Source organism: Lissotriton helveticus, chromosome 7, assembly GCF_964261635.1.
Source record: "Lissotriton helveticus chromosome 7, aLisHel1.1, whole genome shotgun sequence".
Taxonomy (NCBI): Eukaryota; Metazoa; Chordata; class Amphibia; order Caudata; family Salamandridae; genus Lissotriton; species Lissotriton helveticus.
Window position 1 is genome coordinate 1,541,515,984 of NC_136068.1, and position 72,089 is coordinate 1,541,588,072.

At 42.7% G+C, this 72,089-nt stretch overlaps 1 long non-coding RNA gene across 1 annotated transcript; it reads left to right on the forward strand.

Moving 5' to 3' along the window:
- Positions 1-40,674: 40,674 nt before the first annotated feature.
- Positions 40,675-43,682, forward strand: LOC144767529 (uncharacterized). The gene is made up of 5 exons (XR_013598243.1): positions 40,675-40,913; positions 41,625-41,716; positions 42,447-42,538; positions 43,271-43,363; positions 43,614-43,682. It is a non-coding gene; the product is annotated as an uncharacterized LOC144767529 (long non-coding RNA).
- The last annotated feature ends 28,407 nt before the right edge of the window (positions 43,683-72,089 follow it).

A 72,089-nucleotide genomic window follows, 5' to 3' on the forward strand; every position in this document is an offset into this window, starting at 1 on the left:
AGAGTCGCGCTCTAGTGGTTGTGCGCTAGGTAATGACGTAGCGCGTGAGGCGGCCATCTTGGATCGCGCTGAACAGCGCGAGTCGGCACAATACCCCCGAGAGCACCGGACGTCCCGGCGCTCTCCTGCGAGTGTATATTAATAAATATTAGTTCCCCCCTCACATCCTGGCATCCTGTCTTCTGTGGGTGAGTGAAGCCTCCAACATTATAGACTCTCCCCTTGATTGTCCGAAATTCTGTAAATCCCCTTGGAGATGTTTCCAATATTGAGAATGGGAGGTGAATTTTAGGTCAAATAAATGGTGGAAACGAAAACTCTCTGTTGTGAGCTTTCTATATTATTTTTTCTGTAATGTTTGAAACTGCTGCCACTCCACAACCTACCTTATCTGAGGCCTTGAGAGATGTAACTTGCTGTTGATGGAACAAACCTGAAGATGCAGCCATCCTTGTCGTAATTAGCTTTGTCCTGCCAAAGCTGCGTTTGTATGAACATAAGGGTACCTGAAAACCTATTTAATTAACAACAGATACCACACTATATACTTTCAGTGGTAGGGTCATTTATTTACCCAATTATTTCAATACTTATTTTTCATGTTTTTTATAAGGAAACTTGTATCTTTCTAGAAAAACACATATATCATACACAATTTATACAACATTTATCAATCAAAACGTTCACATTATTTAACAGACATTATTTGAAAACATACAACATTTAAATCATTTTAACATCATCAACATAAACTGATATGTCACAAAACATACTCCAGGGCTTACTTGATCCTCAAACCAATTTCACACCTCTAAATGTGAAAATACACCACAATTCTTTTCTTTGGTGATTCACTTTGCCTGAATTAGTCAATACAAATTGCCCAACATTGCAAACAAACTATTTAACGTCATAGATTGAAGTTGCCGACGCTTTTCTAGCCTCGCGGTTTTCTCTACAGGCTTTCCTCAGGGCTCCTTAATGACAACACATTGGACATATCTACACAAATAAAAATAGATATATACATAATCACTCTTTCATCTTCAACCCTTCAAAATCAATGCTGCCTCCATTGCCCTTTTGTTTTGTCGTACCAGCTATTTTTCATCTTACAGCCAATCCTGAAAGACCTCCCAGCTCACAACTCAAGGCACAAACGGTGTGCACCCTATGGACAAACGATTTAATTAGGCCTATTCTGGGTCAGTCTCAACTGATCTTTTTAGCCCAGTTTAACTCGTCTCACCTACCTTACTACTGTAGTCTGGTGATTATACTGTAGCTGTTTTTCTTGCACCCATCTCACTCTGGTTTTAGCATTCGACCTATTGGAGTAAGCAAGTAATATGAAAGCCTCCCTTCAAGTTGCTAACTCTATGTCACGGACGTGGGGACGCCGTTGTTGTCGGGGTAACTCTAGCGCCTAATTGAATATTAAGACGTAAAACCGGTATTCTCTCGAGTCAGTGTCCATGCTGCTCACCTTCATTCGTACTTTGCGTTACTTGTAGTGGTTATGTAATTGTGATTTAGAATATATACACACGTCATGTAAGAAATGGTTGTTCTTGTAGAATGTATTCCTTTGTAGAATGTATTTCTTTGATTGTAGGGAGCCTTCTGATGTCTGGGGTTCAATAGGCTTCTTCAGTTGCTTGTCGGACTCCGGGCTGATGAGGCGCTCCTCCTGTGGTTGGAACCGAGAATAAACATACTCGTTTTTATCTTCATTGGTTTCCTTGGATTATTACGACCGAAAGTCTTCTACATATTGGCGACGATCGGGATTTGTTTCAACCACCGACCCACACAAACTGGTTAATTTATAGAAATTTCTGTGAGTGCGGTGAGCAGCACGTTTTGGCGGTGTCTACCTACAATAAGGTTACCGTAGACTGGAATTGATCGCTCTGAAAACTTCGCTCATTCGGATTTAATTCATGGATCTGATCTGATCATCTTCAGAGCTGAGTGTCAACTTTAAAGCTGCTCGTGGTCTAGATTGGATTACAACTTGGAAGTGACTTGGCTGAAATTGGGGTTTGTTGTGACTTTGCTGAAATCGGGGTTTGTTTTGCAGGCTCGCACAGATGATCCATGATGCGGTGTTATCGATGCACTGTAATATCGTTAGCCCCAGCCAGCACGTACCTGCATTTTGTAGGTAAACATTTCCAGGGAGATTCGACCTTGGAACCTTCTACACAGCGTCGGCCGAAGTTCTCTTGAGCATTGTCTTCTGTTGGGTCCCGCATTGCATGGTGGGAACGTACGGCGTATGATGTTAGACGCTGTTACGTACTTCGGCGGCCATTTTGGTGAGGCGCTGAAGCATTTCTACAGTTGAGGAGCCTTTTCTGCGATTCGTTTAGCGGCGATTCGCGCGCCTTTTTCTTCGAATAAATTGCTGTAGTTCAGACAGAGGATTTTCAATTTAAAGGAAATATAGAGTGTAAATTGTGCGAGTTGTGAAACGGTGATTTGCACACCACAGCATTTCTAGTAAATTATACAGTTCTGTATGGGAAATTAATTATTCAGCACAATTGTTTAAGTCAATTTATTTTCATTCTTATTTCAGGAGGAGTGGGTTTATTTTGATTACTTGCTGATTTTTGTTATTATTTTATTTTAATTTGAAATGTCTGCAGTGAGGGAGGTCACTCAGCCCCCTCCTTTTTTTAGAAAAACCCGGAAAACCAGTATTGTTATGGTCTGAATGGTTTAGTTTATTTGAAAACCATATTGTGGCTATTGATACTACTGATTATTCTCCCCCTCGTAAATTTGCTTTGTTGTTTGGCAGTTTAGGTTTGGCTGCTCAACGTATTTTTAACAGTTTAGTTCCTATTCCTCCTCCTTCAGGTCAATCAGGGGATAGACAATGGAATGTGTATGTGGAAGCCATTGCAAGACTTAAAAAACAGTTTGAGGAGTCACCTAACATTATGTTAGAGAGGCACACATTTTATAAAAGAAAGCAGAAAGAAGATGAGAAGATTGATGAATATATTTCTGCGCTGAGAGTCTTGGCAATTACTTGTGATTTTGGTCCTCTACTTGACAACTAAATACGAGATCAATTTGTTTTTAATTGTGCTTCTCCTAAAGTTAAGGAGAGGATTCTCAGTTGTAAAAATCCTTCCTGATCTGAAGTTGTAGATTTAAGTCTCAGTATTGAAAGATCTATAATTTCTACAAAGGCGATGATGGTGGATCCCTTTCCTAAAGTGAATATGGTCTCTGAAGAAATGGGGGAGGAGGGTCTGTATGCTGTCGGTGGGAAGGAAAAATGGGTGAGCAAGCCAAACCAAAACCAAGCCAAACAGAACTACTGCTTTAGGTGTGGATCTAAATTTCACATGGGGAATTTTAAAGGTTGTCCGGCTGTAAATAAACGCTGCACCATTTGCAAGAAGATTGGGCATTTTCAGAAGGTTTGTAGGTTTAAAAAAAAAACCAGTTAAGGTTAACTATGTTGATATGGATGATTGTTGTGAGTCCTTTGACAATCTTTTATTGATGGTGGAGGCAGATGAAGGAACAATTTTTATCAAGGGTCCTTTATGTGCTGCTTCTATTGATGACATTGATATTCATGTAATGGCGGATTCTGGATCGCCTATCACTATCCTACAGGATACTACTTTTTATGAGAAGTGGGGAGGAAATGTAAAATTGACACAAACTGATGTAAATCCAAAAGCGTTCGGGGAGAAAGATATCGATATGTTGTTTTTTTATGGGAAATTTACAAGTTCTAAAAAGGGCAATTGTTACGAAAATCTATGTAGCGATAAAAGGGAAAGATATTGTGGGGTGAAAGGACCTAGCGAAGATGGGCTTGTACCTTGTTCCAGGCGATGAGAATCCTATTAAAGTACGTGAGTTTCCTGTTTGTTTTGTGGAGGGTGCGAAAATAGATCGCTTGGATCTTTTAAATGAGTTTAAGAATGTTTTCAGCGATAAGATTGGTTTGGTGAAAGGCGCTGAACACAGGATTAGATTAATTCCTGGGGCAACTCCAGTGTCTCAAAAGGTACGTCCTGTTCCTTTGAGTGTCAGATCTGAGCTAAAAAAGATGCTAGAGGATTTGTGTAAGGATAAAATTATCGAACCTTCTGAGTCCTCTCAATGGGTCGCCCCCATTGTTGTGGCCTGAAAAAAAAATAATGAGATTAGATTATGTGTGGATCTCAGGGGTCTTAATAAAAATATAAAGGTGGACTGTCATCCACTTCCCAAGATACATGAATTGTTGGCAAATTTGGGTGGAGCCAAATGGTTTTCACTGTTGGATCTAAAGTCAGCTTACCATCAGGTCCCCTTGTCTAAGGAATCTCAGGGGCTGACTACCTTTGTTACACCATTCAGCGCTTTTACATTTTTGAGACTTCCGTTTGGGTTAGCGTCGGCAGCCAGCGTCTTTCAAAGACTGATGGACTCAAAGACCTGGTGGGAGTCCAAGCATACTTGGATGATATTTTGATTTTTGCTAAAACAATGGATGAACATAATATTTTATTGAGGAAAGTTCTATCTATTCTTGGAGGGAGAGGAATGACAGTGAGGGAAGACAAGTGTAAGTTGGGTGTGTCTGAGTTGGAGTATTTAGGTCACACGATTTCAGAGTCTGGTATCAGACCAAAATTCTCTGTGGTATGAGCCCTTAAAGAGGCTAAACCTCCAGGGGATAAGGATTCCCTACGCTCATTTTTGGGTCTAGTGGAGTACTATGCCAGGTTTGTTGTTAATTATGCTCAAGCGGTGGAACCTCTTCGCTTGTTGCTTAAAAAAGGTCAGAAATTTGTTTGGACCAAAGATTTGGATGAATCCTTTATTAAGGTCAAGGAGTTAAATATTTTGGCACAGGCTCTTCATGCTTTTAGGGACGATTGCACTTGTATTATTTCTGTGGACGCGAGTATGAAGGGTTTAGGAGCTGTGTTAAGACAACAGGTGGATGGAAAAGAGCAAACCGTGGCTTTTGCTTCGAGATCTTTGAAAGAGTTTGAACGGCAAAATAGTACAATTGAGAGAGAGGCGTTGGCCTGTGTGTGGGCGGCTCAAAAATTTAAAATGTACATCTGGGGTCGTAGATTTGTGATGTTGTCGGATCATAAACCTCTTTCTTTCATTTTTAGCAAGGTGACTGGGACCAATAGCCTGTCTCCAAGGTTGACTAGACTCGTATCTAAACTTCAGGAGTTTAATTTTGAATTAAGACATATTGCTGGGGGAAAGAACTTCAGGGCAGATTGTTTATCCAGGATGTTGATGGATAGAGATGATGAGGATGATTTAGTGGAGGAGGATGTGGAGTGCGTGACTGTGGTTGATGCTATTGAGAATGGAACTCAGCAATTTCGGAAGAGGATTGGAAGGAAGCTTGTTTGAAAGATGTTATTTTGTCTCAAGCTTTGGAATTTTCTTCTAAGGTGTGGCCTGATGCGAGGAATTTATCCGGTGAATTGACATTTTTTTCTCAGATAGCTGAGGAACTTTCTGTGAAGGATGTCATTTTGTTAAGAGGAGATACATTTGTTCCACCAAGCGGCTTGAGAAATGTGATTGTGAAGCTAGCTCACAAAGGTCACTTGGGTGTAACAAAAACTTGTATGAGAATTAAGTCCCATTACTGGTGGCCTGGCATTGATACGCAGGTGAGAGCTTTGGTAGATAATTGTGAAGAGTGTTTATTGTCGGATAAACATTGGAAAACGCATGACTCTCCTTTGCAACCTACTCAATTTCCCGGGGTTGCGTGAGAAAAAGTAGGACTGGATTTTTCAGGTCCATATAATGTTCTGCCAGAGGGAAAGAGAAATCTTATTTTGGCCGTAGACTACTTTTCGAAGTGGATGTATTACAAATTCCTGGAGGCACCAAATTCAGATAATACTATTTCATTTGTTAGAAAGGGTGTTTTTGCTGGAAGGGGCCCCTCAAGTTTTAGTAACGGATAACGGTACACATTTTGTTTCTGACAAGATGCATACATTTTTGGAGTTACATGATATCAAACAACTTAAGGTGGCGCTTTATTCCCCTTCTTCCAATGATTCGGTGGAACGTGGGAATAAGATCTTGTAGGAAGGTATTCAAACTGCGATAGCTTCGGGTTTGGATGTGAGTAAATTTCTGGAAAAAAAAAATTGGAATTATAATACTTCACCGCATTGTACAACTCAGGTTTCTCCCTTTGAATTGTTAAGGGGCAGGAAGGTACATTCTTCTTTATTCCCTTCTTGGCTAAGTAAAAAACCAATTCTAATCTGAGTAAGGGTGGTCAAGATTAACTACATTTTACAGTTAGGCAGAAACAAGAGGTAATGAAGAAAAATTTTGATAGAGCCAAAAATGTGAAGGATGTACAAATAGTTATTGGGGACTGGGTTATGATTAAAAAACCCTTCAGGGTTTCTAAAGGAAATTCGATTTTTACAAGTCCTGTGCAGGTCGTTAAAATTAGTAAAAATGCTGTCTTTTTGGGGGAGAAAGGTTGGTGGAATGTAAGGCAGGTGGTAAAATTGTCTGGAGATCAAGCTGCTCTAATCTGTAAAAAGAAAAGTATGTTAATGCAAGAAGAGTGTGATTGTATGCATTGGTTACAGCAGGATGTTAAGGTTAATACTCATGCTCTGGATAATGGAGATTCTTCTTCTCCTTCTTGTAGTGCTGAGAAGGCCTCCATCCCTTCTTGCAGTCGTAGTGGTGGAATCAGGAAAGTTCCCACAAGATACAATGAATTTATTTCATATTGATGTTTATTTTATTTTGTAAAGGGGGAAGGTGATGTAGTGGTTATGTAATTGTGATTTAGAATGTATACACACGTCATGTAAGAAATGGTTGTTCTTGTAGAATGTATTCCTTTGTAGAATGTACTTCTTTGATTGTAGGGAGCCTTCTGATGTCTGGGGTTCGATAGGCTTCTTCAGTTGCTTGACGGACTCTGGGCTGATGAGGCGCTCCTCCTGTGGTTGGAACCGAGAATAAACATACTCGTTTTACCTTCATTGGTTTCCTTGGATTATTACGACCGAAAGTCTTCTACATTACTGCTCACCGAATCCGACAAGAGAGGTATTCCTGCGCCTTGCTCGCTCTACCGTAATCCTTTGAACCGGAAGTGTTTAAACAGACTTCCTGTTATTCGACGAGTCAGTGTGGGCTTCTGGACGTTGTAGTCCTCCTCTTACTTACTTAACAAATAGCTTATGGCAATGAGTGAAATGTGCTGTGAGACGGACTCTTTTTTGAAAAAATATTTCGAAATGGGAGTGAATTGGGTGCATCTCTTAGCCTCTATTTTCTTAACTACTGGGAAACTGAAGCCTTTTATAAGACGATTCTGTCCCTAGAACTATACTGCTTTGCACACCATTTTTTGCCGAATTGGAACTGACAGGCTCTTCACTTTATCTATAACAGGTTAATACATTTTCATTCCTTTAACTAACAGGGTGATAATCATACAGCCACTAGTATAGGCTGTCTTTGTATTTTGACATATCTGTCGCTGACGTTTTAACCAATCATGAGCTTCACAATACAACATAGAAATGTCAATGAACCATTTGGACAAATACTTGCTGGATAACTCAATATATCTGGGATATTTACACTCTTGTTAACTCAGACATTTCATTTAATCCGGTAAGTACACTATTGAATTTCATTATTAAATATGCTTCTTTAGACAAAAGCATCGATTCAATGTCTGCTGAAATCTTGAATGCATTGAATGCAACTGATAGAGCAAGCTTCGCCTTGCGACTTGCTCGAGTCATGAACCTCGCCCGTGTGTAATCAATTAATAAATTGTACGTCTTACTAATATTTTTTTATATATTCGAACGAAGTAGAGGAAGCTTGCTTGTGTGTATTTCTAATACATTTAATCCGTGTCCCTAAACATGGCCGCCGCTTTGAATTGGCTTCTGCGCATGCGTCAGTCACAATCACGTGACCTGACGTAGTTGAAAGTTTGGTGGGAAAGGGTGCGCATGCGTAATACACAGCTTTTGCAATAACGTGGTACTGCTCGTGCAGTTGCTCTTGTGACAGTGTATAGTTTGCTAATTTCTAATTGCATAGTATATTTTTATAATAATAATAATAAAGTACGAAATTATGACATGTAATACATTCATTCATTTCTATGTATTAATTTGTTCTCGCTTACTTTTCATGTACCGCGGGAAATGGGGGTCTGACTGAGCCGGGAACCATCTTGAAGGTCCCTTCTGCGCAGGTCATGCAGCCTGGGGAAGTTCAGCCTTGAACAGTGGAACTCAGCCAGCTGGCAGAGATGGGCAAGATGCTCCTGAGAAAATGACCTGCGACCCAGCAGGACGGAGTCATGTGTACCCACATTGAAACAATTGTTAACAATTCATTGTATTCCACTGGTCTTTCTCATGAGAACCCCAATCTCGCTAGGCGGTACCCAGAGATGCAAAGTAGGCCTCCAAATAGTCTGTTCTGATTGGTGTGTTACCCAAATCCTACCTTAGGACCAATCCAAATTGAGGGATTCTGACACTTTGCAACATTGGGGGGTGGTACACCGTCCCAAAACAGTATATCTACCCTGGGTTCACCTAGGGAAATTGTCCGACTTGTCTGGTTTAGCTGACCTGTCACTGACCCAACGCACTCAATAGGTGATTGAAGATACAGAGCGCTGCGGAGCACTCTGTCCGAATTTGACCATAGACTAAGGTTTTACTAAACCTTAAAAGTGCTGGCGGAGCACTTTGCTGGGAGTTCGCTGACCCAATCGGGGTCCTGATCGATAGCTGCAGAGAGGGTGGAGCGCAGGCGTTGCTTCCGAACTGCGGGTACCGGTCCTGTCCTGAGGGTTTCCTGTCCTGGTCCTAATCTGGTGTTCCTGTCCTGTCCTGGGTGTCCATTCTGCACCTGCTGTCCATCGAGGGGTATCCTTCCTTGAGGGTTTTCCTGTCCTTAACTGACCCGTGGCCAGGGTTTGGTTTCCACCCCAGTCTAGGTAAATATCACTCTGAAAACTCTGAATCTTGCACCTTTCTGAATTTCTGTCTTTTGCTTTAATAAAGACATACCCTTGCATATGTTAAATTTTCCATGCTTTTCCGCAACCATTGAATCATAAAGTCATTTGCATTTATTTCATAACGTGTTCCTATGTTACCCTACCTGCTAGAAATTATATTTTGCATTGCAGTTTGTCATTTCCTGATATGGTCTAGAACATCCTTACTTAAACTGTCTAAAGAACTTTTGCCTTGATGCATAGCGTGTTTCTCTTCATAGTCTCTCCTATAGATATATATATGTCCCGAAATCTTGTCTTATTTCCTTGAGATAATTCTAGAATACTAGTCATAATCAAAGCCTACCCCATTTCTAGTGATTCATCCTAGATGTTCTAATTTCTGACCCTTCAACTATAGAATGTGCCCTGATTCCTTAGTAGTATAAATGGTTGTGCTGACTTATTTGCTATTCAGCTGTGTAATTTATGTTATTCTGGTTATTGATTGCTTAATTACTGTAAATTTGATACTCTCCGAATTTTACTAGATTAGATAAAGATTTTAAAACTTCCAGTAGTCCGTGGTCTTTGCTAAAGAATTTTTGAATGTTATTTGTTGGGTTTGTATTTTGCTGCCTTTCCTTTTACAGCTAGCTCCCTGATCCATTGTGGTCATAGGTACCCGCATCGGTGGATGGTAAGTCAGGTACTCTAAAGAATAACGTAAGGGACTCACACAATTATTGGTAGTAGACCGTAAGGTCATCCGATCAATGTATATGGTGATTTGAAATATATGGGCCCGAAGCCGGAAGTGGCGAAATTATTGGTCGGGTGACCCGCGCGCTCTATCAGTAATTTTCTGGTAGCAGAGTTATGGTATGGGAATAGTTAAAGGTTAGGTAGGACTAGTTAGGCTAGCCAAGTCGGTAGCTGCTGACATTATTGCTGCTACAAGAGCGGCCGTTTCGAGGAATTGATCACTCTCTTGAAATGTGTTGCTTTTAAATTTATGAAATGTTTTAAAATTGTTATTCTTGTTCTTATATTGTTATATGTATTAATCCAAGCGTATGTAAAACGGTTTGTTAAGTGTTGTCGGAACTCCCCGGGAAATTGAATGGCAAGTGGTGAATAGAATCCATTTGCCTTGAGGTCGCAGGCTCAAGGAAAGTTAGGTGCAGGTTAGGCAGAACCGGAAGCACTAACTAGGGTTTTTTCTGAATACATGGGTGAATAAATGTTAGCAACGAGGTTCATTGGCAAAATTCCCAGAGTGGCGTAACCTAGTAAGGGTCACATCGGAAGAGTAGCAGGTTCATCGAAGCTTAGGTGAAAGCAAAAGGGTCCGCTGGGAAACCTTAGACTCGGATATATCCCGGAAAGAGTGGATGGGTCTAGGGAAGTAACAGGTTCACTGATGCTAGAGTGAAGGGTAGGCGGAAGAGGTCTACCCGTAGTATATGAAAAGTAAATGGAAGTAGTTTACTTGCAGTAAAACAAATCTTTCCTGTCTAGACACTTGAGCACTGTGGCGAATGTGTATTCGTTGTAAAATAACCAAGCACTAAGCACTTTAGAAAGAAAGAAAGTTTCCGTTACCTTGTGAAGGGAGGGAGTCAGTCGCGAAGCGTCTCTGACGTCACTCCGTGCCGCGCTGGGATTGGTAGATACAGCGGGCGGGTAGCGGGGCTGGAATTGTAAAGGAGGGGTGAGCGCCGAAAGCGTGAGAACTGTCTCGCAAAAAGGCCGCGCACCCATTGGTCGGAACTATTTGAGCTCGTGCATTTCATTGGCCGCACGAAATTGGAAAACGTCCTCCGATTGGAAGTGATTTGTAAACAAAGTCGCTCACAGGAACTTATATGTGGCATACGTATATGCCATATACTCGACCCGATCCAAGACAGTTGGGCTTTAGGAACGATCAGTGGAAAGGTCGTAACCCTAATATTATGTACGGAACTAAGAGAAAAATGTCCCTTGTAAATAAGGTAAAGAATTACTTCAAAAAGGACAAGCCGATTAAAACTAGAGAGGGCATTGTTATTCCACCACCAAATACCCCCGCCTCTTTCATGATGTTCGACAGAGGGTACAATACATGTGTGTGGTTAGAAAATTGGGTGAAATACACAAAAGATGACGGAATAATGGCCTTTCCATTAGAAGGTACCTTTAATGGTAGGATCTTATTCAATTTAAGAACCCGAATGAATGAATTACATCCCAGACCGAGACTAACGCAGTATGAGGCATTAGAGGAATGGGAGATTGAGGCTTTCCAAAGAGAAAAGCCCCGAATGGATAAAGGGCTGACAAAGTATTACCCAAAACTGAAACAGGAAACCCGAGACAAAAAGATGAAAGAATGGAGACAGAGCATGATTGTTGAGGGACTGTTTCCCATGATGCCAGCAGAAGATCCTCCTGGGGGGGGGGGAAAGGACAGAGAAATCCAAACACTGGGGGCCCCTCGGAGAATCAGATGACGAATTATTAGATGACATATGCATGAGAAGTCCGCCTCCTTATAATGAAGGACACCGACCTGCAAGTGCAGGAGATATTCCCCGGAGACCTCTACAAAGGGAAGAGGTCAGGTCCGCAAGTGTAGGAGGGGGTCGTCTAATTCCTCCCTATACTGAAAGTCTGGGACCCGTAGAAACCAGAAGTATTTACCCCAGGGGACCGGTAGGTGGGGAAATGGGATATTCACGGGAAGGAGATTTTTGCCCTCGTCCCCCCTACGGAGGTGAGGTGAGGTCCTTAGGTTCAGGAATGCCGTTATTACAGCCCCAAGTTTGTTTCAGAAGCCTAACTATGGCGCAGGGCCGAGTGAGACTCATCCCACTGCCCCGAGTTATGCTCCCATTCTGACCCCGCAGGTGTTACATGGAAACTCTTTGGACAGGCTATTAGAAGAGAAAGAGCGGGAAGTGCTAGGAAATCAGAGAGCTGAGATAATACGGAAAATGTCACAGCTAAATGCAAGTCCTGAAGCCTTAACGATCCCAGTAACTATCGGACCCGTGGTTCCGTTGTATGGGGACCGTCAAGGGAGTCCGAAACCTCCAGTAATTACTCCTGTCATTGCACCGACCAGACCAGAACCATTAATTGTAGATGACCAGACAAGTGAGTGTGAGTCGGAGGTCTCACTGCTAGATCTGCCCATTAGAAAGACTGGAAAAAGGATACCGAAAGGACAAAATCCTTTTATCGCGAGAGAAATTCAAATGGAATCAACCTCAGGTACAAAGAGTGTCACAATGGTGACTCCTGAAGAAATCGAAAGATGGAGTCGAGAATTTGAAAAACAAGCGTCCCCAACAAAAACTTTAGATCTCTACAAATTGAGGATAGAAATAGAGGAATTGATGGCAGGAAACGTAGGATTAGACAGATTAAATACCTACTCTGAAGACGAAATGCTGTTTATCTGCAAAAGTCTCACCCGAACTACTCGAGTACTTCATGAAAAACTGACAGACACTGCTGCTAGCATGGGAATAGATATTTCAAGATCGAAACCGCTGCGAAAACCATACAGGGCAGATTTTTCAGACAAAGATTTGGAAAACTTGAATGTTTCGGGGAAGAAAGCACAGGTCAAAGAACTATTGACAGTATTGGAAAAATGGGGAGATGTGGAAAAATGGAAAGCTAGATGGGCCAAGAAAAAGGATGAGGCCAGGTCTAGGCAGGCAACTCCCGAATTTGTTCTAAGGGAAGCTGAGAAACCAGAACAGTTATGCCCTATGCGCGAAGTACCAGGTGGAAAATATGTGCACGTTCCATGGTCCAGACAGGATATTGTGTCCTTTACTAACGATTTCCCAAATTGCGCGAAAAGCCAGTTGACTGGTACAGGCAGGTGGAAAGGTTCGTAAAGGTGCAAAAATGCCTGTGGAAAGACCTGGATGGGTTTTTCGACATTGTGGTCCCAGTAGATCTATGGACCGAGTGTAAAATAGCCATAGCTTGGCCTAGTGAAGAATACCAGAGAGACGAAAAAACAGGGGAACCATCGAAAGAGGTGATGAAAAAATATGAACAAGTAATTCAACATCTGAAAGCAAAAGTGCCCGCAAAGGAAACTGATTGGACCAAGATAGATAGAACAACGCAGGAAAGAGACGAGACTGTGCACTCCTTTTATGAAAGGCTGTTGCAGGTGTTCAAAACATACAGTGGTATAGATAACATCGAGATGAAGGATATGACACATTTTATTTACAGGTTTGTAAATGGTTTAAGACCCGAAATTTGTCAATGGATAAAGGATAACAAAATCTGTTGGCATACTAAAAAGATGGATGAGGTCCTACGGTACGCAAAGTACTGTGAGGACGAGATGGCAGAAAAGAAAAAGGCTCTCAAGGAGAAGGTTATGTGGGCTCAAGTGAAGCTCGCAGAACAGCAGGAAAAGCAATTGAATAAAATGGCTAAATCTACTCAGAACCAAGGTCCTGGGGGTGGGGGTGGAGGAAAGCCCCGGCCCAAAATGAGCAGGGAGGAGGCAAAGAAGAAATTTCCCTGCCACCAGTGCGGAGAAATTGGACACTGGCGAGACGAGTGTCCCTATTTGCAGGATGAGAACTCCCAAACACCTGATTTAACTCCACAGACGCAGAATGAAAGACCAAGAAAGACCCAACAACAGGTAAAAACGATTCAGTTGCCCCGAGCACCAAAGCCAGTATTTAAGGGAAAATCCACGCAGGGTGATGACGTAGAAGTCTGGGGGAGCAATGAGAACAGAAATGCAGCAACTTCGCAGTATTTACTAAATGATACCTTCTTTTGTGATGACCAGTACTGACGGGGCCTGAGAGGGGAGGACGAGGAGTGCGTACTTGGCGCCTCCTTGCCGGTAGACCAGTCAGAGCCATACATTGAAGGAAAGGTTGACGGAAATGATGTCACTTTTCTGTTGGACACTGGCGCTACCCGTTCTACTGTGAGAACAGTGGACGTTCCAAACCTACCCCTCTCGGGAGAAGCAATCCAAGTAGTGGGGGTATCTAATCAACTGATTAGTACTCCTGTTACCGAGCCCATGGAGATCTCAATTGGAAATTTTAAAGAAATGCATAGATTTGTCGTTTGTGACACCAGTCCAGTGAACTTACTGGGACGTGATTTGCTGTGCAAAATGAACTGTACCATCTTTTGCACACCAAAGGGTGTTGAAATTCAGACCCCAGATGAAGATGGCATTTATAAGTTAATGTTAATCAGACCCGACTCAGAAATTAAACGAATGACTATGCAGGATTTGCCCAAAGAACTCCAAGAAACAGTGAAGCCAGAGGTATGGGACTTTACCGGAAAAGATGTAGGATTAATGAAAAACGTAAATCCCATACAGATAGCCATAAAGGACAATGCAGTATACCCGAATACTAAACCCTACAGAATGAATGCAGAAGTGAGAGCAGGTGTTGCCCTGGAAATACAGAAATTGCTAGAAGGAAACATCATACAGGAAGTAATGAGTAGCCCATGCAACTCACCCATTATGGGCATCAAAAAGCCTAGTGGCAAGTACAGAGTAGTGCAGGACCTAAGAAAGGTAAACAAAATAGTGGTTCCTTGTTGTCCTATTGTGCCGAACCCAGCAGTGATTCTGTACCAGATTCCCTGGGATGCTGAGTGGTTCACTGTGATAGAACTATGTCATGCATTCTTTTCCATTCCCTTGCATCCAGACAGCAAATTTCTTTTCTCATTTGCTTTCAACAGTCACATGTATGTCTGGAATAGGGTCCCCCAGGGGTACACAGAGAGCCCCTCTATCTTTAATCAGATCTTGAAAAAATGCTTGGAAACTTTGGTCTTACCTGGGAATTCTGTTTTGGTGCAATACATTGACGACCTCTTGGTGGCGTCCAAAAGTCACAAAGATTGTGTGATTGACACCATTGCCCTACTGAATCACTTGAGTGAGAAGGGACATAAAGTGGCCCCTGAAAAATTGCAGTTCTGTTCAAAATCGGTGAAATATCTGGGGCACCAGATAGAGAAAGGCATCAGGAAAGTAACGTCAGAGAGAGTCAGAATAATTCAAAAGATGCAGTTACCCCGTACTCAGAAAGAAATACGAATGTTCCTTGGAGTGATAGGATACTGCAGGCAATGGATTGTGGGATTTGCAGTCCTAGCTAGGCCTTTGATAAAAATGACCAAGAGAGGAACACCAGATATCGTAGAATGGGATGATGAAAGCTTAACAGCCTTCACAAAACTGCGAGATTGTCTGTGTACAGCCCCTGCGTTGGGAATGCCAAACTATTCCAAGGAATTTGCCCTGTTCTGTGACACTCGCGATAATTGTGCGTTGTCAGTCCTAACCCAAGAACATGGCACAACCAGAAGGCCTGTGGCATACTTCTCTGCCACCCTGGATCCAGTGGCTGCTGGATTACCAGGATGTCTGAAAGCAGTAGCTGCTACTTGCACAAGTTTAGAGCAGAGTGAATCCATTATCATGGGACATCCTGTAACTGTGTATGTTCCACATGGAGTGGTGATTTTACTAACAAGAACGAAAACTCAGTATCTCACCCCTAGTCGGCTGACTAAATATGAGAGGATTCTCGTGGGTGCTGCAAATATAACAATTGTCCGGTGCAACATTCTGAACCCCGCCACTCTGCTTCCTAACTCAATGGATATGGAAGATGGGGAGGAAGACGAGCATAACTGCATTGATCTAACAGAATTTAGCACAAAACCCCGCCCAGACATTAAAGAAACCCCTTTGCCTATACATGACAAAGAATTATTTGTGGATGGTTCATGCCTAAGACATGAACAAGGAGGCCTGAATGCTGCCTATGCTGTAGTCTCCTTAAGCAAAATTGAAGAAGCAGGTTATTTATTTGGAGTAAAGTCTGCAAAAGTAGCCGAATTGATCGCCATGATAAAAGCTTGCAAATTGGGGAAAAATGAACGCATAACAGTGTATACTGACAGTCAGTACTGTTATGGAGTTGTGCATGACTTTGGCCAATTATGGCTACAGAGGGAGTTCCTGACTTCATCAGGTACCCCTATTCGAAATGGAAAAGTTGTTCAAGACCTTTTAGAGGCAATTCAGTTACCAAAGGAACTGGCAGTGGTCAAGTGTGTTGCTCATAAGAAGGGCATTGACTCTGTATCTTTGGGAAATGATTTCGCTGATCGGGTGGCAAAATTATGCGCCACGGATCGACTGATAATCAATCCGAAACGGGGGGGGCTGGAAACAGCTGCCAATTTCGAGTGTTTGAAGAAGTGCCTACATGGGATGAAGTGAGAGAATGGCAGCAGGCGACACCCTGGCAAGAGAGAGAGAAGTGGAAGGAAGAAGGTTGTAGACCAAGACGTGAGGATGGTGTCATCTTGGGCCCAAATGGTATGCCTGTGTTACCCAGACACTTGCTTGGCACAATGGCTAGACTGATACATGAGGGATCACACATTGGTAGGGACGCCATGATTCTGGTATTTCAACAGACTTGGTACAGCAAGAAGTTCAGGAAGGTAGCAGAGTCGAGTCCCTCTGCCAGAGGTGCTTGACATGTCAACAGTTCAATGCCGGCAAGAGAACAATGGTGGAACTAGGAAAAATTGGGAGGTCAGGGGGTCCCTTTGTGAGAATACAAGTTGATTTCATCACCATGCCACGTTGTGAGGGGAAGCGATATGTCCTTGTCATTGTCTGCCTGTTTTCAAAGTGGGTGGAGGCTTACCCTACTCCCCAAAGTGACGCACTGACAGTAGCAAAATGTTTACTGAAAGAACTGATACCTAGATTCGGGGTTCCAGTCACTATTGAATCAGATAGAGGCCGACATTTTCAGAATGATGTGATCGATCAACTCTGTAAGGCTTTTGGGATCTCGCAAAAACTCCACTGTGCATATCATCCAGAGGCTTCTGGAGTGGTGGAACAAATAAACGGGACTATCAAAACAAGACTAGCAAAATTGTGTGATGCATCTGGCATGACCTGGGTAAAGGCCCTGCCTCTTGTTCTGATGGGACTCCGGAGTATTCCAGACTGGAAGACAGGCCTGAGCCCCCATGAAATCCTGATGGGAAGAGTGATGAGACAAGCATGGGTACCAGGAAGCAAACTGTTGAGTATTACTGATGATTTGGTGCTTGAATACTGCAAGAGATTAGGTGATCAAGTGCGTTATATCTCTCGCCAGATCGGAGAAGACGCCGTCGCCAATCCAACGACTCCTCTCCACAAATTGGTTCCAGGGGACTGGGTCAAAATCAAGAAGCATACTCGGTCGAGCTGCCTGGCACCAAGGTGGGGACTGAAGCGCCAAGTAATCCTGGTAACGACCACCGCAGTGAAGTGTGCAGATGTTCCCCATTGGATCCACGCCAGCCACACCCAGAAGGTACTACCAGACGAGGAGCCTGGAGAAGGAGGCCGTCCAGCAGCGGGGCCTGCAGAAGCAAGACCAGAAGTAACTGACGACGTACAGCCCAGTACCAGCCAAGCTGAGGGGTCCGCAGACTTTGGTCCAGCGGTAGTTGATGACGAGCTACCCAGAGTCAAACCTGCTGAGGGGTTCCCAGAAGTTGGTCCAGAAGTAGCTGATGACGAGCTGCCGAGCATATGGCCAGATGAGTGGATACCATTGATTGACCTCACAGAAGACCCAATCAGAACAAGCGAACAAATTTGGGAAGGTAGAGAGTGGAATAGAGAGGAAAAGCAAGGCACAGGCGAAGAACCTCAGACTATTGAGATTCACATCAAAACTGAGGAAGGAGAAGGTCAGACAGGGACTGAGCAAATAATTGATACACCTCCCCAAACCCCAGAAATCGAAAAACAACAGACTAGACCTAGTAAAGAGATTCGAGCGGAAGAAAATCAAGGGATCGAAGTGCTCGAACAGGATCAGATAGGGTTAGAAGAACGTGTTCGGGAAACAGAAACAGAGACAGTTGAAAAGCAAACACAAAACTCTCCTGAACAAGGCCAGATTAGTAACCAGGCAGAAGAAATAGATGCGAGCCCTGGAACTAGTCAGATAGGAAGGGAAGAAGAAGCAGAATTGCCACAAACTAATGAAAATAAAAGGGCAAGAGAAGAAAACGAAATCCAAGTGCCAACTAAAAGACTTAAGAAAAGAAAGCACCTGGAACCTGGCTTCGAAAAGAAATTGAGGCTGAGGATAAAAACGGTGGAAGAAAAACGTGCAGAAGAAAGGAGAAGTGCTCGCATAGCAGAGCAACCAGAAGACACTTCCAAAAGAAGGAGCGATCGAATAAAGAGACAAAACAAGAAGTACAAGTCTCCTGAATGGACGCTCGTTTTGGAAGAATTTGAAGATCTTGATATAACTGACGAAAGCGACGGAGAACCAGTTGCTGAGTACTCTGCCGAAGAAGAAGACGAGCCACCGTGAATTTGCACAAAGTAAGCTACTCGTGCAGAGACACAAAGAGGGGTCGAGAAACTTCTTCTGAGCCAAAATGTCTGATTCAAACGTGAGTGGTAGACCTAGTCGCAGTTGTTGCAAAACATGCTGCAAGGTATGTGTATGTAGTATAATTATAGTGATTTTAATTTGGATAGGACTAACAGTTTTCATTCCTTTTGCGGTGAGCAAAAATACTAATATTGACCCTACTGAGATTGTAAATACTGACACTGAAGAACTGACAACACAAAGTGTAGCAAGACATGAGAAAGCACTCAAACAAACAAAACGAGACCTAGAAGCATCAGATGAGGGAGGACTACATTATCATGAAGTTAAGAATAAGACACATTTAAATGTTTTCGCAAACTTGTTAATACATTATGTAGAGACTATGGAAATTGAGGATTGCTATGTCTGCATGAAGCTACCTACCTCTGTAGCTGAAGGCGTGACATACCATCACCTGCCCCTGACATACGGAATATCCTGTAGCATTTTAGCAAGCTTATTTTACAAAAGAGGACCGTTACAGTACTATTACTCTAACAATGACGTGATCTTTTCTGAACTTCCTATACGTGGGAACCTGAATCCTGTACATACCAAAATGACGTTACACGCTATATGGGCGAATACTTTCTGACTATAGGTAATATAGACATAGGTGACGCACACAGAGATAACTTGACCTGTTCTTTGCGTGAGCAGGAAAAGATGTTCCTGAACATGGCAGAGAAGAGGAGAATAAAAATACAAAGAAAGGCAGATGACGAAAGACAGAAAACGCCAAAGTGGGCTGAGGACATGGAGGGCACCTCAAATGGTGGGGCGGGACCTGCTCTGTTGCTGGATTTTGAAAGGAAGGGAAAGCTATGTCTTCACCGCGAGAAGACTCGCTACTATAATAACATTTTCATTGGTTCCAGTGAATGTGAACATAATTACAAGGTAATTGGAGGATGGGGTTTCAAAAATGGGTCAGAGCCTGTGTTTCCCGGAATTTATTATATATGTGGAGACAAGGCTTATTTCAAATTGCCGGATCACTGGTATGGAAGCTGCTATTTTGGCATTGTCTTCCCGAAAATATACCATGTGAATGAAGTTGCTGGAAGCAGTGAAAATACTAATGGCTTAGTGCGTAGTAAAAGAGAAAGCGTAGGTGAAATAATGGGTAGTATTTTCAGTGCACTGATACCTGGAGTGGGAGTGGTTCTGAACACTCACAGAATTTGCAAATTGTCCACCATAGTGGATGTGTTGTCTACGGACACAGCTCATGGATTTCTGCTGGTCAATACCGAAATGGTTGCGATCAGATCAATGGTTTTGCAGAACAGACTTGCTCTTGACACCTTATTAGCAAAAGAGGGCGGAGTCTGCCGGATGTTGAAGGCGCAACATTGTTGCACTTATATTCCGGACAAAAGTGTGCAGCTCAAAAGATATGTGAAAAACATTACTAATTTGGAAAAGGAACTCAAACCACTCGAGGTTGACAGTGCCTGGAAGAGACTGGTAGATGGTCTCTCAAATGTAGGTCATTGGCTTGCTAGCTTAGGTAAAAGCTTATTGTTTAAGGTACTGATGCCAATTGGAATTATAGGTCTTATCCTATTTTTCATATTCGTCCACACCAGAAAGCATCAAGTGAATGCCAGAGGAGTGAAACGAAGTGTGGATGAGCTTGAATTAGAGGAAATGAATAATCAGATATACAAAAAGGTGAAAAATTCTCACCCTACCAAAAATGAGAAAGAGAAGCTGAATCGCTTGCTGGAAGAGATAGAGTTGTATAAAGTGTGAGAAGTTGGCATCTGGTTCCATTATTTTTGTGATGATAGTAAATATCATCAAAGAGGGGATTGATAGAGCAAGCTTCGCCTCGCGACTTGCTCGAGTCATGAACCTCGCCCGTGTGTAATCAATTAATAAATTGTACGTCTTACTAATATTTTTTTATATATTCGAACGAAGTAGAGGAAGCTTGCTTGTGTGTATTTCTAATACATTTAATCCGTGTCCCTAAACATGGCCGCCGCTTTGAATTGGCTTCTGCGCATGCGTCAGTCACAATCACGTGACCTGACGTAGTTGAAAGTTTGGTGGGAAAGGGTGCGCATGCGTAATACACAGCTTTTGCAATAACGTGGTACTGCTCGTGCAGTTGCTCTTGTGACAGTGTATAGTTTGCTAATTTCTAATTGCATAGTATATTTTTATAATAATAATAATAAAGTACGAAATTATGACATGTAATACATTCATTCATTTCTATGTATTAATTTGTTCTCGCTTACTTTTCATGTACCGCGGGAAATGGGGGTCTGACTGAGCCGGGAACCATCTTGAAGGTCCCTTCTGCGCAGGTCATGCAGCCTGGGGAAGTTCAGCCTTGAACAGTGGAACTCAGCCAGCTGGCATAGATGGGCAAGATGCTCCTGAGAAAATGACCTGCGACCCAGCAGGACGGAGTCATGTGTACCCATATTGAAACAATTGTTAACAATTCATTGTATTCCACTGGTCTTTCTCATGAGAACCCCAATCTCGCTAGGCGGTACCCAGAGATGCAAAGTAGGCCTCCAAATAGTCTGTTCTGATTGGTGTGTTACCCAAATCCTACCTTAGGACAAATCCAAATTGAGGGATTCTGACACTTTGCAACATTGGGGGGTGGTACACCGTCCCAAAACAGTATATCTACCCTGGGTTCACCTAGGGAAATTGTCCGACTTGTCTGGTTTAGCTGACCTGTCACTGACCCAACGCACTCAATAGGTGATTGAAGATACAGAGCGCTGCGGAGCACTCTGTCCGAATTTGACCATAGACTAAGGTTTTACTAAACCTTAAAAGTGCTGGCGGAGCACTTTGCTGGGAGTTCGCTGACCCAATCGGGGTCCTGATCGATAGTTGCAGAGAGGGTGGAGCGCAGGCGTTGCTTCCGAACTGCGGGTACCGGTCCTGTCCTGAGGGTTTCCTGTCCTGGTCCTAATCTGGTCTTCCTGTCCTGTCCTGGGTGTCCATTCTGCACCTGCTGTCCATCGAGGGGTATCCTTCCTTGAGGGTTTTCCTGTCCTTAACTGACCCGTGGCCAGGGTTTGGTTTCCACACCAGTCTAGGTAAATATCACTCTGAAAACTCTGAATCTTGCACCTTTCTGAATTTCTGTCTTTTGCTTTAATAAAGACATACCCTTGCATATGTTAAATTTTCCATGCTTTTCCGCAACCATTGAATCATAAAGTCATTTGCATTTATTTCATAACGTGTTCCTATGTTACCCTACCTGCTAGAAATTATATTTTGCATTGCAGTTTGTCATTTCCTGATATGGTCTAGAACATCCTTACTTAAACTGTCTAAAGAACTTTTGCCTTGATGCATAGCGTGTTTCTCTTCATAGTCTCTCCTATAGATATATATATGTCCCGAAATCCTGTCTCATTTCCTTGAGATAATTCTAGAATACTAGTCATAATCAAAGCCTACCCCATTTCTAGTGATTCATCCTAGATGTTCTAATTTCTGACCCTTCAACTATAGAATGTGCCCTTATTCCTTAGTAGTATAAATGGTTGTGCTGACTTATTTGCTATTCAGCTGTGTAATTTATGTTATTCTGGTTATTGATTGCTTAATTACTGTAAATTTGATACTCTCCGAATTTTACTAGATTAGATAAAGATTTTAAAACTTCCAGTTGTCCGTGGTCTTTGCTAAAGAATTTTTGAATGTTATTTGTTGGGTTTGTATTTTGCTGCCTTTCCTTTTACAGCTAGCTCCCTGATCCATTGTGGTCATAGGTACCCGCATCGGTGGATGGTAAGTCGGGTACTCTAAAGAATAACGTAAGGGACTCACACAATTATTGGTAGTAGACCGTGAGGTCATCCGATCAATGTATATGGTGATTTGAAATATATGGGCCCGAAGCCGGAAGTGGCGAAATTATTGGTCGGGTGACCCGCGCGCTCTATCACAACTAACACTGTCCATTTAAAATCACGTTCAGTGTGTCCCTCCTTCAGAAAGTGGTCAACCATGGGGGCTGCGCATACTTTCTTTTTAATTCTGGACCTATGTTGTGTTATCCTTTGATTAACTTGCTGAGTTGTTTTCCCTATGTAGATTTTACTACAGGGGCAAATCACAGCATATACAAAAAATTTTGACTTGCAATTAGTAAACGTAGTGTGTTTCTGATGCGTGAAATCAGTTCCTTCGATTGTTCATTCACATGCGACACAGTCGCCGCACTTATGGTGGCCTTCCACAGGTTTCATGCCCCACTGTGACCGTAAGACTTTTTTCAGTTCCTTGGGGAAAATATCTGCCCTCACTAACTGCTGGGTCCCTGAGAAGGCAACTTTGACTTTCCTTGGGCTTTCCTTGTTACTCCAGACATGCCCTAACTCTCCACTACTTGGTGAGCCCCCTGGACCTTGCTGGTCCACACCGAAGCATCTTTTCTCTTTCTGTGTGGGTTGGTGTTGCCAAGAATTGTTGGGTCCAATTCAGACACCGATACCACAGCACTCAACATCCTTTGTGGAGCAGCTCGAATCCAGCTCCTGGTCATTGTCAACACCTCCTGGTCCTCTTGGCTGCAGAGTCACGCTTCACCTCTTCGCACCTGAATCACCCGACATCGGTGGGCTTTCGTCTATCGTGCCGCTGGTCACTGGCAAGTGACCTAGACTCTGTCCCCTCTGCTTCCATCATGTCAGCGCCTCTTTGCCTCCTCCATTGGCCTCCTCAACACTCAGACTGAGGTCCGGGTAATCTGATTGTGGGCCAGTTGATGGTAGTGTTCTGTCACCTCCGTGGCGCTGATCCAGTTTCCCTGTGAACTGCACCCGTTTCCTCTCCCTCTTCTCCCTGGCCTTCCCCGACCCCATTGTTCCTTGCTGGTGGTCTGTGCGGGTTGTGGGTTTTGCGTCTGCTTCAGCACTCGGTCAGGGTGCATCCATGTTGCTACGCACTTTAGATTGTTTCTGGTGTGTTGTATTTGTAGCTTTCATAGTGCATTTTCGCACCAGACGCATGGGATATGCAGGCCTGTCGCTGTTTTTTGCTGCTTTTTGTACCGCGATTGGCCTTATCACAGGATTTTTTGCGTTTGCTTGTTGCATTTTTGCGGCATGGCGTTGATTTTTATGCAGACATTTGACACGTTATCTGGAGGCTATCGTATGGTACCGCTTTGTTGAGAATGCTTGGTTAACACAGCGTTATTTTCCCGCGATAGACTATGATGTTGGAAGTTGCGTTAAGTAACTTTTGCGATGGTTATCACACGTTCTTGTGAATATGCCCCAGAGTGTACTTGAATATACGGGTGGAATTGGACATCGAGCATACATGGAACTGAGTGATTGCGAAAGGTGGATTTTAAATAGTGTTTCATCTGGGTGTCATCATTGCGATTCACAATTTGCCTTTGTATATTGTAAACAGCTTTTTTGCAGTCGCAAACGGCGACCGCAAAAATGCTTTGTACAACTGGTCCATAACCCACAGCAGGAATGAAACAAAGCAATGTAATCATGTAGTCATGTAATCGAGACTCCTGAGGCGGAAGCCGGGAGTTTAGGGATAAGATCTTTTTAAAACTTGCTGAATATTTGCTAGCATTGTTTTTTATCATTATAATTGGCACATCTTCAATTTTATTTGCTTTGTCACTCGAGCACCTCTAGAACTTATTTCATTCCCTCTTCACGCCGCATTGCCTTACCTGCGGGTGCTTTCTTGTAGGGACCACCGGGGCCTCAGGGTGCCGATTTAGGGCTTCTCCAGACCTCCGCACTCGATCCCTATCGGCACTTACAGCAGCACCCATCTTAGTTGAGGCGAGGACAGCGCTCTAGTGTTCGGCCGATTGGGGGCCCGGACACAATAAAAGAGCGGCTGTCACCTCGCTCATCACATGTAATCGAGACTCCTGAGGCGGAAGCCGGGAGTTTAGGGATAAGCAGCCTTATTCATCAACGGGCCGTTTTGCGAGCCCCCAATAGCGATTCATAGCGAATCGCTATTAAGGACTCGCAAAACGGTATTCATGTAGGAATTGCTAAATAAATAGCGATTCCTACACATTCCTTATTTGCGAGTAGCAAATTGCTAATCGCAAATAAGGAATAACTCCCCATTCATTCCTATGGGCCAAAAGGCCCATAGGAATGAATGGGGAGTATTCCTTATTTGCGATTAGCAATTAGCTAATCGCAAATAAGATAGCGATTGAAAGGGTGCCAGGGGTGTCCAAAGGACACCCTGTAGCACCCCTGAAATGCAAATTGAAACAGGTGTTGCGCACACACATGTCCAAGGGACATGTGTGTGTGCAACATGCAACTTAGAAAAATGCTTTTAAAAGTTTTTGCTATTTACCGAGAGGTCTGACCTCTCGGTAAATAGCGGCCCAAAATTGCATTTTCGCAATTTTAAAATGCTTCATGAATTGCATTTAAGGAATCTCAAATAGAGATTCCTTAAATGTAATTCCACGCAATTTATGGAATTAGCAATAACCGATTTTTGCATTTGGGAGGACAGCGCTCTAGTGTTCGGCAGATTGGGGGCCCGGACACGATAAAATGAATTCTTCCTCTCGTCCGCGCAGCGGGCGCGCCGATAGCGCGCCGGAGGCAAGCCTGTCTGGGCCCGTCCGGGCCTGGACCGGGACCACGGCCACCCCCCCTGGCCCCGGGCTCATTGATACCCACACTACCCCCATTTGTTATTCCTCTTCTCAGTTACAAGAACTCAATAAACCCACCACTAACTTGCGCTGCCGGATTCCGCCACTCCCTAGTTGCCTTGTGTCCGCCCCTGCCCCATTCCCTGGTTGTAATTACACTCTCCCTTGTCCTACTCCGTTTGCTCTCGACATCTGCCCCTTACCTAAGCGCAAATTCCGCTTGGCGCTTATTAACGCCCGCTCCCTCCCGAAACATAGCTTAGAAATCAGAGAATTCATTGGGAGTCAGGAGCTGGACATCTTGTTTATAACCGAAACTTGGGGAGACGCTGCCTCTGGCCCGGATTTCTGTGCAGCCACACCGGAGGGTTACTGTGTGGTAAGACAGGACAGAACTACGGGGAGAGGTGGTGGCTTAGCTATTATTCGTAAAGGGATCTTTCAATCTAAAATCGAATCTATTCACCGACTGAATTGCGAAGCCTGTATTTTCTCCATCACACTTAACCACAATCAAGTCTTTAAGGGAATTCTTATATACCGCCCCCGGGCCCACACATCAGCTTCCTGTCGACTCTTGATCATCTTACGGAACTTTCCCTGGGCCATTCTGTTTATACTATTTTGGGGGACTTCAATTTTCATCTGGAAGTCCTAGGGGATAAAGACACCACCTAACTGATTTCCGACCTACTTCCTGTAGGATTACAGCAGTTGGTAGAAGCCCCCACCCACCAGGCAGGCCATACGCTGGATGGCTTGTTCACCAACAACTCTAACATCTCACTGACTACAGTTCTCCCTGTAGTATGGTCAGACCACTCGGCAGTTATCTTTACTATCCTGGCTCATAACCCCATTCCCCCGCAATACACCTGCCGCACCCCCATTACCACCAGAGCCTGGAAAAACATGGATTATCCTCTTCTGTCCAATATTCTGGCTGAATCCTCTTATGAGCCATCACCACACCCCACGCCACTCTCTAGTAGATATCAGGATTGGATTCTGGATGCCATTAATAAAGTAGCCCCAGCTAAAACCATTATCCCCAACCGGGCCAGGCCATCTGCCCAATGGTTCACAGAGGATCTTCAGCTACAACGCCAGTATTGCAGGAATTTAGAAAGGCGCTGGCGCAAGCATTATAGGATCTCAGATAAACAAACGTATAAAGATGCGCTAGCGCTATACAAGAAAGCCATCATTAAGACCAAAACGCTTTTTTTCTCGCTCAGATCGAGTCTGCCCAGAACTCTGCTAGAAGGCTTTTTCAAGTCGTAGATTCCCTTTCCAATCCCCCGATAGGGCTCCCAGTGAACCATCCCAAGACCTCTGTAATGCCGTTGCATTTTTTTTTTCACCAAGGTCATGAACATCTACTCATCTTTTTCCTCCCTGATAGATTCGGATCACATTGATCTTTTTCCTCAGTCCTCCCCACTCACTCCCACCTTTCCTAATTTCCACATAGTCACGACCGACCAGATTAGCAAGCTAATCACCTCCATTAAATCTGGGTCTCCTTTAGAACCCTGTCCCCCTTCTACACTGAGTGCCTTAACTGAGGTTATTGCTTCTCCGCTCACGGTCCTATGCAACTCCATCTTCTCAACAGGCATATATCCTGAAATTTGGAAAAAAGCGGTCATCAAGCCCTTGTTAAAAAAGCCTTCCCTGGACCCCGCGGACTCAGCTAATTATAGACCTATCGCTTGCCTTCCATTCCCGGCCAAAATATTTGAAGCTATTATGAACAAACAGCTGTCGGGTTTCATCGATTGCCATCAACTTCTAGATGATACCCAGTTCGGCATCAGGAAGGGCCATGGCACCGAGACGGCGTTGATAAAAGCCTCGGACGAGATCAGGACTAAAATGGTTGTACTGTTAGATCTATCCGCTGCCTTTGACACGGTCGATCATTCCATCTTGATCGACCGTGTCACAGCCCTGGGGGTGACCCATCTTGCCAGGGACCTCATCGCTTCGTTTCTGGCTAATCGTACCCAGGCAGTGAAACTGGGCACCTTTTACTCGCCCATCTTCACCCTTCCGTGCGGGGTGCCGCAGGACTCCTCGCTAAGCCCCACATTATTTAATATATATGTGGCGGATTTAGCGAGAGTCATTAAAGCACAGGGTCTCCGCTTAACCACCTATGCGGATGACACCCAATTGGTGTTGGCGATACACAAAGATGGACCAGCTGTGGCCGCAAGATTTCAGGAAGGGATGAGGACCATTAGGTCATGGATGTCAAGCAACTGCTTGAGGTTAAACTCGGACAAAACCGAGGTTATGACTTTTGGCAACCTTGCTCCGGAGTGGTCTTCCATCTGGTGGCCCACTGAAATGGGACCACCCCCCACTCCGGTTGCCAAGGTCATAAACCTCGGTGTTCTGTTCGATGAGAAGCTGCTGTTTAAACACCACGTGAATGCGGTGGTCTCATTGTCTTTCTATACGCTAAGGAAGATCAAAAAGCTGTTGCCATATCTCCCTTTGGGGGCAGGGAAAACCTTGATCACCACTCTTGTTTTCTCTAAAATGGATTATGGCAACGCCCTCTTTCTTGGCACGCAAGAACAGATCTTATACAAATTACAATCTGTGCAAAATGCAGCGGCCAGAATTCTGCTTGGCATCCCTAGCCGCCGCCCCACCTCTCTGGCCATACGTCACCTGCATTGGCTAAGAGTCAAGAGTCGGATAAAGTTTAAGGCACTTTGTATTGCCTATAAGGCCATCCATGACTCTGGACCCAGGTTCCTCAAAGAGGCTTTTCGGATCTATGCTCCGCAAAGAGCTCTTCGCTCGGCTGGTACCCACCTCCTTTCTGTCTCACGCACCAGAACCACCAGCTGGGGAGACAGACGATTTTTAGTAGCCACCCCTAGGCTGTGGAACTCTCTTCCTTTGCCCATCAAAACCAGTCTCACCCTTACCATCTTCCGTAAACTCTTGAAAATCTGGTTATTCAATCAATGAGTCTTCTGGTAGCTATCCATCCCAGGCAGTCCGATATGCGCCGAGACACCTTCGGGTAGTTGTGCGCAATAAAAATCTTAAAAACATAAACATAAACATAAACAATACGCTTATGCTCTGGGTGCATGTGTGTGGCTCCTTCAGCTTTTCTCCAACCTGAAATGTACAGTGTTTGTGTGTATATGTTTGAGGCAGGAGTGAAAAAAGCGACTCGCTGTGAAAGCCGGCAGAAGTTCAGCACAAGCCTTTGCATATGTTACAAGCATCATAGAGGGGAAACCAAGAGGAGGCATAGCTGTGTCCCCGCTCTCACACCAGCATCATGTGCCAGAGCTATAGTAGCCCATGAACTTATGTCGGCCATCCCTCCAGGTCGCTGCTTGACTGACTGGTGATACTTAGCTTCCTTGTACACAGGAGGTACAGCCCTGTTGGGGTTGCTGGGGCTGATGAAAAGACCCCAAACACCCCTTCTGTTCCCAAGCAAAAGCTGAAGCACTTTGAAAATACAGGTGGCTATTGTGCACCGCTACAGGTTAGTGGTGGGGGTAGCACGGGTCAAGGGATCTTGTATGTGTTTGTGTGCATCTGTGTGCATGTGTACATGTGCGAGCTGTTTAGGAGAAGAAGCATCTCGGATTTTAGTGTATGCATTTATTTCTAACTGTATTGAGAAGTGTAAACATGCCTATGTCTGGGAGAGACTTTATGCATCTGGGGGCCATCTGTGGCATTTGGTTGTCACCTCTGGTGTAATGTGGAGATTCTGAACGTTTGGTGGTCGCCCCTAGGGTAAGGAGGCCACGCATGGCTTAAGAAGCACATTCTTAAAATATAAAAAGTATCTCTGGCATCTGATATTTACTCCATGTCTGAAGCCATTGACTTGAGCTTAACATTGATATCTGTCACATCGAGAGGCAAGCCATGGAATATGTTGTAGATTCCTGTCATAAGTATTCCATACATTCCATACATTACATTTTATGTGTACCCTAGTATGTGGTGGCCGCACCTGACATAAAGTGGAATTTGTGGCATAAGGGTGCCTTTCTGACATTTTACTGGGCTGAGGGTCAACCTTGGGATTAGGTGCCTTACACAGGGCCGGACTGGGAACCGAAACCGGCCCTGGCAAAGTGCTCGGCCGGCCCCCCCCACCCTCCCCCCAGGGGGTTGGGGGGTGCGACGCGCTCTTTGCTAGGGCCGGTTTTCGGACGATTTTGTTACAGTTCCGTTTTTGCAGCTATGCTGCAAAAAACGACCCTGTAACAAAACCGGCCCCCTGGGGCCCAACACCGGCCCGACCCTCGTGGCCGACCGGGGGATTGCCCGGTGCCTGCAACGGCCAGTCCGGGCCTGGCCTTACACTATATTAAGAGAAGATCAGTAGCATTACAGGATAACCCATACCACAATTCAGGGGTCCTTAGCACATTGTGTGCATCTCTGGAATGTGATAGTCACAGATGGAATTGAACCACAGTCTAAAGAAGTGAGACATGACTGCAAACCCAGTCTTTAATCAGTGGCAAATACCATGGTATCATAATAGCTCCATCTAAACTGACCTACTTGAACAATTGCAACCACTTATGGCTAAGAAGGACAACTATCCAGGAGGGGATGAGGTCAAGTGATCAGAATAGTGGTGCCTCAGGAAACAGCCATCTGCTGGGGATGTCACCTTTCCCACTTCGCTCTTGAAGAAAATCAGTAAACCCATAAAAGACTTAGTATGGGCAGGCAGGAAATCTGGGCTTAAGCCCTCAAAGCAACATGCTGCCATAAGCTTGGTGGGCCTACAATTACATGACATGTTTTCCTATCACATGGCACATCAATTGTCGCAACTAACTTAATTGACTTAGGACAGTAATTGTCAAGTTTCACGTCCTTGCGCCTGCCTTACTGTACCGAACTACATCTCCCATGATCCTTCGGGAGAGGGGATGTATTTCTGTCCTGAGAACGCGCTTCCTGTTGCGCGTAATTCTGACTGGTTTTCCGGTGTTCCTGTGTGAGGACTGGATGTTGCTGCACGCTATTATGGCCAAGGTCCCCCGAGTGTAAGAGTGCTGTCCGGCTTCGGTTGAAGGTAGGAGTTTTGCGGCGGAGCACATTGGAGTGCAGTGCTTCCTACTTGCTGCCGTTGAATCTTACCTATCTTCCCGTCATTTTCCCCTTCATTGTTTCTACAACGGAGCGTGTTGGTACAGGTACTACACGCTGCCGTATTTCAGACTTTCTCGTCTTCAAAAAACAAAAAAGAAATCATGGTACTTTGCAAAACTATATAGAGCGCTTCTGACTGGATTGTTGTTGTGAAGCTTTTCTATATTTTTCATTGATAATTACGCGGAGCACTGTGGTGGACGCAACTACGCGCTACCGTGGGGAAGGGCTGGTATTTGACTACGTTGGGAGCGGAGCGTCGTGGTGGAGTAACCACACCTTCCCGTGTTCCGCAGGATATTACTAGTAATAGCCCTCAAGGTTTCTATTGGTGCTTTTGTTTTTCTAATATAACTGGCCAATGACTACTTGCTACTCTTCCAGTTTTCTAATACTACTTAACAGAGCGGAGTGTTGTGGTTTTTGCTTCCTACACTCTACCGTGTCTGTGGATTACAGTGGTGAAAAAAGGAAAAGAATTTCTTACTGTATGATAGGAGGGACATGATAAACCTTTGTTTTACATTGGAGTACATTACCAGAAACCTTTATTTTTGCACTGTCAAACCTGCTTAATTCATGGTATGTCTAGGGGTTATTTTAAACGTTACAGGAAACCAAGGAATGTGAGAATTATTGTCTTATAGTTGTGTTCTGTGTTTTCATTAGGCAAACGAATCTGCGGGTGAAGTGTCTTGAATATACATCGGGTGGATGTTGTGTTTCAGTTCAAAGCAGGTATACGACAAACTAGTGAGACTATATGAGTGTAGGTTGAAGGTATATGCAGTGATTATAATTGTGTCCTTTGTTGTTTCAGGATCCCTTCCCTGCTGTCTCTTCCCTTCCCTTCCCTTTTTCCCCTCGCCTAATGGCTCGAACACTCTGTGTATTACAAATAGAGTGTTGGTGACGTTGGAAGGTGGACCATTATCTGCAACAACTGGATTCCGTGGAGCACGCTCTGACAGAATTACGCGCCCAAGAATATTGCTTTGCCCGATCCAGTTGTTGATGAGAATGGCATCCATGGAGGATGTTCTCCAGGCTTTAGTCCTGGTCCAGCAGGAATTAGCCTCTTCTAGAGCAGAGACATTAGCCTTAAGAGAGAAGGTTGATAAATTAGCCAAAAATCCCTTTGATGCTTCCCATCCCAATCCGCAAATACAGGTCACTGTTCCACCACCTATCCCTCTGGCTATCCCAGAGAGATATTCTGGGGATCCAACAAAGACGCAAGTGTTTTTAACACAAATTATGTTACACTTCTCGTGTAAACCAACCTCCTTTCCAAATAACCACTCATGGGTGGCTTTTGCCATATCATACCTGATAGGAGACGCTGCGAATTGGGCAGTGCCACTAGTGAGAAACAATGATGCTGTGCTGTCTGACTGGTCGGTGTTCGGAACTGAGTTTAAAAAGGTGTTTGACAGAAGGGCCACTACATTCAGTGCTGATAGGGAGTTATTGGAACTTAGACAGGGGAGAAGCGATTTGGTGACTTATCTGACTAATTTCAATAGATTGGTGGCAGAGACCGCGTGGCCAGAGGAGAAAAGAATGTCTCTATTTTACCAAGGTTTAAGAGAGGGACTGAAGGATATCATAGCTCAAATCGACCTGCAACCGACCACATGTGTGGACATGATCAACCTGACCCTGAGATTGGATGGTAGATTACCTGAAAAAGGAGGTGAGCGAAGAAGGTGGGACAGAGGTCCTGTTAGGTCTGATATAACCCCTCGTAGGGCCCTCACTGCCTCAGAGACTGGTAATGAACCCATGGAAATAGGGACTATTAGAGCCCCTTTAACCAAAGACGAGAGAGAAAGTCGTAGAGTACAAGGTTTGTGCATGTACTGCGGCAAGGAAGGGCACTATGTAAGAGAATGCCCCAAAAAACCAAAGACCACCGGGGTATGGTCTCGGAGTAAAAGGGTGGCAGTTTCAGCTATAAACAATATAGCTGTTAAGACAGTGAATCCTCATGAAGAGGTGAGTGAGATACAACCCTGGAAAATTCCATCTTTAACCATCCTGGCCTTACAGGACACAGAGACACATATCATTCGTCCCATGAGTCTTGAGAGTCAGCTACAGGTACATCAGGTCATGGTCATGATAGATTCTGGGGCTACAGGTAATTTCATTGATAGTGGGTTGGTGTCTACTTTGGCGTTGGAAAGAGTGACTAGAAACACACCTGAGGAAGTGTTGGCTGTGGATGGGAAACCATTGAAATCTGGTCTTATCACCGAACAAACGGATGTTGTGGTGTTGTCGGTTACAGTTAAAGAGGGTAGGCATAGAGAAGAATTGTCTCTAAACATCATAGAAGCCCCCCAATATGAGGTCATCTTAGGGATGTATGACGTTACAACGCATACTTTTACATCGCATGCCTTTACAACGTGGTATTTACAACGAATGCCATTACAACGCATAGTGCTTTTGGGTGTTGGATAGTGAATTATTTAATTTACTATTCCAACTCCAGTCCCCGTGGATAGTACGGTAGGTGTTGGATAGTAAATTAAATATATTCCCTATCCTAGAGCGCCCCCCAGCGCAATGCGGTGTAATGGTTTGCGTTGTAAAAGTTGCGTCGTAAAGGCACTGCGTGGTAAAAGTTGCGCTGTAAAGGTTGTACACCTCATCTTAGGTATGCCATGGTTATGTCATCATAACCCTTTGATAAATTGGAAGGCCAAGACAGTTCAGTTCTTGTCTGATGAATGTCAAGAGCACATGGTTCCACAAAAAACTACACAGACAGCTGCATTGTTGTTTCCATTGGTGATAGCTGCTGCAGTTGAAAAAGAGTTTGTGTTACCTAGTGAATATCTGTCTTACAACGATGTTTTCAGCCAAATTAAGGCAGAACAGTTACCACCACACAGGATGTATGACTGCCACATAGATCTAGTGGATAGTGCTACCATTCCTTCATGCCGTGTGTATGCCTTGTCTGTTCCTGAGACTAAACATCTAAAAGAATATTTAGATCATTATGTGGATATAGGATTTATCAGACCTTCCAGATCCCCTGCTGCATCTCCTTTATTTTTCATAACTAAGGCTAACGGCGATCTGAGAGCCTGTGTGGACTATTGCGTGTTGAATAAAAACACAATACGCAATAGATACCCGTTGCCCCTTATATCAGTACTACTGGACCAAGAAAGGGATGCCCAGATATACACCAGACTGGATCTAAGGGGGGGCGTACCATTTGGTAAGAGTCCGCGAAGGGGATGAATGGAAGACTGCCTTCAAGACTCGTTACGGACTATACGAATATACTGAGAGGCCGTTCGTCCTTTGTAACGCCCCGGCGGCCTTCCAGTATTTCCTGAACGATGTTTTGAAGGAGTTTGTGGACATATGAGTGGTAGTGCATATAGATGATATACTGATCTATTCAGAGGAAATAGAGACACACACCCGGCAGGTCCTTGATGTGTTACAGAAATTGAGGGATCACAGGCTTTTCTGTAAACTAAGCAAATGTGAATTCAGTGTGACTGAAGTAGAATTTCTGGGGGTCACGCTTTGTCCCGAAGGCTTACAAATGTCAGAAAGAAAGGTATCGGCAGTGCAAACATGGCCTACGCCCAAAACTGTGAAGGATGTCCAAAGCTTCCTGGGATTTGCTAACTACTATCGTAGATTCATTCTCCATTTTTCACAGGTGGCAGTGCCTCTGTCTCGTTTGCTTAGGAAGGGAGTAACCTTTCAGTGGTCTAGTGAGGCTGCTGAGGCCTTTGAAGTTATTAAAAGGGCTTTTACTACTGCTCCAATACTGGCTTATCCAAAGCCTGAGTTTCCTTTTGTGGTTGAAGCTGACGCCGCTGATGAAGCCATCGGGGCTATATTGTCACAGAGAAACCAGAACACCGGCCAATTACATCCTGTGGCATATATGTCCAAAAAACTGAGCATGGCGGAAAATAATTATACAATTGCTGAAAAAGAGCTGTTAGCGATTAAAAAGGCCTTCCAGGAGTGGAGCCATTATCTGTGGGGGGCTGCTTTCCCAGTCACGGTATATTCAGACCATAGAACCTCCAGTTTATGAAGACGGCAAGACACCTCACCCAGAGGCAAATGAGGTGGATGCTTTTTTTCTCTGAGTATGATTTTATGATCACTTTCAGACCTGGGGTGGACAATCGGTAAGCTGACTCTCTGTCCAGACAGGATTTTTCACAGGAAGCAAGTAACAAACCCGCTTTGGAGGCTATCGTGGATCCTGGAAAAGTGGTTTGTATGATCCATGCAGAAAACTTTTTAGATATGATCCGTCAGTCAAAAGGTCAGGATGCATGGGTGTCCTGGGTTATTAAAGAAGGAGGTCGAACTCTAAAACAGGGTCTGCCATTTCAAAATAACAAACTGTATTTACCCACCACAGCTGTGCAAAAAAGGCTTTTGAGTGGTGTCATGAAGCCCCATTAGCAGGTCATCAAGGAGTGAGTAAAACTCTCCAGCTAATGCAATGTCATTTTTGGTGGAAAACTGAGAAGCAAGATGTATCCAAATGGGTAGGACAGTGTAAAGACTGTGCCCAAGCCAAAAATGAGACAGGTAAGAAGAAGGGTAAGCTTATGCCCATGCCCACTCTCAAAAGACCATGGCAGAATATCAGCTTAGACTTCGTCACAGGATTACCATCTGATCAAGGTAAAACAGCCATATTAGTGGTTATCGATAGTCTCACCAAATTGGGGCACTTTATTCCGTGTGTGAATCTTCCCACCGCAGGTCAAACTGCGCAATTGCTGTTGAACAATATCATTCGGTTACATGGAGTGCCGGAAGTCATCGTGTCCGATAGGGGGCCGCAGTTCATTGCCAGATTCTGGAAAATATGGTGTCAGGCGTTACATATCCAATCCTCGCTATCTACGAGTTTCCACCCCCAGACTGATGGGCAAACAGAAAGGCTGAATCAAACCCTGAAGAAATATCTTCGTTGCTACGCTGCGGACGCTCATGAGTCATGGGTCTCTCTATTGTGGATGGCGGGAGTGGCGTATATCAATGCTTGGCACAGTTCTGTGGGAGTATCCCCTTTTTGTGCTACCTATGGATTCGATGCCAGAATACTCCCTATTCGTATACCAGATGAGGTGGCAAATCAGCCTTCGGTTTTTGGGCAAATGCGGAGGTTACATTCTGTGCAGAAGAGGGTCAGAGTCCATCTACTAAAGGCCAAGCAGGAGTATTAGTGGTGGGAGGATCGCCACAGGTCAGACGGTCCCTTATCCTAGGTGGGGGAGAGAGTCTGGCTCTCCACTAGAAACATCCGGTTCAAGTTGCGTAGCATCTTTCGCCCGAGATACATAGGGCCTTACGTCATTTTGAAGAAGGTCAATCCTGTGGCGTATAAATTGAAACTGCCAGGTACTCTCAGGATCCACCAGACATCGTGCCCCTCCGCCAGTGTTACGTGATGGGGGTTATGAGTAGGAGGTGCGGAGCGTCAAAGACTCCAAAATGAGGAATGGGGTCCTGTGGTATCTGGTCTCCTGGATTCAGCTGAGGATGACTCATGGGAGCCGAGTCATAATGTACATGCCCCTGCCGCCGTCCGCTCTTTCCATCGACGGTGTCCTGCGAATCCTGGTCCTAGGAGGCGCTAGGAGGGAGGACATACAGTCCGGTTTCACGTCCTTGCGCCTGCCTTACTGTACCAAACTACATCTCCCATGATCCTTCGGGAGAGGGGAGGTATTTCTGTCCTGAGAACGCGCTTCCTGTTGAGCGTAATTCTGACTGGTTTTTCGGTGTTTCTGCGTGAGGACTGGATGTTGCTGCACGCTATTATGGCCCAGGTCCCCCGAGTTTAAGAGCGCTGTCTGGCTTCGGTTGAAGGTAGGAGTTTTGCGGCGGAGCACAACGGAGTGCAGTGCTTCCTACTTGCTGCTGTTGAATCTTACCTATCTCCCGTCATTTTCCCCTTCATTGTTTCTACAACGGAGCGTGTTGGTACAGGTATTACACGCTGCCGTATTTCAGACTTTCTTGACTTCAAAAAACAAAAAAGAAAGCATGGTACTTTGCAAAACTGTATAGCGTGCTTCTGACTGGATTGTTGTTGTGAAGCTTTTCTATATTTTTCGTTGATAATGACGCGGAGCGCTGTGGTGGACGCAACTATGCGCTACCGTAGGGAAGGGCTGGTATTTGACTACATTGGGAGCGGAGCGTCGTGGTGGGGTAATCACACGTTCCCGTGTTCCGCAGGATATTAGTAGTAATAACCCTCAAGGTTTCTTTTGGTGCTTTTGTTTTTCTAATATAACTGGCCAATGACTACTTGCTACTCTTCCAGTTTTCTAATACTACTTAACAGAGCGGAGTGTTGTGGTTTTTGCTTCCTACACTCTACCGTGTCTGTGGATTACAGTGGTGAAAAAAGGAAAATACTTTCTTACTGTATGATAGGAGGGACATGATAAACCTTTGTTTTACATTGGAGTAGATTACCAGAAACCTGCATTTTTGCACTGTCAAACCTGCATTGCAAAAAATCATGGTATGTTTAGGGGTTATTTCAAACATTACAGGGAACCAAGGAATGTGAGAATTATTGTCTTATAATTGGGTTCTGTGTTTTCATTAGGCAAACAAATCTGCGGGTTAAGTGTCTTGAATATACATCGGGTGGATGTTGTTTTTCAGTTCAAAGCAGGTATATGACAAACTAGTGAGACCATATGAGTGTAGGTTGAAGGTATATGCAGTGATTATAATTGTGTCCTTTGTTGTTTCAGGATCCCTTCCCTGCTGTCCCTTCCCTTCGCTTCCTTTTTTCCTTCGCCTAATGGCTCCAACACTCTGTGTATTACAAATAGAGTGTTGGTGACGTTGGGAGGTGGACCATTATCTGCAACAACTGGATTCCATGGAGCACACTCTGATAGTAACGATCCTCTAATATGGAGCAAACTCGAGAGGTCTTACCTAGGTGGCAGACCAAGTCTACTTTGACTCTATTACAAAAGTAATTTGTGGCCAAACCCCTCCTGAATACTAAACTTTTGAACCCAGGCTCAGAAGTGACTCAAGATACATAGGTGCACACACAATAGGTCAATGTGGGACTGACGATAGATGATATAATGACTTGTGTTACCACTTTCACCCCTCTTTCCAATAGGATCAAGAACATTGTTTTGAAACACTGGAAATTTTCAGTACGGGCAATCTAATCTGGTATGCCCATGGTTTGCCTTTAAAAGAACACAGACCCTAAGAGAACTCCTAGTCATTAACAGACCACGATCACAGACTACAACCCAACAAGCTACATTATAGAACTTACCAGCAGTGAGAAGTTATTATCCAGGTGGTGGACGCTGATATAAACCCTAGGTATAGACAGCTTCAAGTGGACCAAAAAACAACATCCTAACTGTAATAAAAGGAATTGTGTAGACCTAATCACGTGTCCATGTAACTTACGCTATGTGGGGATGACCACCAGACCCATCAAAGTCTGTATAAGTGAACACAAAAGCACAATACACTGCGGAAACAGCGCCACTGCGATGTGTAACCTTAATATCGATTTATAGCACACAGGAGACAACCTAACCTGGACCGTCTTGGAGGCGAACCCTACAGGGAACATATCCACATTATTCAGGATAGAATAACGATGGGCTTTCCACCTCAGCACACATGTCCATGGTTTGAATGATGATATCCTGTGAATAGAACTACAATGAAATCCATACCGCGCAGTGTCACTGTATGCAAAATACTTAACTGATCACACTATATAGTATGATACTTTCTCCAATCCAGTGTATCACCCCTCAGCCAGTAACTGTCTGGAAACTTTACATTTTATTGCTATCTTGATCCTTTACCACGTCCTAATGTTCATAGGATGCCCAACGCTTTTACTCTTTTATTTACTGGATACACCCTCTAGGGTTACTACCTTTTACCCTCATTTTTGTAACTACAGCGGCTAAACACTCCTGTGTAGATTTTCTTACTCTCATTGATGCTGTCTATACACTTCTTGACACCCGCAATGTTGACCAAGAGAGACGGTCCTACCCTATATATCCACGCCGTCATTTTGGAGGGTGAACATCAATATAGGCTAAGATATATAAGGATTATACTTTGAACTAGAGGGACATTACCCTTTGTTTTGGTCATTTATATCCTCTCCTCTTCGTAAACCAGATGACAAGTCCCTTTGACACATATACCTTTAAGGTGGCAACTTCACACTCCCAAGATGGCGGCTCCTTGTACATCCATGACTACAACTGTAAATACGGTCAAGATACACTTCTGGTCTTGACCCTTAAGTGATGAAGCCAGCTGTGAGGTATAAACGGAAGCATCTTGAGCCCAGACACATAAGGGCAGACGAGAGGATGGGTAGGTGCGGCTCCTTTGAGCAACCACCAGATCCTGATTGAAGGTACTGCACTTTCTCACCATGACCCAAGGGGATTGCGCCAGACACACAGGAGGTAAGAGGGCACATCCTCCCTACCCTTTGATAATCAAACCTTAAACACCAGGGTTTGCCATTTATGGGTTATGAGTAAACAGTGACTCCCTTTTCTGTTTTTCATGCTGCTACGTTATCGGTGGATTGTGCACATACATATAATTTTGTTACACCTGTTGTTTAGAATACTTTACGATTATGACATAATCATGCTAACTATATGACTACTTCGCTCTATGATGACCTAACAGCTCTAATCACAATCATCTGTAGCCCCTGCAGGTAAGAGTGGTATGATGGTGGGGCTGGGTGGAGGGGGATTTCGACAGACGACAATGAGGGAAAATTAATTAGTTATTTAATTTTCCCTCGTGGTCATTTTTCGAATCCCTCCAACACGACCCCACCGCCCCACCTCTCTTACCTGCATGGGCCGCTGCTGATCACAATGAAATTCTAACACCGTAACCTAAATTGTGTCATTTCGAGGTGATAAGACACTTTCATCCTGAAATTACAGCGTCTGACTGCCGTTACTAACTTGAAAACGTTTTTAACCCACATTAAGCAACATTTTCTCAACACATTTTTTACTGTTATGTCTGGTGGGCAATCCAGCAACAGACACCCACAGAAGCGGTCCACTGTTGTGGGACCTTCTGGTTGTTTAGGAGACCTTACACCAGAAACATTGTAACACTGTTTTGTATCTTCTCCCTCTCTCCACGTTTCCTTCTAGGTTGGAACACTATAATTAGGATCTACCGGGTGGCACCATTCTACGTGATGGATGCCCCCATATATATTCTTTCACTCACATATATTCCTTTTCTGGTCCTGAAGTAGCGCCGAGGATCTCGGCCTGAGACCACTACAGGGCACAAAACATGTTGACCAAAGAAATAAAAAACTCCCACCACACATATTTAAACCTGGTTATCTAGGGCCATTATAACCCTTTAGAAGCCTTAACCTTCCATTTTTTTTACTTTTGACAGAGGAATTCATCTATTAAATTGACTCAGCATTGATATCCTCTAGCCATTTTTATACTCACTCACTACCCCATGAGCACTACCTCACACGCATCATACAGCGAGAATTTAAAAGATCTCTGCAAAAGTGACCTTTTGGAGGACCACTGGGCATTGCAGAGCCGGTCTGACGAGGAGCAACCACCCTATGATGAAGCATGACATCCCTTAGGATGTGTGAGGACAACAAATAAGAGTCCTACTGACTCTTCCTCCCATTCCCACGACTGGTTCTTTTTCCTCCAGGAACAGTGACCCCTCGCTTTGGTCTATTCTGACGATAGTTGGACAGACTGGTAGACATCTGCCTGTTATATACGGTGATGATTTTTAATCATTTAAAGTCTTACACATCGGGGGCTTGGTTTGGTCAGCCCCCGTGGTTCCCATATAATGCGGGCACTGACGTGAGCACACTCTCTTTTGCCTGCCTCTGCTGCGATGACAGACAGACTGTCGAAAACACCCCAAACTCAGCAAAACTGTCACAACATCAGCCTCCACTGTAAATTGTGTATGCATAATACTATTTTTTTATCCTTCATATCGCTTTCCTACCCCTCAACGGTTTAAATTGTACTTACATAATTGAAATATTTCTTTATAAGTCACGAGGTCCTATACACCTCTAATCTAAAAAATTGTGAGTGCATAAATTTCTGTGTCGTATTTCTGTACTACGCCACGTGCTTAGACCTCTATTATTATCAATTGTGCGTCCATGATAGTATTTTTTTTCTGCGCCACAAGGCCGTCCCAGGCCTTTATTAACTTATTGATCTTCCTTTGTTTGCTGGAGCTGCAACAGTCTTAACTACGGAATATTAAGAACCCACATTAAAATTCACTTTTGATAGTAGTTACGCAACTCAGTTTACGATGACTAATCAAAACGTCCCTTTGTTTCCTTCAGCAAACATCCTTCAGAAGCATCTATGGCCTATCGAGCAACAGCAATGGAATTCTCTGCAACTTATTGAAAATACTTTGACGTATAGAAGCAGAGTTCAAGTCGAGTGATAAACTCCGGTGGCCGCACTCTTTATAAAAGGTAAGCAGAGCAGCCTAGATCTACAAAGCATTCATAGCAATGCATTAGAAATAAGTCGCCATAACGGGTGTCAGTAACGCAGTAGGCACTTCCATATAGACACCACTTGAACGCGGCACTATAACAAGTAAAATGTACCAGATACACTGCACTCGTAAAACTGTATTGTAACTTTTATTTATGAAAGGAGAGAGGGCCATACCATCAAACCTTGGCAACAGAATTATCGCCACTTTATCGGCAGGAAAGTGGCGATAATGGGTTTGATAATATACTCTATGGAATTCCAATCGAAGCTCTTGTTAGATGTGAAGGACATCTGACATGAGCTTCGATTGGAATTCCATAGAGCATATTATCAAACCCATTATCGCCACTTTAGCGACACTTTCCTGCCGATAAAGTGGCAATAATTTTTGTCGTCCAAGCTTGATATTATGGCCCAGAGTGCGTAGTGTACAGCAGCTTCTCTGTAAAATGTATATTTACCTCCGAGCAGTGACAACAGATAGGTTACAACAGTCTGACAAACAGATCATCAACCTTATTACGCCACTTTTGAGTCACTTTTAACATGGGTAAAGTGATGCAAGGAGCTAGTAAATCTATGTCTGGTTCAACAAAAAATCTCAACTCCAGACACAGTTTTAATGTTGTTTTCTCTCTCTCTCACTCTCTATGACATCATTTCTCTATCTCTCTTAAACTTAGACACTGCTGTCTACTTGGACATGTAGAAGATCAGCCCACCTGAAGTTGTAAACTCCACTTCCTAATGTGTTTGGCGCAAGGTTTACACAACGGTAAGCACAGAGGCCTAGGTCTACAAATCCTTCATAGGAATGCATTAGAAATAATTCGGAATAACGGGCATCAGTAACGCAGTAGGCACTTCCATATAGACAACACTTAAACGCGGCACTATAACAAGTAAAATGTACCAGGTACACTGCATTCGTAAAACTGTAGTGTTAGCTTTATTTGTGAAGCAAGAGAGGGCCATATTATCAACCCTTGGCGACAAAATTACCGCCACTTTATCGGCAGCAAACTGCCGCTAAAGTGGCCATAATAGGTTTGATAATATGCTCTATGGAATTCCAATTGAAGCTGATGTTAGATGTGAAGGACATCTCACATGAGCTTCGATTGGAAATCCATAGAGCATATTGTCAAACCCATTATCGCCACTTTAGCTACACTTTCCTGCCGATAAAGTGGCAATAATTTTTGTCGCCAAAGGCTTGATATTATGGCCCAGAGTGCGTAGTGTACAGCAGCTTCTCTGTAAAATGTATAATTACCTCTGAGCAGTGACAACAGATAGGTTACAACAGTCTGACAAACAGATCATCAACCTTATTACGCCATTTTTGAGTCACTTTAACATGGGTAAAGTGATGCAAGGAGCTAGTAAATCTACGTCTGGTTCAACAAAAAATCTCAACTCCAGACTCAGCGACACAGTTTTAATGTTGTTTTCTCTCTCTCTCACTCTCTATGACATCATTTCTCTATCTCTCTTAAACTTAGACACTGCTGTCTACTTGGACGTGTAGAAGATCAGCCCACCTGAAGTTGTCAACTCCACTTCCTAATGTGTTTGGCGCAAAGTTTACACAACGGTAAGCACAGAGGCCTAGATCTACAAATCCGTCATAGGAATTCATTTGAAATAATTCGGCATAACGGGCGTCAGTAACGCAGTAGGCACTTCAATATAGACACCACTTCAACGCGGCACTATAACAAGTAAAATGTACCAGGTACATTGCACTCGTAAAACTGTAGTGTTAGCTTTATTTGTGAAATGAGAGAGGGCCATATTATCAACCCTTGGTGACAAAATTATCGCCACATTATCGGCAGCAAACTGCCGCTAACGTGGCCATAATAGGTTTGATAATATGCTCTGTGGAATTCCAATCGAAGCTGATGTTAGATGTGAAGGACATCTGACATGAGCTTCGATTGGAATTCCATAGAGCATATTATCAAACCCATTATCGCCACGTTAGCGACACTTTCTTGCCGATAAAGTGGCAATAATTTTTGTCGCCAAAGGCGAGATATTATGGCCCAGAGTGCGTAGTGTACAGCAGCTACTCTGTAAAATGTATAATTACCTCAGAGCAGTGACAACAGATAGGTTACAACAGTCTGACAAACAGATCATCAACCTTATTACGCCACTTTTGAGTCACTTTTTAACATGGGTAAAGTGATGCAAGGAGCTAGTAAATCTACCTCTGGTTCAACAAAAAATCTCAACTCCAGACTCTGCGACACAGTTTTAATGTTGTTTTCTCCCTCTCTCACTCTCTGTGACATCATTTCTCTATCTCTCTTAAACTTAGACACTGCTTTCTACTTGGACATGTAGAGGATCAGCCCACCTGAAGTTGTCCATCCCAGTGGCTGCAGTGTTTGGCCGCAAGCTTTATACAACGGTAAGCACAGAGGCCTAGATCTACAAATCCTTCATAGGAATGCATTAGAAATAAGTTACCATAACGGGCGTCAGTAACGCAATAGGCGCTTCCATATAGACAACACTTGAACGCGGCACTATAACAGAACAGGAATATATGAGTCACACTGCACACGTAAAACTGTAAAGTTACCACAACTTGTAATGCTTCAGCTCATTTACTCACATCTACATTATTCTAAACTCTAATTTTCTTTTTTCTTTTGCAGATTACCAATCGGACACCTTTTGGAATCCATTTCACAATTTCTTTATAACATTGTTTAACTTATTTTGCCAGTTCTAATATAGTTATAATTCAGTTTCATTTATATTTATTGTTTAATAAAAGTCAATTAAAAAAACTACATACTTCTTTTATTTTGTGGGGGAGGGGTATGACGGTCCACAATAAAAATAATGTTGGAATACTATAGTAAGATATTCAAGACTAGGATTGAAAACTACTGAGTTCTAACTAACTGATATAATAAATACAACGGTGAGAAACTACTAAAATGGAGGTGGACGGAGTACGTAATCAACGTTTGGCGCCTCGGCACTACCTTTCAAATAAATATATAAAAAATATGACTATTAATATTGTACAAAAGTACAGCACCGGATGAATCACACGAACCGGGAAAAGAAAGCGACAGATTTACTAACTGATATAAACAAAGGTTTGCTTGTTGAACTTGAAGAAAAAAACGTGAACTTCGAAACGACGCCGAGCATGCGAAGAGAGTACAACTGCTACACCAAAAAAAAAGGAAAGCTTTACATACAAAAGGCGATACATTATCGCCGCTTTTATCGACAGGAAACTGCAGATAAAGCAGCGATAATGTGCTTGATAATAGGCCCTTGAAACTTCCCATAGCAGCCCAGGTTCTGATCCGAACCTAGGCTGCTATGGTTATTTACAAGTACATATTGTCAAGCCCATTATCTCCGCTTTAACGGCAGTTTCCTGCCAATAAATGCGACGATAATGTATCGCCTTTTGTTGACAATATGGACCATTGCTCTTTTTTTTCACCAGTAAACTTAGATGCATATTATCAAGGACCGGTGTTAAAATGATCGCAGTTTTATTGGCAAGAAACTGCTGATAAAACGGCGATAATGAGCTTCATAATACGGCCATGTTATTTCCCATAGAACCCCATGTTAGCACCAGAACATAGGCTTCTATGGGAATTTACAAGGACAAATTATCAAGCCCACCCTCCCAACATTAATAAAAAACTCCATGTAGTCTAGTTAAATGTGGGGGCGACAGGCACACTGCAAGTTTGGGTGGCTTTTTAGTCTAACGCAGGGGTGCAGGGTGGGGGGCTTTGTAAGGGGATGTTGGGGGGGGGTGGGAGGTTCTGTTGGGGTGTGTGTATGTTTTCTTGCAAGGTACTGTATCCTTAAATCGTTTCATCGAGGTGTTGAGTTCTTACTGGGGTTGGATTTTCTTTCTTCTTCGGGATAGGGGTTAGAGGGCTGAAACTAATGAGTTGGAATGTGAATGGGCTGGGGGATAGTATAAAACGTGGGGTGGTGTTGCAATTGTTGGAACGTCTCTCCCCTGATGTGGTCCTTCTTCAAGAGACGCACTTGATTGGTAATACTTGTCATGCTATGAATAGGAGGGGTTATCGTCTGGTTGCACATGCTGGGTTTTCCTCCGGCTCTAGAGGGGTTGGAATCCTCATTAAGAATTCTCTCCCACTGGAGATAGACTCCGTTGTTCTTGATGATAGAGGGCGCTACGTCACTCTTACGGGAAGATGGGAGGGCCGCACCCTCTCTCTGGTCTCGGTTTATGTCCCCCCTGGCCTGCAATCATCTACTTTCGCGGACCTGGGGCGGATCGTCCTGGCTCTCCCTGAGGGCTCATTGTTTCTGGGTGGTGATTTTAACGCAGTAGTTTCCGGGGTGGTCGATCGACACCCGCCCAGAGATCTAAAGGGATCACAGAACTGGCTCCATGGATTCGTTGACACTTTGAGTCTAGTAGATTGTTGCAGGTTGTTACATCCTACTCAACGGCAGTATACATTTCATTCGGGCGCCCACGGTAGCCTCTCCAGGATCAACTATGTTTCGGTACCGGCGCCGCAGGCTCCTTCTGTCACTGAGGTCAAGCATTTGGCTCGGGGAACTTCAGATCATTCTCCAATATGGCTGCTGATGGATTTAGACACCGGGTCCGAGGGCCGGGTTACCCCGATTAATCCTTGGTATTTCCGAAACCCTACAACTCGCGCTGCCCTGGTTAAATCTCTTGAACTGTATTTTTTGGAAAACGAGGGTTCTGTTTCATCTGTGGTATCGCTTTGGGAGGCTTTCAAGACCGTCCTTAGGGGTCAGGCCCTGTCGTTGATAGCGGGTGCTAAGAAACGGAGAGATGAGGAGGTGGTTAGGCTTGAAACAGAGATCGCTGACATGGAGCTTGACCTGGAGCGGGGGTCACCTGTGCTAAGACCCATGTTTTGCGACTCAAACAACTTGAGTATAGGACATTGGTTACCGACGCGGCTAAGGCCATGAGTAGGGAGCAGCAGGGACGTCTGTATGACGTGGGCGACAAAGCTGGTAAATTGATTGCGTGGCTGGATAAGAAAGATCGAGCTAATCGGGTGGTGCCTGTGATTAAGACAGATGCTGGTGTTCGGATCTCTGACCCTACGGAGATAGCTCAGTGTTTTGCAGATCACTTCAAATCTGTGTACTCCTCGGTGTCTGACAGACCGGAGGAGGACTCACATCTATTATTGCGAGATATTGCATTACCGCGTCTCTCTGACATTGATAGAGACCAAATGGACGCCCCTATAACACCTGATGAAGTAGCACTTGCGATTCGCTCCTTGCGTTCGGGGAAAGCAATGGGTCCGAATGGCCTGCCTATCGAACTTTACAAGTTGCGCCCTGACAAGATGGCTCCCTATCTCCGGGATATGTTTCTGAAGTCTCGGGAATGTGGCTCTCTCCCCCGTGATCAGCATTTAGCGACTATTGTGGTGATTCATAAGGAAGGGAAGCCGAGAGATAAGTGTGCGTCGTATCGACCTATATCCCTTTTAAATGCGGAACCTAAGATCCTTGCGAAAGTATTGGCTAACTGACTGATCACGGTAATTAGCGACTTGATACATCCGGATCAATCCGGTTTTATCCCGCATAGAAATACTGCCCTGAATCTTAGGCGACTGCACGGTGTTCTCGCGAGAGCTGCAACGCTGCGTGAGCCGGCCATCTTGGCGTCGTTGGATGCCACGATGGCTTTCGATACTGTGGAATGGCCGTATTTATGGGCCGCATTGGTTAAGTTTGGGTTTGGACCCGGTTTTATCGGATGGGTGCGGCTGCTCTACGAGGACCCCCTCGCGCAAATTGTTGTGAATGGCCGTGTCTCGGCTCCGTTTAGTCTTGGGAGGGGCACTCGTCAGGGTTGTCCTCTGTCGCCGCTCTTATTCCCTCTAGTTCTTGAACCCCTCGCTGCGTGGATCCGGTGGGAGCCCTCGATGAAGAGTATTCGGTGGGCCCCGGAGTTTGAAGATCGCATCTCGCTTTATGCAGATGATATCTTATTGTATTTGACTTCGCCCCGGAAATACCTGATAGTTTTGTGCGATGTTTTGAATTCATTCGGCAGAAACTCGGGTCTAATCATTAACTGGCCCAAATCCTATCTTTATGTCCTTTCAGGTGATGCCCCTCTTCTCCCAAATAATTGTCCCATCCAGATAGCACACAGGGGGTTTAAATTCCCCGGTATCTACATTTCATTGGACCTCACGACTCGGTATGAGCATAACCTCCTCCCTCCCATGTCTAGATTGAAACAAGATGTCGCAGGTTGGCGTAAGCTTCCGCTTTCACCGTTGGATCGTGCGGCTCTTTTTAAAATGATGTCTCTGCCTCGTTTTCTCTATGCACTCCAAAACACTCTTGATGTCGTTCCAGCCAGCTATTTCCGTGCAGTCGAGGGTCTTCAAAGTAAGCTGATTTGGGATGGTAGACCTCGTATTACACTTGCTAAATTGACGCTCCCATGGTATGACGGGGGGATCGCTCTCCCTGATATAAAACGTTACTATTGGGCGTCTCAATTGGGGGCCATCAATCATGCTACGTATGGTCCCGAATTGAACCCTGCCTTTGCAATGGATAGATGGCTGTTACCTGGGGGTAACTATTACAGGGCACTATATTCTAGATCGGTGATCAGGGACTTGTGGGGACCTACCAAGACGGCAGTGCGTCTGTGGCGAGATGCAACTAGTTCGATGGGGTGGAAAGACCGCTTGACCCGGGCGACCCCGCTCTTTGGCTCGGATAAACTGGGTAAACTGTGGAAGACCAAGGGATTTGATAAGTGGGATCTCATCGGTATCAGTAAGGTGGGAGACCTCTGGGTGAAGGGCCAGATTAAATCGTTTGAACTGCTCAAGAAGGAGTATGAACTAGCTGATTCAGAGTACTTTCATTACGCACACGTTCGACATGCTTTGAGGTCGGTCTTTCCAGTGGGGGGGGGGGTAATTCCGGAGTCGTCCCCGCTCGAAGATAGATTGTTAGACGGTCATGTGCCCGATAGTACTATTTCCTTGCTCCATAAAAAACTAATAAATTATAGGTCGGATCTTTTTTTTTTTGCAGAGTTTTATATAGCGCGAACTAGAACCGAACCGAATCAGTTATCAGAGCGCTTTACATAGCACCAGTTACGTTACATGAGGACACACTTTCATTTTTTTAGGCACGGGAGATTAAGTGATTTGCCCAGAATCACAGGGTTTTTTTTGGCGTCGTTACCGAGACTCGAACCCAGATCCTCAGGTCCGAGGACGAGCGCCTTAGCCGTTAGGCCAACCTCTCTCCTTTTGCATCTTCGTGACTTGTGGACCCGTGACGGCCTTGAACTGGATGACGAGGACTGGCAATCTGCGATCTCCTCTCCCAAGGAGGTTGCGATACCAGCTCGACTCAGACTGGTTCAACTTAAGATTCTTCACAGGGTATATGTCACGGGCCCCCGATTAGTACACATGGGTCTTTCTGAAGAGGGTTTGTGCAGACGAGGATGCGGCCAGGTGGGGACATTTCTTCATATTATCTGGCAATGTCGTGAGGTTGCCGCCTACTGGAGTGGGGTACATGATGTGATGAAGGACGTAACGGGGGTTGCCCTTCTACCAGAGGCTAGGCGATGTCTATTGAATGTCTGGGAACCCACGGATTATAACGCAGCCCAGACACAATGGGCGACCCTGGGGGCCATGATCGCCAAGCGCGATATTGCTCAATTGTGGGGATCCCAAAAGTTATCTACAGTTGCATTATGGAAGGAAAATATGTATTGGTGCATGTTCCGAGAAAAAACAGTGTATTTGGCCCGGGGTCGGCCCCGGAAGTGGTGTAGAATATGGGGACCCTGGAATGCCTACCATGGAGATATTTGTGCACCGCCTATTGCAAATAACACTGATGTCCCACCTTCCCCCTGACCACACATTCTGACTGCTTATTTATATGTGTATTGAATTTCTTTTTTGTCCTCCCCCCTTCCACCTTTCATGTATGGATCGCTGATTTATTTGTAATGACTTTTTCTTCCCCATTTGAATTGACACTTTGTGTAATATATTCTTTACCTTGCTGTTCTTATATTTTCAATAAAAAGAAATATAAAAAAAAAAATCTCCAGACAATGCACGTACCCCAAGCTGAGGGTCATTTTACATATCACTGCCCCAGAAAGATGACGTTCCCCGCGACGTGTACGGGGACAGAGAGAGAGAGCTCAAAACATATATATTTTTTAAAAACACCCGAGGGGTGCCGCTCTCCGAGACTGCGGAGAGTAGGACCGTAACCCCCCTCCCGCATACTTCAAAATAAAACCAGAGGAGTGCCGTTCCCCTTGGGGCCCCCATTATGCAGAAAAATTGCCCCTGTAATTTACCCCCCCCGGGACCTAATGAATAAAACGGACTTCTACTTTTTTTTCACCTTTTCCAACGCGTACAAGTACTGCACGAGTACCCCGCCATTTTTATTTTTTTTTAATAAAAATTGAGCCTAAAGATCCATGTACCACCCCCTGACCAAGACTATAGGCTCAGAATGTTTCTACCCTGCCCCCTTTCCATATTTCTCAACTTTGTTTTACTGTTTTCTTGTGACTCTGCTCTTCCGACAAGCAACATGGCTGCCAATACTTCCTGGTTTGGAGTATTGATAGCCAATCAGCATGCAGCTCCTGCTCGTAATTGTAGGTATTTACATACGCGTATGCCGCGATTGTTCTTCGAAAAAAATAAAAATAAAAATAGAGCCTAAACATCCATATACGACCCCCTAAGCAAGCCTAGAGGGTCAGAATATCTCTACCCTACCCCCTTCCCTTATTTCTCAACTTTGTTTTACTGTTTTCTCGTGACTCAGTTCTAGTGAGGCACAAGATGGCCGCCAACACTTCCTGGTTTCGAGTGTTGTCAGACAGTTCACAGCCAATCAGCATGCAGCTCGCACTCGTAATTGAACAGATTTCAGTACGCGTACTGAACTCCGACTCTAGATATCGCTATGATTTTACTTGCAATTTTCTCAGAAACTACTGAACGGATGTACACCATTTACAACAGAACTCTACCTCTCTGCCAAATTTCGTGTAATTCCGTTCAGCCGTTCGGGCTGTAGCCCTAGCTAAAGGTCCCTATGGAAAATTGCATGGGGGAAACCTGTTTTGGGACCCCCCTTTTTTCTCAGCTCCCACTTGACGAATCACCCCCAAACTTTCAGGGAAGGAGGAGAACTGAGTAGGCCAATTTCTTGGAAGAATTCACGAAGATTCGTCCACTGGTGCCAAAGTTATTCTAAATAGAATGTTGTGGATTTCCTATGGAAACTAGGTCCTAACTATAACTACCTACTGGCGACCGCCAGTAGGTAATATATATATATATTGTATCCCAAAGGCCCAAGCATATTTGGAAGCACACACTGCAGCTGAAAACCGACGCTTTATTAATATTGCCAGCCAGCGAATTCACACCTGTATGTTAACTTCATTTTTCCTAAGCGATTCGAGGTGAATGCCCTCCTCTTCATGGGCAGCTGCTTAGGAGGTCGAATGAATGTCCACCATGCTTTTGAAGTATTGTCCCATCCATAGTGGGTGTTTGCTAACTGCACAGGAGCATGCTGGAACATATAATTCTTCCTATAGTGGGTTTTCATTGACTTCGTTTTTGCAGCAAGTATCATTCCCTTCGTAGGGTCCAGGTGAGTTCTCTGGTTATGTTAGGGCTCAGCCGCTGTGCCAACCGGTTTGTAATCGTTACCTCCGTGGCTTCTCCTTTTACAAGACGGTGCATTCCAGCGCGGCAGGGCAGCCGCGTTCCCATTTTGTATCCCAAAGGCCCAAGCATATTTGGAATCACACACTGCAGCTGAAAACCGAAGCTTTATTAATATTGCCAGCCAGCGAATTCACACCTGTATGTTTTATATATATATATATATATATATATATATATATATATATATATATATATATATATATATATATATATATTACCTACTGGCGGTCGCCAGTAGGTAGTTATAGTTAGGATTGATTTCCATAGGGAAATCGCAACATTCTATTTGGAATAACTTTGGCGCCGGTTGAGGAATCAGCCTGAATTTTTCAGCAACTTTGCCTCGCGGCTCTCCGCTCCTTCCCTGAAAGTTTGGGGGGGATTCGTTAAGCGGGGGCCGAGATAAAAGGGGGTCCCAAAACGTGTTTTCTCCATGTTAATTTCCATAGGGCGGTCGGTGCACTTTTAGCCCGAACGGCTGAATGGATTTTCACCAAACCTGGCAAAATTATAGGGACTGGTAGCCCGATGTGCCTTTGCTATGTCTCAAGATATGTGCTCCAGAGGATTTTGAGTAATTTAGGTTAAAAAAAATGTATATATCTGTAAGCGCGCCCCGGTACGCGTATCTAGGTTTGATGTGGGGACCAAAAAAGGGTCCCGCGGAACAAAAAAACAATTTCATTTTTTTTCGATTTTCGTGGGGGGAGCGCCCGGTACGCGCACCGGGGAGCGTACCGGGGAGCGTACCACGGGGAAAACCCAGTGAAACAGGAAAATAATAATTGAAAGTGATTAGAGGTAGGGTAGCTCTGTATAGAGTTGTTGTGTTGTTTGGGTGTTTTAAGTACCAACATGTCTTAAATTTAATGTACACCATTTCCTCTGTAGATATCTTGCATGTTGTAACAGAAGTTATTGTGGTATATGGAATCCATATCATAGTCTGTCAGGAAAGCAGAAAGAACATGGAGGCAGGAGATGAAAAAGAGATGTCAAATACACATTGGAGATAATATAGTGGGAGAAAGGAAGTATCTATGAGCAAAATTACTATGTAACACAAAAAAGTTGCACAGTATACTATAAGTCTGACTTTACATTATAATCAATTTGGTACTAGTTTAAGAATTACATATAAAAATGAATATTGTCTCAAACAATTTTAGAATTATTAAATATACATTTATTTTTCAGATTCTTTTTCCAAATTAAACATAACTTCTATCATTTGACTGTCAGAAATGTCCTCATTTTGAATGAGCCAATCCACAGATTCTACACATTGTTGAAGTTCATGGTCCCGTGACTCATCCATGAATTCCAAGTCATTGGGTTCAATGATTTCTTCATTGTTCGTCTCTAGGACAATTTCAAAGGAAACGTTTTGTTCTCCTTCCATTTTTGTGCTGAAATTTGCATTAAAAAAAAATCAGTAGAGATAGGGCACTGTTGGGTTTAAGTTCTGACAGGTAGTTTGGATTTTTTAACAGTGAATTTATCTTTGGGTAGTGTATGGTATCAGACTGGAAGTAGAAATATAAAAAAGTGTATGTGATGAAGCCTAAGTAAATTCATAATTATACAAGACAAGCCTAAATCCATCCATAACTATAACGGAGAAGTCTATCTAAACCTATAACTATTACAGAGGGATAGTATAAAACTATTAGAAAAAGTTTCCCAAATTAACTTAAAATGCACAACATACTTCAGTTTTCAAAATAACAACTTACCTTTCAAAAAGCAGTTTAAGTTCTCAGTGAAAATTTTCTTGAAATGTGCTTCAGGAGGTAGTAGTCAAAATGGCTGTGTTTCCGTCTCTTTCTTTATATATATTCATGTACCTAACCAATGAAATGTCAGGAAAAAAAGTAGAAAATGAAAGTAACATTTTAATTGGTTGTCAATTCTAACACTTCAGATGTGTTTCTGTGAAGTAATATACCTCAGCATATTTAGAGAGGTCTACAGGCTAAATGGCTCAATGGAATTCCACCAAATTTGGGAAAATGGTAGGGATTGGTATGTAGTATGAGCTATTCTATATTTGGTGAAAGTGTCTCCAGTGGTTTTTATGTAAATTAACTTTTAACATTTTTTTGGAGCGCTTCCCGGTGCGTGCCCCGGTACGCGTACCGGTAAGCGCTACGGGAGTCCTCCATTTTGTGTTTCGGTAGATTTGAGACAGAAAATGGTGGACAAACAACGTTGGGAATGGGTATAAGGGGGCACAGTAGGCACTCCCTGACCCTCTAGGTTTTCTGGGGGGGTCTTAGGAGGCCCATATAGGCCAAAAAAAAAAATTTAAACATTTTCGCGGGGGGAGCGCCCGGTACGCGCACCGGGAAGCATACCGGGGAGCGTACTTTGGTGAAAAATAGTGAAAAAAGTTAGAAAAAAATAATCAATAGGTGAGAACAGAGGTAGGGTAGCCCTGAAAAGAGCTTTAGGGTTCTGTGGCTGATTTAGGTACCTACAAGTAGGTACCAATGCACAGTCTTAAATTTAGGAGAAATATTCTATTCCCTTCATCTGAGAAGTGCACACCATCTTCTCTGTAAATATCTTGCATTTTGTAACGCAAGTTATTGTTGTATATTGAACCCATTCCATAGTCTCTCATGTAAGCAGAAACAGATTTATTCACATGTTTCCGTGCTTTCTCAAATTGTGGACAAAATTGGTTGGACCACTTCCATTTCTGTCTTTGGCATATATTGGAATATACCAAGGCAGTTTGTGGAAAAAGTGACATCAACTGATCAAAGGTGTCCTTTGAAAGCATTTCCAGACCTACCCCAGTCAAAGTGCCCAAGTCATTTCCTCCACAGTGCACAATTAAGAGGTCAGGGTGTGGCAAATGCAAAAAGGTTTTCACCAATGGATTCAATTGGTGACATCTTAATCCTCTCTGGCCAATCCATTTGATGTTCACATTTGATAAATCAAGGTTGTGAAAATTTCTGGTAGCTGCATACCTTTGAGCCCAGTGGATATAGCTATGTCCAATAATCCAGACAGAATACATGGTGAGAGGAGATTCTGGTGCTGTCAGATGAAGTGTGGGAAAGAAATGGCAGTTGGAACAATAGGAGTTTGCAACAAAAAAAATGTAGACTTTCAGTGCTCTTGAATCACAAGCAATGATTGGTAGAATGAGATAGTTGAAAACTGAAAGTTAGGGTGCATGGTTGTGTTCTGTGTAAGAAGTATTTTGAATGGTTAAAAAAAAGTAATTTAAAGAAACCTTGCACCAGATAAGCTGGTGTATTCGCTGGTCAAACATCCTTGCTGAGGTGATTTGCAACATTGTAGAATAAACTTTTAAACCTGAGAGCTTAGTGAGGAGGGAGTTGCTATGGTAACAGGTAGAAAGGGCTGAGGGGGGGAAGGGTGTTGGTTTGAAAATACAGAGGGAAGAGTTTTGATTGGTTACCATGAGCAATATGTGTGTAGAATTAGAGGTTTTCTGTGCCATTAAGGTTTGCAGTGCCTGGAGAACATACCTTTTGCTCTGCTAAAGAAATATTGGTGTGTGTATCTGACACTGTTCTGAATCTCCTAAAGCATTTGTAAAGGTGAGTTATGATTCATTTAATATACATAGAGACTTGTATACTCTATGGAGAAGATTTGGAAGCAAATTGTGGTTTTTTAATGTTGCTTTGTGTCATGCTTTTTGATAATGCTTGGTAAAAAGTTTTTACTGCATAGAGGAATTGTATTTTGTAAAATTGTGAAGTTTTAGTAGTGACATGGAATGCTTGTACATAGGACCTGTGCTGTGTTTTTTAAATGTGATGTCAAAAACGATTTTGGGAGAAATTAATGGCATTTAGATTTTTTTAAAGGAATAAAGAATGTGTGCATGTTTAAAGAAATAAATTTGACTCTTTACAATGATGTTACCTGTGTTAACTCAGTGTAGGAAGCCTATTGAGTTTGTTTGCATAGAGGAATTGTATTTTGTAAAATAGTGAGGTTTCAGTAATGACATGGAATGCTTGTACATAGGAACTGTGCTGTGTTTCCTAAATGTGATGTCAAAAACGATTTTGGGGAAAATGAATGGCTTTTACATTTTTTAGTATAATGTGGCGCAGAGGTTTAAAAAGTGACGCATCTACCTACATACGTCACTTTTTAAATATGGCGCAAAAAGGTACATGTTTTATGCCGCCGATGCGTCACAAAAAGTGACGCATCAGCAGTGCAAAACTGACGCAGGGCCTCATAAATGAGGTTCTTTTTTTTTTGCACACTACTCCAGTTTAGTCGTGTCCACTGCACTCTTGGACACAAGCCTCACCTTTTGTGCTCCCCTGGACAGTCTTCATCTCATCTGCACTCCTGCTTAGGTGTCAGAATCCTATCACATGGGGAAAGCTCCATGTGAAAGCGTTTGCCTCAGTCTTATCCCTGCTGTGAGGCAGATGCTTGTACATAGGATCTGTGCTGTGTATACTAAATATGATGTCAAAAACGATTTTGGGGAAAATGAATGGCTTTTACATTTTTGAGTATAATGTGGCGCAGAGGTTTAAAAAGTGACGCATCTACCTACATGCGTCACTTTTTAAATATGGCGCAAAAAGGTACATGTTTGGGCTTTCCTGGGGAGCATAGGTGGTGAGGCTTGTGTCTAAGAGTGCAGTGGACTAGGCTTCATGAAGCCTATCCCCGACTGCACTCTTAGACACAGGTGTCAATTTGACTCTTTACAATGATGTTACCTGTGTTAACTCAGTGTAGGAAGCATATTGAGTTTGTTTGCATAGAGGAATTGTATTTTGTAAAATTGTGAAGCTCCATGTGAAAGTGTTTGCCTCAGTCTTATCCCTGGTGTGAGGCAGGTGCAAGATTTTGATGTAACAGTGTCCTAAAAGTGACGCAGTGAAATCTCATAGATTTTACTGCGTCATTATTACGAGGCTTTTTGCGGAGAAATGACCCCTCTGTGTACATTACACTTGACAGAGGTATAATATGGTGCAGAGGTTTAAAAAATGACGCATATAACTACATGCGTCACTTTTTAAATATGGTGCAACAAGGCACATGTTTTATGCTGCCAATACGTCACAAAAAGTGACGCATCAGTAGCGCAAAACTGACGCATGGCTTTATAAATGAGGCTCATCTTTTTCTTGCACACTACTCCAGTTTAGTCCTGTCCACTGCACTCTTGGACACAAGCCTCACGTTTTGTGCTCCCCTGGACAGTCTTCATCTCATCTGAACTCCTGCTTAGGTGTGAGAATCGTATCACATGGGGAAAGCCCCATGTGAAAGCGTTTGCCTCAGTCTTATCCCTGCTGTGAGGCAGGTGCAAGATTTTGACATAACAGTGTCCTAAAAGTGATGCAGTGAAATTTCATAGATTTCACTGTGTCATTATTACGAGGCTCTTTGCAGAGAAATGACCCCTCTCTGTACATTACACTTGACAGAGGTATAATGTGGTGCAAAAGGTTTTAAAAATGACGCATCTAACTACATGCGTCACTTTTTAAATATGGTGCAACAAGGCACATGTTTTATGACGCCAATGCGTCACAAAAAGTGATGCTTCAGTAGCGCAAAACTGACGCATGGCTTTATAAATGAGGATCAATTATGTCATCTGTGTTACCTGAGATTAGGAAGTAGATTGTGCAGATGAGGTGAGACATGTCCAGAGGGTCAGAGGAGGTGAGGTTTATGATCAAGACTGTAGTGGGAGAGAGGGCTTTCCCGGGAAGCACAGGTGGTGAAGCCTGTGTATAAGAGTGCAGTGGACTTAGACACAGGTCTCATCTTCTTTGTACCTGTGGACAGAGCTGTCTTCCACTATACTCTTCAATACAGGCCTCACCTTTTGTGCACCCCTGGAGAATCCTCACCTGATCTGTAACCCTGAATAGATCGTTTGCTTTTTGTCATTGCTTTGTTGTTTGGTAATAGTGGTCTATAATGTGCTATTTTTTTCTTCAACACAGATTGAAATCAAGATTTCAAGAGTAAGCAAACATGCCCACAAGGGAAAGGACAAGAAAAGAACGTAACCGACAAAAATCAAAAACAGCAACGGAATTACAGCACTCTTCCACAACAAATATTTCAAAAAACAGGAACCAAGCTCCTGGTAAGACAACTAAGTCTTTTATACGGAACATATGTACTTTAAAAAAAAAATGATGGACAGCATGTAGAAAAAGAGAATGAGAGAGTAAATTTGAAAAGGAAGTAGAGAACGTCAAAGAATCCTACAACTGGAGCAGGAGAGAATAATATGTAGAGGAATAGAAGGCAGAATCAGTTTAGAGACATTCGTAAATGAATGTTTCGCAATAGGGTGGTTTTAAATTTGTTAAAAAACATTAGGAAAGGTAAACAGAGAGCTGCTTTTTATAAGAAAAAGAAAAGTGTAGAGAAGATTGTTGATCAGGCTTTTGAAGTTAAGAAAAAAATATTTATTTTAATAATCAATAGAATTAGGACACTTAACAAGACAATTGATGTTTTCAAATCAAACAGTAGATGGAAAAGAGTAATTAATCGGACTCATTTTTGTAAAGTTTTTTCTGGGGAATGGATGCACAGTTCAAGTTGTGAGCCATTTTTTAATGAGGAGAGTTACTTCCAGGAGAATGATTTAGTGCATGCAGTTGACACCAGTGGTCGAGCGTATGAAGTGAAAGACGGTTGTCCGATTGAAAAAGAGAAACTTGTGCCTAGAGAACCAGAAGAGGTGTTAACTGATGAAGTTTTAGGGAGACGTACTAAGGGTCCAGTGTACACTTGGAAGTGTAGTCGTATTTGTAGTGTGCGACAGGAATCAATTGATTTGTTTTTTTATAATTTCTTACGTACATATAGTAAGAAAAGTCTAAAGCAGAAAGTGAAGTTGTTGCAAGACTTAGATCCTTGCAGAGTGAGAGAAAACACAGGTTTGCAAGGCCATTCACTGGCTTGTCTTTCTAGAAAAGTCTGTCAGAGTGTTTTCATCATTTTAGGATGTTAGCAGTGCATCATACCAAAATGAGGAAATTAGTGAGAATGTTGTATTATGCAAAAAGTCCAGCACTTAAGCTTAAACAATTAAACAGTGCTCTTTTGCATGGAACTGAATTAGATGTGAAGAAGATTTGTGAAGAAATTGAGATTTGTTATTTTGGTGAAAAGAGGATAGTGTAGAAATTGACACAGCAATTCAAGGTAATGTGGAAGACAATGTACAGATTTCAAGTACAGAAAAGTTTGAGCAGGAAATTACCAGGTTTAAGGTGAAATCAAGTGAAAGGCCGAATTTTACTTGTGTGTGTTGTCGACGAAGTCATTATAAGCATCAAACTAGATTAGTTGATTTATACGTAAAAAGTGAAAAGATGAATAATTATGAGTGGAAGGATTTTGCAACTTATTTGTGGGTGGAGAATTGTTTTGATTTGAGTTCTGATCAGCGTATTTGTAAATATTGTTATGATAAATTAAATCAAAACAGAATGCCTGCTAGAGCTGTTCATAATAATCTGGAGTTGGTAGACATTCCCCCTGAATTGATGGATTTAAATACATATGAGTCTATTTTGATTCAATGTGTCCACCCTTTTCAGGCAATTGTTCGCATGGAGCCTAAAATAGGGAAATTGCCTCCTACAGATTTGCAAAGAGGATTAAAGGGAAGAGTTGTTTATTTGCCTCTAGATTTACCAAAAAAATATTGATACAATTGGTATAGAAAAAGTAGAAGAGGAACCTTTAGTTATTCTAGTTAATGGGGTTCCGACAAAGAATAAAAAAATCTGGCAAGATTTAGTGGATGTTAGGAAAGTCAAAAAGGCAACGTTGTATTTAGTCAAAAACAATGAGTATTACAAACATGTATGTGTTGCAGCAGAGGAAACAGCTGCAGATGAAGACAGTGATTGTTCAGGCGGCCAAATTGAAAAAGTTGATGTCTCTAGAAGTGAAGAAATATATGAACATTATACTGCTCATCCTTTGCATTCCAAAGAAGTAATGGGGAATGTAATTGAATTGTTTCAAATGAAAGCAGCAAAAGGAAGTCCCGTTAGTGTATGGGAAGAAAGTTTGGAAGCTCGTTGTTTTCCACAGCTATTTCCAACAGGTCGAGGTGGACGATATGACGATCGACCACTTTAAATTCCTGCATCTGAATATCGAACTGTAAGATTATATGCTGAAGATCCAAGGTTTCGTCAATGCATTCCCTATTTGTTTCATCTACTGTATGAAAATGACTTGTCTGGGCTTTCTTATGCAGTAAACCATATACTGAAAAGTGGAGCACATCTGCAAAATGTTTCGGCGAGAGACTTTATGGAGAAAGTGAATCTGCAAGATAACATTTTGGAATCCCATCTAATCAATCTCATGGCATATCAGCGTGGTACAAACGAGTATTGGTACCGTCGTCATGGGGAATTGAAATGTATGCTAAGAAACTTAGGAACTCCTACATGGTTCCTCACTCTTAGCTGTGCCGAGTATGCATGGGACGACTTACTTCAATTTCTACGAGAGGCAAATGCAAATATACAAAATATAGAATTCAAAACACCTGGAGAACTGTGTTCTTTGGATCCAGTGAATGTATGCAGATATTTCAATCATAGATTTGAAGCTATGATGTCTTTTATTACCAACAAAAAAAATCCTCCCCTTGGAGAGGTTTTGGATTTCTTTCTTTCTGGAGAAAGGAGTATCAAGCGAGAGGTGCTCCTCACATACATATGTTGTTATGGATTAAAGATGCACCCAAATTTGGAACAGATTCGGATGAGACAGTGATGAGCTTCATTGAAGAGTATTCAACATGTGCTGTTCCGAAAACTACCGAAGAAAACAGTTTAAGGCAACAAGTTTTACGCTTTCAATCCCATCGTTGTGGAAAGTACTGTCGTCGAAAATTCAGAAACAAGGACAAGTTCTACACAAAATGACGTTTCGGCTTTCCACGACCAGTGATTTCTAAAGGAAGAGTAAATAATTTGATGTCTTCTCTGCGACATAGTGTTACGAGGAAATCACCAAAAAATACATACAATTTAAAAAGAAACGAAGAGTCCAAGTACATCAACGACTACAACCCAGTGATTTTGTCCATGTGGAATGCTAACATGGATATTTAATTCGTTGCTGACAACTCTATTGCTGTGGCTCGATATGTGACGTCTTATATCACAAAAAAAGAAAAGACAGAACTGAAGGAAATGTGGGAGGACATTTCACATGAAAAGAGTCTAAGCAAGAAATTATACAGTTACAGTCTGAAGATGTTGTCGCATCGAGAAATTGGAGCATATGAATGCTCTGATCGATTGTCATCAGCAAGTCTCTATGCCAAATCTAGAACCATCATTTGGGTGAGTCTAGGTCTTGCTGCAACACGAAATCGATTTTTGAAATCTGTACAAGAAATAGAGTATTTGGCGGAGAAAGAACCAGAAAGTACAGATATTTTGAAGACCAACATGTTGGATACATACTATCCAAATAGAAGTAGTCATCTTGAGAACAGTTGTTTGTATGAAGTTCTGCAAAACTATATTTATAAGAGAACCATCAGAGAAGATATTAACAATGGAATATATGCTATCATTGGGTGTGAAGGATGTCTAGTGAGACAGAAAAAAGGCCATTTGATTAATCATCGAAAATTGAGTTGCGAAAATCCAGAGAAAAGGGAATTTTACTATTTAGCTCTTTTGCAACTTTTTAAGCCATGGCGTACAGAAGAGGAACTACTTGGAGATTTTCTCTGTTACGAAGATTCTTTTAATGCAACCAAGGATACCATAGAATGTCCTGTTTTTCCAAATTATCTGCAAATGTTGAACGAAGAAATAGAGCAAGAAGCCACAATTGCTGCAGAGATTGCTAGAGACAGTTCTCAAGACAGTCAGAGTTCTGCTTCATTGAGTCAGGATCCACTTAGAGGACCAATTATCCAAAATGAAGCTGCCACTGCCATGGATGAGGTGGAAAGAGCTATGGAACAAGCTCAAGATGATGAAGTAAACTTAGAAGATTTGGTGAAACAACTAAACCTTGAGCAGAAACAGATATATGACAAAGTCACAGAACAGATTGAACATGGATTCAGTCATGAGAAAAAAGAGTGCTCATGTACATCATTTAAGCCTGTCCAACTGTACGTGAGTGGAGAAGCGGGAACTGGAAAAAGTTTTCTGATTAAAGCAATTGCAACTTATCTGCAGAAAAGGACTGAATCATCGCTCTCTTGTGTTGTTACCGCTCCAACTGGGCTGGCTGCACATAACATTAAAGGGATTACTTTACATCGTTTACTGATGCTGCCAGTGGAGCATGATAACAAATTGGAGTATCACAAGCCATCTGGAGATGCGTGTTCCGAAGTTTCGAGAGTCCTGAAGAAAATGAAACTTTTTATCATTGATGAAGTAGGCATGGTGTCAAATATAATGCTTGCTTTTGTGCATTTGAGAATGCAAGAAATTCTTAGAACAGACTATGATGTCTTATTTGGAGGAAAACATATTATTGTTTTTGGAGATCTTCTGCAGTTGACTCTAGTGAAAGGACAACCTGTGTTCAAAATGCTCACGCATGAAGATACCAGGAAGTGCTTAGGAAGCATTGGAAATGTTAATATATGGTTAAACTTCAAATATGCAGATCTGCTTCAAAATATGCGGCAGGAAAAGGATGAAGATTATAAAAATATTTTACAAGATGTAAGAATTGGAAAAGTAAGTCAGCAAGGGAAAGAAGCTTTACATGGACGATTAATTTCAAATTTGTACCCAAATGAAAACATTCTTCCAGAGAATATTTTTAAGAAAATTAACGAGAAGAAATCTGGCATATGTTTGATGCCAACTCTGAAAGAATGTTCCATGTTCAACAACAAAATGTTACAGTTAGAAAATGAAGAGATAGTGAAACTGGAAGCTACAGATAAAATAGAGCATATGGGAGCAACAATTATTTTTTCTGAAAATTTGAAATCAAAATTGGATTCATTAGAGAAGACTATATCTAAAACTGCTGGTTTTGAAAAGACTCTGAATGTGTGTTTAAATTGTCGTATCATTTTGAGAAGGAATTTAAATGTTGAAAGAGGTCTGGTAAATGGAGCAATGGGTCATGTTGTTGGTTTTGTGAATTACAAATATAGAGATGGAATTGAAATTTTAAAAATTAAATTTGATGGCATTGATGAAATAGAACACATTTGTCGTTGTTCAGCTAGATTTTTGCTCGTGAAAGACTTATATGTTCGCCGAAAACAGTTTCCTATTTGTTTGGCATATGCCGTGACAATTCATAAGTCTCAAGGTTTAAGTGTAGATAGCGCTTTGGTGAACATTGGAAGTTCTGTGTTTAAAGAGGGTATGGCATATGTGGCATTATCACGAGTCAGAACTTTATCAGGATTGTACTTGATTGAGTGTGATGAAACAAAGATTTGTGCAGATCTAGATTGTGTTAAAGAATACAATAGGTTAAGAAGAGAGTATGCTCCACATTTGCCTCAATATCCTCTGATTGAAAAACGTGTGGTAGGCCGAAAAAGAAGAAATGAGAGTAATTGCAGTGAGGTATCAGCAAAAAGGCATAAAGTAGATAAAAGTGTAATTGTAAAGAGAAAGAAAAAGGATTCTGTTGAAGATGTTGTTGGATTTCAGTTTGAAAACAGTTCTGGTGTCAACTGCTATGCTAATGTAGTAGTTAATGTTGTTTTTTTTCTTCAAAATTTACAAAAACAGATTGTCGAAAATCGGGAACAAACATTGTGCTGTTTATTGAATTCTGTGTCAGAGAAATGTAGTAGTGATAGAGCAAAAATAGAAAGTGTTTCAGAAATTAGAAATCTTCTGGACATATGTTCAGGTCAAAATCAATTTTCACAGAATATTCAGCAGGATTGTCAGGAATTTTTAATGTATATGTTTGATGTATTGCAAGATGAAAGAGTACATATAAAAAATCTTTTTAACCTTTCTTATCAATGGCAACATGACTGTGATAACTGTGCTTCATCAAGTACTACTAGAATAGACTCTGAAAGATTTATATATTTGACTTTACCAGACTGCAAATCAGTGCCTTTTAATAATCTACTTAAAGCAGCGGATCACAATATGGTGTGTACCCAATGTAAGTCTGCAATGCTGTCCACATTATTTCTACAAAATTATGGTCACTATGTCATTTTAATGTTCCAACGATGTAGACCTGATGGAACTAAATTGACAACTTCTATTAAAAATTTCGTGGCTTCTCAGTTATCGATATCAGGAAGAACCTTTACAACTGTAGCTATTATTTTTCATGACGGTCCTTCTACAACATCATGGTATTACACATGCTATTTAAAAACTTCTAAAGGTTGGACCCAATGTAACGACACTCATTTGACTTTCAAACAACGTTTGCCTTTTGGCTTTATAAATTCATACCTGGGGCCTCATTTATGAAAAGTGACGCATCGCTGCGTGAAAACAGCGATGCATCACTTTTCACTGCGCACTCCTTGCGACACCAATGATGCGTCATATTTATTGTATGACGCATCATGTCGCAAGGAGTTACGGATACGTCAGTATTTCTGATGTATCTGTAAGCGCAAAAGTGACGCATTGCTGGAGTGTGTCACAAAAGTGACGCAACTCCAGCAATGCTCCCTTTCACATGGGGCAAGCCCCATGTGAAAGGGCATGCGTCAGTCTTACGCCTGCTGTGAGGCAGGCGCAAGATTTTGACGCAATGGCGTCCTAAAAGTGACGCAGTGAAATCTCATAGATTTCACTGCGTCACTTCTAAGACCCTTCCTTGCGTCAATACGCCCCCCTTGCATACATTATACCTGGCGCAGGTATAATGTGGCGCAGGGGTTTACAAAGTGACGCATCTACCTAGATGCGTCACTTTGTAAATATGGTGCAACAAGGCACATTATTTACGCTGCTGGTGTGTCACAAAAAGTGACGCACCAGCGGCGTAAAAGTGACGCACGGCCTCATAAATGAGGCCCCCTGTGTTTTTACAGCCAAAATTTAGGTAAAGGTAATTGGCCTATAAAGACGGGAGGAGTACTCATATATAATCATACATCTGACACTATTTGGCCAAATGGAAAGGTGCAGGAATGAGTAAAGAGTCATGACTGAAACAAAGGAGTATATGAAAATATTGAAAATATTTCAGATGTTCTTGGAGCTTTTCTTGTAGAAAGTCGATTAAATGGATTTTTAAGTGAACAGCAAAGTACTTTGCAACGAGAAAAGGACCTCCATGATACAGCATTTGGCCTCAAGGAGAAGTAAGTCAATCAAAGATTAGCGTACATTTGTCATTTGTCAGTATCTAAGGTTTTTTTTAAAACACAATCTTTTAGATTGTGTTTTTTTTCCCGCTGTCATATGATGAGTAATTTGAACTCACTGTTTTAAGTGAAATTCAATATATTCTGAGAACAGCAAAAATAAACTATGTAACATGTTGTACAAGTTATTTTATACATTGGATTGTGTAAATTAAATTGTATTCCCATTCTCTGACACTCACTTTTCTTTTTCCATCATCTTTCAGCTATTTTTACACATTTATAATGTCTTTCTCTCACTCTCTGTAACCCCCGTTCCTTTACTCCACTTCTTTGACAACCACTCATTCTCATTTCAACTGTGTGCATCCCCTCTCTCCCTTGCATAACTTTTCAGCTTTCAGTCTCTCTGCTTTACTTCCCTTTTCCGTATTTTCCTCCTTTGCTCTTTTAGTAATTCCTCTTTACTCACTCAGCAGTATTATTGCACTCTATCACTATAAATCACCCACTCTTCCTCGCTTATCTTTGTTTGCTCCTTACTTTTGACCTCTTCTCTCTATTTTTCGTTCACTACTTCTATGTCCTCAGTGCCTCACTCTCCTTGTCTTATGTTCACTTGTGTTTATCTACCTTCTATCATTTCTTTTAGAACAACTTCACTGCTCCTCTCTCATCGTTCTTCATCCCATTTCTTTTACTCTGGTTCTATTACTATCCCTGATTTTCTTTCTTTCAATGTCCTTCTCTTTACTTTCATCACCAAATTATATTCTCTCAGTACCACTGTTTTAGTCGTCTTCTCCTCTCTTTCCTTTTTTTGCTCCCTTACTCATTTCCTTTTCTCACTCATTGTACTCCACCTCACTCAGTTTTTCTCTTAGTGTGTCTGCCTACTAACTTCCTCAGTCCATTTCCCTCAATCGTTGTATATTATCCTCTCTCCCTTCATCCTTTCACTCTATGACTGTTCTTCACTTACTCTCAGTTATCTTCTATTCCTCATTCTTCTAATTGCATCCTTAATTAGACTGTTTTCTATCTCAGTCAATATCTTTTTACTTACTTCTGTTTCCTGATTTAGTTTTGCTAACTCACATTGTTTTAGTATTGTTCTTACCTTCAGTTCATTTCTCTGTTCTTCTCTCTCTCTTTGTCAGTGAATCTATATGCCTTACTCTTTGTAATTTGCTCTCCTTCTATTTCTTTTTCTCTCTTTTTGTCCTTCTACCTTACTTTATTTCCCTTTCTGTGTCCTTCACTCTTACTTTATTTCTAAATAGAGTGTCATGATTTTTAACCTCTTCATTTGTATCTTTTAATTTAAAATACATATTTTACTAATTATAACTTATTTTTTCTTCTCTCTTTCACAGATACAAAGTGTAGTAAAAAAATGTAATTAAAGTTACATTTATTATATGGTAAGTATGACTAAAAAAATGTAATTTGTCATCACCATTTGCTTAAAGCTTACTAATATTTTCTCAACCAACCTCACTCCTGTGTCTTTACTCTGCTTCCCTCACTTATTCTTATTCTCCATGTTTACTCCAATTTCCCTATTTCTCCTCTCATATTCAACTTCTTTCAATCCCTATTCTTTACTTCACTTACTCTCTGTTCCCTTCCTTTGCTTTTTCACTCATTTTGTTTTTCCTAATTTTTTACCTTACTCCTACACACACACCTCATCCCCCTCTCAACACATACACACAACTCTAACATACACCCCACACATACACAGCACACAACACCTCATACACACAAAAAATCCCCCCACACACACTCTTCACATATACACACACATTCCATACACACACATACATCACACACATATACACCCCACATCCATACACTCCTCACACATACTTTACACACCCTCACCTCCACTCACACCAAAACACCCCACACAGCCACACCCACAGAAACACCTTACACACCCACACCCCGACCTACACCCACTGACTCCCTATAAGTCACACACACTGCATTACTTATCTTTCTTTGCTATTTCACTCAAACCCATTCAGGTACTGTTACCTTTATTCTCTGTGTCCTTTGTCTTTGTCACTCCCCATCTCTTATCCTAATTCAATTTTTCACTCTCTTTCACCCCTCTTTACTTATACTAACTGGTCTTTTCTTACCCTCCCTCACCGTTCTTCATTTATCCCAGTTACACCACCGTTCACTCTCACTTTTTTTCTGTCCTATCTTTTTCTTTCAGCACCCACTCACATTCTCCCACTATCTCTAGTTTAGTGTTCTTCCTCTCTCTTCCCTTCTTTCGCTCCTTTAGTGATTTTACTTTTCTCACTTTCACCCTATTACACCTTCTCTGTTTTTAACTATGTAATAAACAATCCCTCTGTGTTTCTCCCTCTAGCTCTCTTTCTCTTAACATTACTCTCTTTGTGTTCTTCCCTCATGCTAACTCCTTCATTAATTTTTTTTTTCTTTTTTTTTTGGTGCGCTCCCCGGTACGCGCCCCGGGGAGCGAACCGGTACGCGTACCCTGCAGAAAAAAATTGACACAGATTCTTTAAAAATATAGGTTTATTTTTATAAAGTAAAGGTAGTTCTAAAAAGAACAGTTTTTTTCTTCTTTTTGTTGGTTTATATTTTTTTATGTTTTTTTGAACATTTTGTACTTTTTTTGGCTTTTCTGGACACTTTTATATTTTTTTTGTATTTTTTATGGGGAGAAACAAAAAACAGGGAATTGTAAATGGCTCAACTGGAGCATAAAAAAAAATCAGGATAAATTAGGGTTTTTTTGGACACTTATGGTTATCACCAGCAACCATGATAAGTTCGATGCTTTGCTCACCATAAGCAAGTAACTTGTTACAATATTTGCATAACATTTTGTAATCGTTAAACTTTGGTTGGATAATAGCCAATGTGTCTCTTGCCCCCGGACTCGATGGAGTGGGTTGTTTTGATGTTGAGCGTCTAGACGTTGATGGGGGTAGTTTACTGCAGAGGTCCCTTGACTCTGCATTAGAGTAGTTGTTTGGATGCGCACGCATCATGTGGCGAATCATCGTGTGATTCCCGAAGGAATACTTTTTGTTAGGGTTCCCCCTGGATAGCTCAGCACCACAAATTAAGCAAGTCACCTTTGCTGCGTTGACTTTTTTAAAACCCCTTGGGAGTTTGTAGAACTGCCATATAAAGTGCTCTTTGGGTTTGTAGGGCTGTTTATCTTCTGGCAGGAACTCCCTTCTCTGTGCCTCCTCTTCCTCATCCTCCTCCTCTTCCTCTTCACCACCAACGTAATCTTCTGGTGGTCTTTTAGATGGTGGTAGTGGTGGTGGTGGGCCAGATGCTCCAGCTGCTGATACTACTTGTTAGACCCGTCTGCTTCTGAGAGTCCCCTCACCACTATGATTTCTTTTGTTCCCCTGTACCTCCCAAAATGTGTCGCTTTTTATTTGTCTACCAGGACTTTTTATGAGTTGTCTCATGGGGTTAGATGTTCCTTGATGCCCAGTTGCTCACAAGGTTTGTGGCACCTATTTACAAGGCGCCTGGCCCAAACCTGTGGCATTACAAACTGGGGTTGTCAACCTGTATAAATGAACCTAAAATGGTGGACACCCTTTTTCCTCATGTGAAGTGACTCCCATTGGAGCCTTCATGAACTCTGGCCTTTTGAGGTTTTGGCGCCCTTTGTTTGGCGCGCATTTCTGACAGGAATTCCTTTATTTTCCTCAGGTACACAAAATGGCTGCTCTAGAACCCCAGTACGGTGGCTGTGAGTGTCCTAAATAACCCTCAAGAGTGCCTTGTCATTGTCACAGCCAGAGAAGGTTCTAGAACCTTCTGGCTCGTGCCAGTTCTCCAGGGCACTGGCTATATAAGGCCCAGTCCCTGGCGGCCATTTTAGTTCAGACTAGAGAAGAGGAGATTAAGAGATTCCAGACTTGACACCAGATTGACACCTGCCCTGTTGACCCCTGAGGTGGCTGGTAACGCAGGCAGTAGAGCAGCAAAGGGTTGCTGGCGTTGTGTCTGACTGGTGTTCCAGTCAGCTACGTGAGAAGTGATCTAGCGCCTACAGCGCCTGCCCAGCGAGTACCTCATTGCCCCCAAAGACTGTGGCCAGACTCGTGTGCCTCCCCGCCCCCCCCCCCGGTGGTGAACTGTGATCGATTTATCGAGTCGCGAGGCGAGAGCAAGTTCGCCGCGACCGCGATCGTCAGCTGTGCCCCCTTCGCGACAGGTGCCTCTAGAGGGGAGCTCGGACGTCTCCGAGCCCCACCAGCGTAGAGCGCTTCCTGCGTAGATTGAAGGTGAGGTGGTGCGCCGGGGCGGGGAAAGGCCGGCCTTCGTTGGGCGGGACTAGCGTCTCTGCCACTCCCCAGTGACCCGGGAGCTGTAGCTGTGGGCGGGAACCACCCTGTATGCGGAAGTCGGAGGGAGGTCCGTGGAGCCCCTGAGAGCCCCGTCGCTAACGAGAGAAGAGCTGTGCCCGACTGAATCGTATTTTGATTGCAGCCGATGTGAGGTGGGCCCGTTTCTTCATAGTGAATGCAGCGTTGTGAAGGAACTGTGAACCGGCATTCATTTGACTGTGCGCGAAGGTTGTGTGACCTCTCCGGCAGCTCGTTCGTCAGTCTAAAGACTTTGAACTGGTGCCGCCTGTGCTCAAGTGGTGCTAAAGCCTTGTATTTACTGTGTTTCCTTGCCTTTTAAATATACGCGCATACGCCCTGAGTGATTATTAAAGAGTCCCAAACCTTATTTTGTGCTCAGAGAAGCCGTATACCCGGTCATTGAAAACAGCATAAACTGTAAGAGTTATCTTTCCCATTTGAAGCGTATTGCACATGTAATGATTCTAAAGTATATAATTGGTGCCAGCGATACCAGAAGAAACATGTGGTTGTTTATTTAAATGAATAATTAGTGGTAGGAGAGGCACACCTTGATTAATCTATAATTGACAAAAGTTTAAATGCTCAAAAAACACGCGTGCTGCGGAGGTAGACGCAGTGTCCAAACTGCGCCAACAACTTATAACACAATAGACTCAAGCGGAACCGCTTGCCCTCTGCGCACTGTTACGTCTCCAAAGTGGATCTTTGCATAATATTCAACTTAATATCAACATAACAAGTTACATGAAAAACTCTTAGACAATAAAAATTGTAGTTCATGTGTCTTTTACTGGTTTCATCTCAATTCGACTACTCGTGATTCATTTAATGTAAGATAAGTACAATTCGCTCATCAAAAAACAGGAAGTTTGATGTTTACATCACACCAATTTGTAAATTTTCATCTCACAAAGTTGCCCTGCCCAATGCATTTCGGGCCACATGGCCCTTCGTCAGGGGCGGTATCTGAAAAGACACAAACATTGATGTCTTTTACTTAAATGAAAGAATCTTCAGAATGCAAAGTTCATAGAAAGCCACAGATATTTAAAATGTAACCATAATTTCTATAGTGACATTAAGCACAATATTCATGTTCAATCTACAACATGATATGAAAACTAGACAGTTGTGGTTGAAACACTCACTTGAGTAATGGTGAAAAATGATGGCGTTATGTGTGGGCTGTGGACCAAATTGAGGGTTACCGGTGTGAAGAGCATAACGGGTCAATGTGCTGTGAAAAATGTAAAGAAAAAACGGTGACAGTCATGATTTGGACATCGAGAGAAACAGAAAAAGCAGAAAAAACAGAGAGAGAATAACTAGTTAACGCGCACTTACATGTCAGTTAAAAAAGATGACAGGATGAAGTGATCCGTTCGGTCCTAATATCATAAAGGGGAACCTGGAAGGCTGGAACGTACATTAGTGTCGGCAGCGCATATGGAGTTGCCTGAATAAATAATCGAGGAAAAAACAAACATTTTACTATAGAATAAAATGTTAGACTAATGAACAGTCACTTAGGCGTGCAAACTAGAAAGTGATCGTCACAAGAAAATGCGCACGAGCTGTACAATGGAGTTATCAACCGCAGCGCGCTCAATGTTTAAGTCAACCGCAGGAACTGACCTGCTTAATTTTTAACAACGCGGTGAGTTTCACCCGACTTTACACGCACGAGGTGTGACCGAGTGATACCCGGCTCCCTGCAAATACAATGATAACACAGTATTAACACGCTACGTTTACTTGACTTGCACCAACGAGCTACCTAAAAATAACACATACCTTAACTCAAGGGTCACAGAAATGACAGAATCCAGGTCCCGCTCTCGGTAACAAACGCTCAATGGCTCTGCCGGTTGGACTTAGAACTAAGCGCGACGGCCTTGTTAAATGACGTGAAACAGAGATAGAAACTAAAAACGGACCAAAACGTAAAAGAAAAAGCGGAAGGAAGGAACGGAGCTCCATGTCTAAATGGCAAGTGTGTGGAAGTGGAGGAGTGGTTTTAGTTTCTATCTCTGTTTCACGTCATTTAACAAGGCCGTCGCGCTTAGTTCTAAGTCCAACCGGCAGAGCCATTGAGCGTTTGTTACCGAGAGCGGGACCTGGATTCTGTCATTTCTGTGACCCTTGAGTTAAGGTATGTGTTATTTTTAGGTAGCTCGTTGGTGCAAGTCAAGTAAACGTAGCGTGTTAATACTGTGTTATCATTGTATTTGCAGGGAGCCGGGTATCACTCGGTCACACCTCGTGCGTGTAAAGTCGGGTGAAACTCACCGCGTTGTTAAAAATTAAGCAGGTCAGTTCCTGCGGTCGACTTAAACATTGAGCGCGCTGCGGTTGATAACTCCATTGTACAGCTCGTGCGCATTTTCTTGTGACGATCACTTTCTAGTTTGCACGCCTAAGTGACTGTTCATTAGTCTAACATTTTACTCCATAGTAAAATGTTTGTTTTTTCCTCGATTATTTATTCAGGCAACTCCATATGCGCTGCCGACACTAATGTACGTTCCAGCCTTCCAGGTTCCCCTTTATGATATTAGGACCGAACGGATCACTTCATCCTGTCATCTTTTTTAACTGACATGTAAGTGCGCGTTAACTAGTTATTCTCTCTCTGTTTTTTCTGCTTTTTCTGTTTCTCTCGATGTCCAAATCATGACTGTCACCGTTTTTTCTTTACATTTTTCACAGCACATTGACCCGTTATGCTCTTCACACCGGTAACCCTCAATTTGGTCCACAGCCCACACATAACGCCATCATTTTTCACCATTACTCAAGTGAGTGTTTCAACCACAACTGTCTAGTTTTCATATCATGTTGTAGATTGAACATGAATATTGTGCTTAATGTCACTATAAAAATTATGGTTACATTTTAAATATCTGTGGCTTTCTATGAACTTTGCATTCTGAAGATTCTTTCATTTAAGTAAAAGACATCATTGTTTGTGTCTTTTCAGATACCGCCCCTGACGAAGGGTCAATGCAACTTTGTGAGATGAAAATTTACAAATTGGTGTGATGTAAACATCAAACTTCCTGTTTTTTGATGAGCGAATTGTACTTATCTTACAGTAAATGAATCACGAGTAGTCGAATTGAGATGAAACCAGTAAAAGACACATGAACTACAATTTTTATTGTCTAAGAGTTTTTCATGTAACTTGTTATGTTGATATTAAGTTGAATATTATGCAAAGATCCACTTTGGAGACGTAACAGTGCGCAGAGGGCAAGTGGTTCCGCTTGAGTCTATTGTGTTTATTTAAATGAACCAATATTTATTCTGATATTTATTCTGATATTTATCCTGATATTTATTCTGATATTTATTGTGATACTCATCCCTGAAGTTATTCTATTTATTAATACTATTTATTACCAGAACTGTATGACCAAAAGAAATGTATATGTGCTTTCCCAGTCAACCCTATTTACAACAAAGAACTTTTATATAAAGGAATCGTATTTTTCTACAGCAGTGGTGTGGTGTCCTTCTTTTTGGTGTGGATGTACAGGAGTTATTATTGGGTCAGAGCCGGCTTAACACTACAGCCTTCACTTGCCTTGTCACTTGAGCTAAGCTACCCCCTTTGTGCTGGGCTTGCCCATCGCA